Below are 72,089 nucleotides of genomic sequence, written 5' to 3'. Positions count from 1 at the left end.
TAATATTTAAATCCAGTTATCACAGTTTTGGTTCTTACATGACCGTAATCCATATTTGCATAAACTGTATACTTGAATGTGTAAACGATATGATTTACCGTAAACCAAATAAGTGTGGTATGTATGATTGTATGTAATTGTTCCAGGTATTTGTAAAACAGTTATATGGCGGCTAATTACCATACGCTGAAATGTATAGGAATGTGAGTTCCAAAATGATTCCAGGGATTTGTAAAACAGCCATGTATCGATTAACTACCATGGGCGAGAGTGGCCGGCTCTATATCCGGGGTGTGAAATACCACCAGTATGATTCGGCTGGTCACCGAAGGGTGTGTTCTACACCGTATGTAGCAATGTAATCACTGTGGGCCTAGGTCGTCGCAGCTTAGTTGTGCATGTGGCAATGTAATCGTGGTGAGACTAGGTGACCTTGTGTAGTTGCGTATGTGGCAATGTAATCATTGTGGGCCTGAGACGTCACTTCATAGTTGCGTATGTAGCGATGTAATCGCTGTGAGACTAGGTGATCTTGTGTAGTTGCGTATATGGCAATGTAATCACTGTGGGCCCGAATCGTCTCTTCGTAGTTGCGTGTGTAGCAATGTAATCACTGTGAGCCTAAGTCGTCGCATTGTAGTTGCGTATGTAGCAATGTAATCGATGTGAGACTAGGTGACCTTGTATAGTTGCGTATGGAGCAATGTAATCACTGTAGGCCTCGGTCGTCGCAGCGTAGTTGCGTATGTAGCAATGTAATTGCTGTGAGACGAGGTGACCTTGTGTAGTTGCGAACTAGTGTGACGACATTGACAGTATGTTTTGGGTATCGTATGTACTGGAATGGTTTTTGTGAAAATACTGGAACTGTATGGAACTATATGTATATGTATGAAACTGTATGAAAATGTTTCAAATTGTATCGTATTTTATAGTGTTTTGAAGTATGTAAAATAACACTGGTATGTCACACACTGATATAACTTGCTTTCTTCCTTACTGAGAGGTGTCTCACCCCAAATGTACGTACAATGTTTTTCATGTCACGCCCCGAACCCGGAAATGGGACCCAGGGCTAAATTTAAGTAACCTAACCTATCTCTGTATCAATTAAAACATTAAATGATACCAAGTACAAAGAGGGTCCGACCCCGTGGGGTGAACGGATGCCCTATATACATACATACACATGTCCATACCCATCAAAAGACGCAGTGGAATACGGTCTTTCTATACATCAAACTGTACCATACTAGAGTATATACCATACAAGGTTATACATTCCCACGATACTATACATACTACGGGTGTCTACAAAATCCATCATGACAACCTGGTTACAAAACTCGTACCTATCAGGTACTAGCAGTAGCTAAACACACCCCCCGCTTCCGGATGCTAGGATGCCAGTTTTGGCTACTCGAAGGACCTGAAAAACATTTGTATATATTCGGGGTGAGACACCTCTCAGTAAGGGAGAAAACAGGTTATATCAGTGTGTGGCATACCAGTGTCATTTTCATACTTCATAACACATACATATGATACAATTTGAAACACATACGTACAGTTTCAAAACAAGTCCCATACATTTCCATACAATTCCATACAGTTCCAGTATTTCCACAAAATCCATTCCAGTTCATACGATACTCAAATACATACATACATACATATGGTCAGTGTCGTCACACTACTCACAATTGCACAAGTCACCTAGTCTCACAGCGGTTACGTTCCAACACATTAAACTACGAAGGTTTCCAACTCAGGCCCATTGTGAATCCATTGCTACACTTGCAACTACACAAGGTCACCTGGTCTAACCTTGATTACGTTACCATGTGCAAACTACGCTGCGTCAACCTAGGCCCACTGTGGTCCATTGCTACATTCGGTGACCAACTGAAACATACTGGTGATATTTCGCACCCCAGATATAGAGCCGGCCACTCTTGCCCACGGTAGTTAGCCGTTACAGGGCACAGCGTACGGTAGTTAGCTGCCCCTAGCTGTTACGGCGTACGGTAGTTAGCCGCCCCTAGCCGTTTCACAAAACTTGGAATCACTTTGGAACTCACGTCCCTATACATTTCAGCGTATGGTAATAAGCCGCCACATAGCTGTTTTTCACAAATATCTGGAACAACATACAAACATACACACATACCACACTTATTTGGTTTATGGCAAATCATATCGTTTACAATTTCAACTATACAGTTTATGCAAATATGGATTACGGTCACCTCAATAATACAGTTTAAGTAACATAAACGGTTTTCCAATCAAAAAAGAGATGATACCCGAAATTCCTAATTTTTCTCGAAAACTATAACCCGAAAATCCCATGTTTTTACCCGATAGATTTTCCCAAATAAGTAGTCAAAACATACATACGATCGTAGCCTACAGGCTTACCGATCCTGATTTCTAAAATGAACTGATATAAATAGAATCCCCTTGCCTCAACCCGAAACCAAACCACGAACTCTACGGCCCTCAAAACTACGAACCGAGACTCCGAAATCTACAAACCACAATACTAAACATGCTTATAATCCATACTACTACACATATACCGAATCAGAAATGAAAATCGAGCCTTACCTCGATTTTGGCTTGAAACCCGAAAATGCTCGAACTGAGATTCCGATCCACAGAAGTTGTAGAGAATCCTTCCACGATCCTCGCGGTAACCTTACAAAAATTTCGTCCTCGAAATTTGCAACCTCTCATTACAATACATTCATACTACTACATATATACTCACTCTAAAGTGAAACCAAACTATCACGATAGACACATACGTACTCTAGAGGATACCAAGCTGTCACAATACATACATACTGATACCAAGCGGTCACCATCCATACATACATTCTTTAGAGGGCATGGCAGCCATTTATACGCAGCCTTGTTACAATACATACATACACACTCTAGAGAATACGGTGGCCATGATACCAAACTGTTACGATACATACATACTCTATGAATACGGCGGCCATTTATACGCAGCCCCGTTACAATACATACATTCCCTCACTTATGGCGGAGGAAAACTGTGGTCATATAGATACACGGCCTTAGGAGCTCACAATACTACAGGACTCTCCCTAAGACTAACCACTAAATACAATACGATAACAGAGTATTACATACATACATACTCCTACTACCCTGCTATCAAAATACTACTTAAATAGCTGTGGATACTTCCGGCGTATCTCCGTTTCTAGTTCCTAAGAAGCCTCCTCTACCTTGTGGTTTCGCCACAATACCTTCACTAACGGTATCTCTTTGGTACGGAGCTTCTGAACTTTACGGTCCATAACCTGAATAGGTATCTCCTCATACGCTAAAGTGTCCCCGACTCCCAACTTATCGTAACTAATAACATGTGAAGGATCCAACACGTACCTCCTCAACATGGCGACGTAAAACACATCATGGACCCTCGAAAGTGCTGGAGGTAATGCAACTCTGTAGGATACCGGACCCACTCGCTCAAGTACCTCGAATGGTCCGATATACCTCGTGCTCAACTTGCCCTTCCTGCCGAATCTCATTACTCCCTTCATCGAAGCGATACGCAGAAATACCTTACCTCCCACTTCGAACTCTAACTCACGGCGGCGAACATCCGCGTAACTCTTCTGTCGACTGTGAGTTGATCTAATCCTCTCCCGAATCAAACCCACCTTCTCAGACGCCTGCTACACAAGTTCAGGTCCTAAAACCTGACGTTCATCGACCCCATCCCAATACAAAGGAGATCGACACCTCCGACCCTACAAAGCCTCGAACGGTGCCATCCCTATACTAGCCTGAAAGCTGTTGTTATAGGCAAACTCCACTAGTGGCAGAAACTGAATCCAACTACCACCGAATTCCAATACACAAGCCCGTAACATATCCTCCAAGATCTATATCGTCCTCTCAGACTGTCCATCAGTCTGGGGGTGGAACGTTGTACTGAAAGTAAGCTTCGTCCCCAATGCTTCCGGTAAGCTCTTCCAAAATCGAGAAGTAAACCTCGGATCCCGATCTGAAACAATGGACACCGGAACTCTGTGCATTCTCACAATCTCATGCATGTACATATCAGCTAGTCTACCCAAAGGGTAGTTAACCTTCATCGGTATAAAGTGAGCAGATTTTATCAACTTGTCCACAATTACCCAAATAGCATTATGCCCATGAAGCGCTGTCGGTAATCTGGTAACAAAATCCATGGAAATATGCTCTCATTTCCACACCGGAATAGGCAAAGGTTGCAACGGCCTTGCCGGCCTCTGATGTTTAGCTTTCACCTGCTGACACGTCAGACACTGCTCCACAAATCGGGCAATATCCCTCTTCATACCACTCCACTAGAAGGACTCGCGCAAATCCCGATACATCTTCGTACTACTCGGATGTACCGTATACAAAAAATGATGCGCTTCCAGAATCGTCTTTCTGATCTCCTCATCGTTTGGAACACACAGCCTGGTCCCAAACTTCAACACACCTTTGTCAGAGATGTTAAAATTCGCAGCCAAACCCTACTGTACTTTCTTTACAATCCCAACTAACTCCACATCATTAGCCTGTGCAACCTTAATACGTTCAAACAAAGTCGGTTGAATCACCAAGCTAGAAATGAAAGCCCGATGATCACCAAACACCAATTCTACGCCAAGGCTTTCCAGATCTCGCCTGACATGATGCTGAGCTACAACTGCAGATACTACTGCATGTTCTGACTTACGACTTAACGCATCTGCTACCACATTAGCCTTTCCTGGGTGATAGTTGATCGTATAATCGTAGTCCTTAATCAATTCTAGCCACCGCCTTTGCCTCATATTCAGCTTCTTCTGCGTGAAAAAGTACCTGAGGCTTTTGTGGTTCGTGAAGATCTCACACTGCACCCCGTACAAATAGTGTCACCAGATCTTCAGTGCATATATCACGGAAGCTAACTCTAAATCATGCATAGGGTAATTCTTCTCATATTCTTTCAATTGTCGAGAAGCATACGCCACTACCTTACCCTGCTGCATAAGCACACATCCCAAACCTTTCAGAGACGCGTCACTATAAATCACAAAGTCCCCATCCCCCGAAGGAATGGTCAACACCGGAGCAGTAACTAGCTGGTGCTTCAACTCGAGAAAACACTGCTCGCAATCACTAGTCCAGTCATACCTCACCCCCTTCTTAGTCAACCGTCTCAGAGGTCTAGACAATTTAGAAAATCCCTCCACGAACCGATGATAGTAACCCGCCAGTCAGAGAAAACTCCGAACCTCTTGCACACTCTTCGGTCTAGCCCAGTCGACCATAGCTTTGATCTTGCTAGGATCAACAGAGATACCGCCCTTAGACACCACATGGCCTAAGAATGCGACCTGATTTAGCCAAAACTCACACTTCTTCAGCTTAGCGTATAGCTTCTTCTCTCGCAACCTCTATAGCACTAACCTCAAATGGTACTCATGCTCTTCCGAACTCTCCGAATATACTAGAATGTCATCAATGAATACCACTACGAATCGATCTAGGTACTCATGGAAAACCCTGTTCATTAGATCCATGAACACTGCCGGCGCATTGGTCAACCCGAATGGCATAACCAAGAATTCATAGTGGCCGTATTTGGTTCGAAAAGCAGTCTTTGTTACATCTCCCGCTCTAACCCTCACCTGATGATATCCTGACCGCAAGTCGATCTTTGAAAAGACTTGTTTTCCTTGCAGCTGGTCAAATAGATCATCTATACGAGGCAAAGGGTAACAGTTCTTCACCGTCACTTTGTTGATCTCATGGTAATCAATGCACATGCGCATCGACCCGTCCTTCTGCTTCACAAATAATACTGGAACTCCTCAGGGCGAAACACTAGGTCAAATGAATCCCCTGTCCAGTAATTCCTGTAACTGCTCCTTTAACTCCCGAAGTTTTGCTGGAGCCATCCGGTACGGAGCTTTAGAGATCGGTGCCTTACCAGGCAGCAACTTAATCGTAAACTCCACCTCACGATCAGGAGGTAAACCGGGTAAATCATCTAGAAACACATCCGGAAACTCGCTGACCACTCGAATATCCTCGACTATCAACTCATCCCGCGGCGGTTCCTGCACACAAGCTAAGTACCCTTAACATCTGTCCAAGAGTAACCTCCCCGCTTGTAGTGCCGATAAGATTTGTGGCGTCGAACGCACACACGATCCCACAAACTCATACTCCTGCTTCCTAGGAGGTCTAAACACTACTACCTTCTTCCGACAATCTATCACCGCATAACTGGAGAATAACCAATCCATTCCCAGTATAACATCAAAATCCAACATGTCGTACACCACAAGGTTTGCTGGTAATAGTCTATCCTGAATCACAACTGGGAAGTTTTCTAACATCTTATTACAAACTGATACACTCCCAGTTGGCGTAATCACAAACAACATCTCATTCATCACACAGGTTTCTGCCTCACATAATTTCACAAAACTAGCAGATATGAACGAATGGGTTGCCCCCGAAACAAATAAAACAACAGTTTTATTCAAAAGCAATAACATGGTACCTGTCACCATGTTCCCAGCATGTTCCGCATCTGCTGAAGTAAGTGAATATACTCTCGCCGGAGTCGTTGCCGGAGCCATGATTGCCTAATAATTTCCCTGAGGCACCTGATTACTCCTACGGTTCTGGCTCTGTGTAGGCATAATCCTTCTCTGTTTCGGACAATACTTCGCCGTGTGGCCCGACTGGCCACAGTTGAAGCAAACACCTTTGAATGGTTGACACTCGCCTTCGTGCCATTTATGGCACTTCGCACACAGTGCGGAGGATGGATTCCCCTAAGAACTCAGCCACTCGATGTTCTGCCGATACCCGGAACTATAGCTCTTCTTCTTCTTCCACGATCCCTGCCGATAACTACTCTGAGGACCAGAAGATACTGGCCTCTTCCCCTATACCTGTACAACCTCATCTCCTCGAAGGTCGGTCTCAACTATGGTGGCTTTATCCACCAGAACAGAAAACTCACGGATCTGCAGCACCCCCACAAGATGGCGGATGTCTTTCCTCAAACCCTTCTCGAACCTCCAAGCCTTCTCGTGCTCATTCGGAACTAAGTATGGTGCAAATCGAGATAACTCGATGTATCTGGAAGCATATCTCTGCACCGACAAAGTCCCTTGCGTCAAGCCTGAAAACTCATCAGCTTTCGCATCTCGAGTGGAGACCGAAAAATATCTCTCGAAGAATACCTCCTTGAAGCGGCCCTACGTCATATCAGATGAACCAGTTCTCTGCCTCTCAAGCAGACTCACCGCTATCCACCATCGCCCTGCCTCCCCAGCCAGTTGGAAGGTAGCGTACAAGACCTTTTGTTTCTCAGTGCAGTGGAGGACTCCCAAAATCCTCTCGGTCTTCTCAATCCAATCTTCTGCCACAATCGGATCCAGTCCTCCCGTAAATGTCGAAGGGTGCATGCGTGTGAACCTCTCGATGGTACACCCCGCACCAGTAGGAGAGCTCTCGCGTCTCCTAACACTCCGCCCAATTTCCCGGATCACCTGTCTCGCCATACTACGAGACACAGAAGGAGACTCATCACTTGCCGTCTCCACGGAGCCACTTTCCAAGTTATTATCCTTGGGCTCTATATTGAAAACAAAATAGGAATTGGTTAGAATCCCTACAACCCATACAGTTAACACAATGATCTACACTAATCATGTTCACTACTTCTTGCTAGGTCCAAGTTTGTCCTATCACACCGACATAAAAGTCATCAATGATCTGCCTTACTTTTACTGGAATCGTCATCCCAGGAAAAACACGGAATACCATCGACAATTCTCGGTCTAGACACCGAACAACCCACAACCAACTCTACCCATATCCACATCCTATACACTGGTATGTACACATCAATACTCCTAACCAAGTCTACAATACCTAATAACCTGGTTAGCTCTGATACCAAGCTATCATGCCCCGAACCCGAAAATGGGACCCAGGGGTGAATTTAAGTAACCTAACCTGTCTCTGTATCAATTAAAACATTAAATGATACCAAGTGCAAAGAGGGTCCGACCCCGTGGGGTGAACGGATGCCCTATATACATACATACATACACATGTCCATACTCATCAAAATATGCAGCGAAATACGGTCTTTCTATACATCAAACTATACCATACCAGAGTCTATACCATACAAGGTTATACATTCCCACGATACTATACATACTACGGGTGTCTACAAAATCCATCATGACAACTCGGTTACAAAACTCGTACCTATCAGGTACTAGCAGTAGCTAAACACACCCCCCGCTTCCGGATGCTAAGATGCTAGTTTCGGCTACTCGAAGGACCTGAAAAATATTTGTATATATTCGGGGTGAGACACCTCTCAGTAAGGGAGAAAACAGGTTATATTAGTGTGTGGCATACCAGTGTCATTTTCATACTTCATAACACAAACATACGATACAATTTGAAACACATACGTACAGTTTCAAAACAAGTCCCATACATTTCCATACAATTCCATACAGTTCCAGTATTTCCACAAAATCCATTCCAATTCATACGATACTCAAATACATACATACATACATATGGTCAGTGTCGTCACACTACTCACAACTGCACAAGTCACCTAGTCTCACAGCGGTTACGTTCCAACACATTAAACTACGAAAGTTTCCAACTCAGGCCCACTGTGAATCCATTGCTACACTTGCAACTACACAAGGTCACCTGGTCTAACCCGATTACGTTACCATGTGCAAACTACGCTGCGTCAACCTAGGCCCACTGTGGTCCATTGCTACATTCGGTGACCAACTGAAACATACTGGTGATATTTCGCACCCCAGATATAGAGCCGGCCACTCTTGCCTACTGTAGTTAGCCGTTACAGGGCATAGCATATGGTAGTTAGCTGCCCCTAGCTGTTACGGCGTACGGTAGTTAGCCGCCCCTAGCCGTTTTGACGTACAGTAGTTAGCCGCCCCTAGCCGTTTCACAAAACCTGGAATTACTTTGGAACTCACGTCCCTATACATTTTAGTGTACGGTAATAAGCCGCCACATAGCTGTTTTTCACAAATATCTGGAACAACATACAAACATACACACATACCACACTTATTTGGTTTATGGCAAATCATATCGTTTACAATTTCAACTATACAGTTTATGCAAATATGGATTACGGTCACCTCAATAATACAGTTTAAGTAACATAAACGGTTTTCCAATCAAATAAGAGATGATACCCGAAATTCCTAATTTTTCCCGAAAACTATAACCCGAAAATCCCATGTTTTTATCCGATAGATTTTCCCAAATAAGTAGTCAAAACATATATACGATCGTAGCCTACAGGCTTACCGATCCTGATTTCTAAAATGAACTGATATAAACAGAATCCCCTTGCCTCAACCCGAAACCAAACCACGAACTCTACGGCCCTCAAAACTACGAACCGAGACTCCGAAATCTACAAACCACAATACTAAACATGCTTATAATCCATACTACTACACATATACCGAATCAGAAATGAAAATCGAGTCTTACCTCGATTTTGGCCTGAAACCCAAAAATGCTCGAACCGAGATTCCGATCCACAAAAGTTGTAGAGAATCCCTCCACGATCCTCTCGGTAACCTCAGATTTCCGATTCTATTAACGACCGGATAGGAAATCTAGAGAGAGAAAGAGAGTAGAAAAACTTAATGAAGAAGAAAAGTAATTTTCCTTTTATACCTCCTTTGACTCGCCCGGTTTTCGTCGACGAAAAGTACCTTCGTCGACGAAAAGTCAAGGATTTCGTTGCGGATGTCGGCAGCCTCGTCGACGAAGTCTGATATTTAAACTTTTCCAGACCTCTCGACTTCTCTTCATTGATGAATCTTTGAATTTCGTCGACGAAAAGTCTACTGCCTTCGTCGACGAAATTTGCAGAAATTCCTTTTTATATTTTCTGGGTTCTAACATTTCAAGTCCCTCAAGTAGCCATAAGTAGCATCCTAGCATTTGGGAGTAAGGGTGTCGTAGCTACTACTAGTACCTATTAGGTACGAATTTTGGTATCCAGACTGCCGAGATGGTTGTTGTAGACACCTGGGATATGTTGTGTACTATGGAAATGTATATCCTAATTTGTATAGACTTTGGTATGATACTGTTTATATATAAAAAACCATTTTCCGCTACATATATGATGAGTATGGATGGGTATGTGTATGTATATAGGGTAACCGTGTACCCCACGGGGTCGGACCCTCTTATTTGTAGTGTATCATGTACGTTTAAATTGATACAGAGATAGGTTAGGTGACTTAAATTCATACTTAGGACCCACCTACGGGTTCAGGGCATGACATATATATTGCCCTTTTGAGATATTATTTCAATTGAAAAATTTTAGTCTAATTTTGTAAATTATTTATCTAAATATATTTTTAAATTTAAGTCTAAAATTTAAACATTAGACACTCAAATATATCCTAAATTTATTAATTGAGCAACTTTTACAATTATTAGTTTCTTACTATGTTTAGGAGCATGATAGCTTGACTTTATACATTTAAATATGTACAAAATTAAGTTTAGTACAATAAAAATATACTAAATTTTATTTAATTTTTTACAAATTAAAACTAAAGACCTCCAAATCTATGTTTTTTAAAAAAAACTGGGGATCTATTCTTTACTTTTTGGGATTAAAAACAAAAAAACAAAAAGTTCTTTCTACAATCCCAATAAAAGAATTGCAAAACATTTTATGAAGATTTTCACAAAAACGTATCGGTGGCCTGAGCAGATGAAAAAAATAGTTTTATTTTTAAAATTTTAATTAAAAAAATATAGAATGATATTTTTTAAAAAATTAATATTTGTATAGAATTAAAATAGCTTTGGTAATCAGTGACATTTGTAGATAATATTATTTTTTGATAAAATTCATAACACCTTTTAAGTTTATTAAATATGACTCTACATATGTTAAACTTTTAAAAATTATCTAAAAAAATCATCCGATATTTAATTTTACGAACAAAACGAACCCTTCTGTTATTTCAAAATTACAATTAGTCAATAGTTAAATTTACATCAAAAAATTATAGAAATGCCCTTGATAAATGATAATTTTATCTTTTTTATTTAGTTGTAATAAGATAAACTAATAAAATAGTATTAATTTAATATATTACGCTGAACAAATTCATCAGTTAAGTACAATATATTTTAAAATTTGAATTTATAAGTTAATCAAACACTCATTTTTTACGTTGACTAGACTAACTGATTCAATTGATTCGAGTCACACAAGCAATTACTATCTCAAACAGTTTAAAATTAATTAAAATTAATTTTATGATTCTCGTGGAGAAAAATTACATTGTATAGTATATGTTTATTAAATTTATTTCTCGATTTATCATTTTCTTAAAAAATATATTAAATAATATTTTTTTGGAAAAAATAATTTTCGAAATGACACGTGGCAAATCTCGCCACAATAAAAGAATTTATTTCCTGATTTATTACGCTGAAGAATTTATTTCCCAATTTATCATTTAAAAAAAAATAAATTAAAAGAATTTATTTTCCGATTTATTACGCAAAAGAATTTATTTTCCGATTTAATATTTAAAAAAAATAAATATTAACTTTTTTAGGAAATAATTCCCGAAATGACATGTGGCAAATCTCGTTATTTTAAGTAGCGAGATTATGTCAGAATCATTTTGAAAATTATTTTCTCAAAAAATATATTATTTAATATATTAAAAAAAAAAAGATAAAATCTATTCACTTAGTCACCAATGTTATGGCCAAGTGTAGGGAGCAATCGAGACTTGTCCCTTTTATAATTTAAAATAAAAATTAAACTTCAGCCTTTGAGAACTCAGTGCTCAAATGTTTTTTTAATTTTTCTTTTTGTAATTTATTAGATGTTTGTGCAAGTGTGTTTTGAAATTATATAACAAGATGGGTCAATGGGTGCAAAATTTGATAGTGTTTATTTTACTCTCTCGCAATAGTTGACAATTCAATCGCATAAATATTTTTAAAATTAAAATTTACAAAAAAAAAATCATAAAAAATAGAGTTACATTGTATTTTTTTCCATCTCAAATAAACATTTCATTTAAATATATAATTAAAATTAAAAAATATTTAAAAATCCGTGAGACTAGAGATAAAGCCTTATTGGAGACGGAAGAAACACTTTTTGATGATTGGACTCCAATAAATTTTTTGGTGAATTCTCTTGGAGACAATATTATTTTGGATGGGAGATGGTAGAAAATCTGCCACTGTAACTTACCAGGAATATTGATTTCCTATCCAATTCTGACATACCAATTGGAATGTAAGTAAATTGGGTAAATTTTCCTCTACTGTTGCATGGTACCATTTTAAGAGTAAAGCTGAATTTGTTAACTAAGGTTCAGCTATTTGGTTCAACCAAAATATTGCATTTTATTTACTGGCTATGCATTCTTAACAAATTGGGAACTCTACACCAAATTTCTAGATGGAATTATACTATTAATTCTTAAAATATCTTATCCAAATGTTCCTCCAAATACAGAAGTCACATTTTTTTTTTTTCAATTTGAATATTCAAGAGGAATAGTGCAAAAAGTGCTATTCACTTAAATATACAAAAATCATTTCTACATTTTGAAACTGATCTTCAATGATCTCCTCTCTACATAATTACACATTACTTCAAAACAGTTAAACTGGCTTGGCCAACAATAATATATCTTCAGAACTTGGCAATCTTTGAACACTTCTCCAAATCAAAATTCTATTGTTACGAGTGCATTACAAGGAGAGAATATTAAATGCGCCAAATACATGCACCGAAATTAATATGATTTCATAATGTATATATATAGCTTAGATAGCTATAATAATTATTTCTTATACGCATAGCTAAATCATGTTAGTTTTGATGCATGCACCGGTTGTACTGAATAATTTCTCATTTTACATGATATCACATGATTGTCCCTTTGTATCAATTAGTTTGTTGTTTTCTTTCTGTTTCTTGATGTGCATCGTTTTCTCCAATACTAATAAATTTATTTATCTCGTATTTGGAAATATGAATTTCAAACTTTAGATTTCGATTTGAATAAATTTTAACAAATTTTAATATAATATTATACTACACTATATCCAAATTCAATTCAAATCTAAATCTAATGTCTCTCACCACATAGGTTGCCTTCTTCTAAAAAAATAAAAAAATTAATAAAATATAAGATGTAAAAAAAATATTCATCGATTTAATATATATAATATTTTCTCCTCCTCATTAAGAATAAAAAAAAATTACACATTTTTCTTTCTTTCAAGGTTCAAACAAAACCTAACATCTACCAATAACTTTAGAGATAGCAAAACGAATCGAAACGAGACAAGTAACCCATGACTCGACTATTTAAATCGGGTTTGGATTTAATACATGTCATCTTGTTTATACAAAGGTTAATTTGGGTCTAACCCGTTTATTAAATGGATTAGACAAGTATGGGTTGAGTATTCGCTGGGTGAAATGTTTTACTTTTTATATATATATATATATATATATATATAAAATACAATGAAATGAACCCTAACCGGCTGACCCTCTCCCAGATCCCCGATTCTCCCTCAGCCTCACTGCCTCAGTCGATTAGCCCTCGAAACCCTCACCGCCTCACGCACTGACACATTGTGGCAGTCGGCATTGGGCCAATGGCAGAAGCCTCACTCCCTTCTACAATGCAAACTAAAATTGAGTTTTTTCTCGGTTTATCTTTTTTTTTCTAAATATATATTAAATAATACTCTATTCTTGGAAGTATTTCCAAGAATCGAGCGAGATTTGCTTATACTAGCAATCGTCAACCCCTGCGCCGCTTGCAAGATCCTCCGCCGCCGGTGTGCCGAGAAATGCATTCTGGCGCCGTACTTTCCCCCGACAGAGCCCCCCTCAAGTTCACCACCGCGCACAGGGTGTTCGGAGCCAGCAACATCATCAAGCTCTTGCAGGTATTTCATTTTTTCTTCTATATTTTTTTTTCTCCTCCTTACCTGATTGGCTCTATCTGTGTGAACACAATTTGGTTTTTTGAAGAGAATCCAAGGAAGAAGCAGGTCCTTTTCTTTTTTTGGGTTTTACTTTTGGAGCGCATTCCATGTGCAGCGGGATCCAAATTCAACTAAAATTTCAAAATTTTAACAGTTCCTTCGCAATATTAAAATGGGCATTTTCCAATTCTCCTTCGAAGACCCTGTTTACGGATGCGCAGGGGCAATTTGCCAACGGCAGAAACAGGTGAGCGATTTGCAAGCGCAACTGGCCAAAGCCCAAGCCCAAGGCGAGCTCGTCAACATGCTACTCCAGCAGGCAAATCTCCTCGTTAATCATGGAAATGGCACAAGACGAATCCGCCCAATCTCCAACACAGGATCCCATCGTCTCCTGCATCGACAACGCCGACACTACTACGATCACCGTCGGCAACTTCTTCTTCGACAACTCTAGTCTGGGCTCTGCCTGGGAACCTCTCTGGACATGATCAACGGATCCATCTCCAATGGCGGAGGATGTTGAGCCCATTAGTATCTCCAACGGCGGAGGATATTGAGCCCATTAGTATTCCAAGCAAATCTCGATGAACCAGCGCCACACGTGCGACTTCCCAACCAAATCTGGCTGCTTGGTACCAAGTAGCGGGTTTACATTCTGAAATCCTTTCCAAAATAAAGTATTATTTAATATACTTTTTAGAAAAAAATAAATCGGCGAAAAACTCAACTAAAATTAGTAGGATAGTCATTCGCAGAGTTTTTTACCAAAATATTATTAAAAAAAATTAAAAAACACAAATATGTAGGAAATTGGAAAAATTTACATAAATATACCTAACCACTTTCCAAAAGTCGGTTTGGGCTTTAAAAATAAATAAAAAATTCAGCCGCAATTCTTGACTATCAAAATAAAAAAATAATTGAGAACCTACTTTTCAAAAGTCACCCCCCCAAAACCATATCCCAACCCCCCACCCAAAATCAAATAATAAAATATATATTATTTTTAATTTAAATAATAATAAAATATATTATTTTTCAAAATTTTAAGATTTAAATACAAATTTGTAAATAAAAAAAATATTTTTTAGTGTCATTTAATATAAAAAATATTTTCTTCTTTTTAGTTATTTTCAAATGAATTAAAAAAAGTAAATTAATTTTTTAATTTCAAAATATTATATAGAAATGAATACAAAACAAAAAAATTGAAATAATTTACTTTTGAGAATAATAAGACAAAAATGACATCTTACTTCCTAATTACATAAAAAAATTATTTAAAAAAACTAACTTCCATTTTTTTTCCCTAAAATAGAAAATTTGTTTCTAATTTTAATTAATCTTTCCTTTTTCCACTATTCTACTTTTCTTTCGAACCAAATAGGACCAACGTACTACAATGGAATCTATCATTTCTTTTACTAGTACAGCTCAAAGGGAGTTTTGTAGGGCAACATCGTTTGGGCTCATTCCATCTTCAAGAACCTCATCAATTGGGTCACTCTTGACCCAACCATTTACCCATCCAAGCCCTTCGACATAAATGGGTGTTGGTCCGGATTTGCCACCATCCTTTCGGGCAACAAATCCGTCATCCTCTACACTAGACTCGACCTCCAAAACAGATAGGTCCAAAACTACGTCGCACCTACTAACCTATCCGACCCGCATCTCCGTGAATGGATCAAACCCGACAACAACCCCCTTGTGGTTCCCATCCTGAACATGAATACGAGCGCGTTCCGTGACCCGACCACGGGCTAGATCGGGCGAGACGAGCATTGGAGAATGGTCATCGGTAGCTGAAGGAAGCACCGGGATGGCCTACTTGTACCAAAGAAGAGATTTTGTGAATTGGGTCAAGGCGAAATACCTACTCTACTATACTTCGAAAATCAAAATGTGGGAATGCCCGAATTTTTACCTAGTTGTGGTGCGCGGGCGGCACGGGTTGAACACATTGGTGATGGGGAGAACATGTGAAACACGTGTTATAATTTTTTTATTTCATTACATTTTTCTTCCATTCCATTATTTCATTCTAATTGTTTTTTGTGCCTAGATTTTTGTGCAAGTTTTTTGTTTTGTTTTGTTTTGTTTTTTTAATCAAAACCGACTTTTGAAAAGTCGGTTAGATAAGAAATATTTTTTAAATTTTCCTATATAAAATATACATCAAATAATATGTTAAATAAATTTTTCATTCTTAATTATATATTAAATAATTTTTTTATGTAATTAGGAAGTAAAATGTCATTTTTTGTCTTAATATTCCCAAAAGTAAATTATTTCAAAATTTTTTTGTTATTGTATTCATTTTTATATAATTTTTTGAAATTAAAAAATTACCTTACTTTTTTTTTAATTCATTTGAATAATAAATAAAATGTAAAAAATATTTTTGTATTAAATGACACTTAAAAATATTTTTTTTATTTACAAATTTGTATTTAAATCTTAAAATTTTAAAAATAATATATTTTATTATTATTTAAATTAAAAATAATATATATTTTATTATTTGATTTTGGGTGGGGGTTTGGGATTTGGTTTTTGGGGGGGGGGGTGACTTTTGAAAACTAGGTTCTCAATTATTTTTTTATTTTGATAGTCAAGAATTGCGGCTGAAATTTTTTTTTTTTTTTTAAGTCTAAACCGACTTTTGGAAAATTGGTTCTTTATTTTGGAAGTCAAGAATTGCGGCTAACTTTTTTTTTTTTTTTTTTTCTAAAAAGCCCAAACCGACTTTTGAAAAATCGGTTGGATATATTTACGTAAATTTTTTCAATTTCCTACATATTTGTGTTTTTTAATTTTTTTTAATAATATTTTGGTGAAAAACTCGCCTTTCGCAGCCTTTGCAGGCACGCAGATCTCATTCTGATAATCTCACTTAGGCAGGCACGCAACCATCACCCGTCGACGTCAGCCCGTCACGGGCTCACCAACGGCCCACGTCACTCTCCACAGCTCCACGCGGCCACGCCCTATGCCAGATCTGAGATGAGATCTCCTAAATCCTAACTGGCCGACTCCCAATTCCCCCACAAGAGGGCTGAGGGCACCAAGTCTTATTATTATTTCTCATTTTCTCATAATTTTGTACTATATTTTTTATTTGTTCACTTGTTTGAACTCAAAGTCTTCTCATTAAATGTTTAGAAAATTTTAAAATATATAAATTATATTTTAAGCAAATAACCCATTTATTAAACGGACAAATTTGAATTTACCCATCAACCCGAACCCAAATCCAAACACGTTTAACTCCGATCCATTTATTGTTAACCCATTTTTATATCCCTACATAACTTCATCAAACATATAACAAAATGACAATATGACCACCTGGTGCGCGCTGTCAATCCACAACTCAAAAGGAACTACCCAAAACTAACACGATACATTGTTACCAACTGCAATAGAAAAACCGTCAAATCCGCAAAGTCTATAATTAACTATTAGCAAGACGAAACAAAGAACAAATATGCTGCTCCTTTTTTATCATGTATGTATACGCCAACTTTTTTTTCTCACTATTCTGCCTTGATGAAATCAACCGTGTCAACTTTGTTCCATGAAACCTCCCTCCAGTATTATGCACTTTTTAAGTATTTTTCTACCTCTACAACCAAAATCTCTGAATTGTCCGGCTCCAAAAGCTTGAACAACTTTCTCGTATACCAAACAGGAGATGAGAAAAAGCAGCAGAGACTCCACCCTGGCTATAAATATTCTTCAATCACCTGCACGCTGCATTTTATCACCTTCCAAAATGTTAGAGGCCTCTATGCTCTATCCACCACAAACATACAGCAAAATCACAAAACCCAGGATATTTGTTTACCGCTTCAAGTAAATTTAATGGAAATTAAAGCAAATGTTCATAGACCGAAAAACTTATGTCTTCTTAAATACAAAGAAACTTAAGAATAGGAAAACTTGACAGGTTAGAAATTATACCTACTCTTTTAACTTAAATAATAAGGCCTCCTTGGAAAATTTTTTACAGGTACACTCAATATTTTCTCTGAAAACCCCAAAATTACCACAAAGCTTGGCCAATTCGTAAAGAAATTGAGGCTGACGACCAAATGATCCTAGGTTTCATTCCCACTACTGCAAGTTTATTAGATTCATCCTTTGTGAACTTACTGCCAGCCCTAGATCTACAGCTTGTGGTCCAATCCAATGTATAAGGTTTGTTTGTTCTGTCCCTCCATATACACACGCACGCGCGCACACGAAATTTTTTAGAAAAAATATATCAAGATTGGTGCTTTGAGGACTGCTGAACTTTAAACAATTTTACTTCAAAAGTTCAAAATATTATATAAAGAAAACAACAGTTCAAGAATTGCACACAATACAAGGCTGCAGATACAATGAGCCGGGGTGTCATAAACAAGATGTTCTGCTAAATGTATAACAGATAGAGAGTGGCAAGGGTCCAAAATTCATTGGACCGATTAACGCAAATAATCAAGTACCTACTGCCAATAGACAAAGAAATGAATTAAATAAAAGAAATGTCATGTTGGATGTGGAAGAGCACATAGATCATCCAAAATATATTGTTTAATAAGTGTACATGCATACAGAGCTTAATTTTAACTAACATACTAAGTGAGAACAATAATAAATGGCAGGTATAGTGCATTAAAGAAGAATATGGTAGCTAACATGCATCCCATGCATTAACAAGTCAATAAAAAGAAAATATACAACTGTTAAAACCACTAGGAGAGACCATCTGATTTTTCCCTATTTTTTGTGTGATTATCAAACTACTCTGACAAAAAAGAAAACATTCACGAAAAGTAAGGACACTTAATAGTCATTTTTTCTGCATACATATACACACTCACACACACATGTATAAATTGTGCAGTTGCATTTTGATAGAAGAAACGACTGTTAAGCATCAGTTCAAAATGGTCTCACCAGATTCAAGGTGCACTCATATCTGGCTAACATCCATTGGGTAACTTCCCAGCACTCTCAAGAATGTAGCAAATTCCTGTTGACATACAAAAAGTAACATCAGCACTTCTTACCACTATTGATACCACAGTGCTCGAGTATATTTGCCAGGAAACTGCACCTTTAAATGCTTGAGGGCATTCTGAGAATTGGGGTCAGCCATTGATGCTTCAAAATCCACATAGAAAAGGTAGTCAAAGTATCTGTCCAGTTACACGCTAGTAAATTAATCAGTATAAAAATGATTAGGTGCAGACAAAAGCATCCTAAAAGAATACTGAGATGTGCTAAAGCAAAACAATATGTATTCTGTAGAATCTGCACTGATAGAAAAAAAAAAAGGGGAAAACAAAGAGTGTTAATAAAAAAAACAAATTCTTAGAATTTCATATATGATTTGCATTACTTTGGAGACCCATTACTGCTTTCACCAGCTGAACGGAGGGGCTGCTTACGCTGTGGACGGCTTTCAATCTGGCAAACAAGAAAACAGTTACAAACTACAATAGTGCACATAAAAAAGGAGAGACGGAACTTCGGTGAACCAAATTAAATACCTTTAAAAGATTGATATTCCTCATGGCAAAAACAGCCAGAGCCTTGAAAAGCACACCAGGCCCCTCTTCTAGGGAAAAAACAATGCTTGTCTGCAAGACAAATGATAATAATCTCAGTCCAAACCAAGTTTACGAAAGATTTAAGTGAAGTTCTAAAATACAGTTCCTAGAACCATTCAGACAATATGTTTTACAATTGAGCAACGCAATCTTAGTTAGTGGCTGATTTAATCTTCCCCATTTCTCATAGGTCTTGTATATCAAAAGGGATACCTTGAAAGGCCTATCTGTGCCTGGAATAATAGGCTCTCTTGCCAGCATTAGGAAGCGAGTAACATTATCTGAATCATCCTGTGCAGTGCAAGAGTATCCCTAAGAGATTGGAATTATATCGAAATCCTTATCGTGACAACAAGAAGGATATATACCTGAATATCTTGAGCAAGGACATTCAAATTATAGATTCCAGCTGCACCGAAACTAGCAACTGCACCTGTGTCTTTGAGTTTATGGAAAGCAACAAACTACAAATATAGCATTGGTATGGTATCAAATGATTGTAACAAGGAATAGACTGCTACTTATTTTAGTCATGGCCTCCACAAGGAAATTTCTAAAATATGATGAAAAGTGATATAAAGTGAAAATTATGAGGCTTCTACTTCCAATATGCCCACTAACACTGCTGATAATGCAAAAAAGGCAAATATATCATATCAGTGCTACACAACCAGCATAAAAGTAAGCAACAGTTGCATAATTTTGCCGAAGTGTTATAAGCTATATTTTAATGCCTTTCAACAGAGCCAAATGCATCAGGATGGCAATTACGTTAATCTACCATCCTCATCTCAGTTTTTCACCAATCTGTTATAATGCTCCCATAGTGAGAATTATTTTAAAATGCATTTTTCTACTTCAAACTATTATCAGTTTTCAAATTACCTAGGAGCCTCTAACTAAATTCAAAAGTTTAAAACTCACCTTTGCAGCTCCAGCAGTATCATCTACAGCTTCTCGGACCACTCCCAACTTTGTTAGTGTGTTCTCACACTGAGCAAGAGCCTGAAACATCACTCACATTGCAAATAAATTCACATAACAACTACTACTACTAATACAACTACTTTGAGTTGGGGAATGGGCATACTTGAGGATGGCTAAGAACCCTTGTCAAATCTTCTACTCCAACACCCTGATTGGCTAGTAAACAATGCCTAACAGCAAGTTGCACCTCCCCAACAATATGCAATCTATGTCGAAGCAAAAGATCATAATTCCGGTGGATGCTACCCCCTAAGGAATTTTCAATAGGCAAAACTGCCCTGTCAACAAGCCAGTGCTCAACAGCCTGTGGGGAAAATAAAACAAGAGAATGAAGGTGTCATTACAGCTCATAGCTGCTCAAGAACAAACTGTGGCGCAGTCTCTCTCTCTCTCTCTCTCTTGCACACAAACACACCCACACATACACAAATAAATAAATAAAATACAAGCACATGCACAAATGCACACACGCATGCACATGCACATGGAGTCAACAGTAATGAACTTGTTGACTACGACGACCGAAAACCTCCACATGCTGGTGACAAATAGATTGTCATTCTTATGTGGATTTTCAAACAACGAAGCATCCTTGACAGTGGGACTTAAAGCTGTGGCTATGTATCCATCACAAAGCACTTCAGCATCAGTTATTAATTTCATTCATCCCTCTTTACTATCCATTGTCAATCAAACTAACATTTGAGTATCGGCTCTCATCTCTACTGAGTTTTCCTTTTATGACCAACTAATGCATGATCCCATGTATAGTGTACAAGTCCAACTTATCCGAAAGCCTTCTTACTGTAAAGCAACTTTTGGTTGGCTAAAATTTCGTATCTCATCAGCAAATAGCATCAATCACATATTTTTTAAATGAATATACAATTTATTTATTCATTATATCCATAAATCTAAAATATGAAAAATGGAAAGCCAAGACAAATAAAAAATAAAAAATAAAGGCAAAAGAAAACAAAGTGCATCCAGCCCAAGCAAGCGACTAAGAGAAGAAGAGATCACCAAAAAAGCTGTGTCAAATTGTTCACAGGGGACTGCTTCACAATTCGGGTATGCTTTCTCTGCTGCCGACTCACTGTATGCACCACTAACTCCCTAAAATTAAATGCAAAACTTCAAACAACAGACCACAACAAAAAAAATAAAACAAAAGTAAAAGAAGAAATATGAACAGGAATAAATTTCATTATCACTAATAAGGTAAACCATCATCTAACAATAATACGATACCTGGTATGCCACGCGAATTCTAGACCCATCCCTGGCTGAATTTGACAAATCATGAGCAGACAAAGGCTCTGACATCACCCCGTAGACACAAAAATAAATTATTAAAAAACAGAGAGGTGGAATAAATAAATTAATAAAAAATTACCTACCATCTGATAGTGACGAAAATGATGAGGAAACGCAAAAAACGAAAAAAACAAATTTAAGATTTTATGTTCGATGATTTTTTCGGTTTTTTAATAAAGGAAAACTCATGTCATATAGTCCAAATAATTGCACTAGACTCAGTTCAGTGCAAGCTTTAGTTTTCTCGGACCCCAAACAACGAAAATATAATGGATCCGCTGAACAAAACGGTGGAAATTTAAAGGAAAAAAATATCTTTAAAACGGATTCCAATCATTACCCCAAGAACCAACGTCAAGCAGGTTTCTGAACATTCAATTCCTTTTTCTTTTCCAATATTTTATCGGCATCCAAACAGCGCACATTTCAGAACAAGGAACAAGGAGTGAGTCTGCCTACTTGGTTGTGGCTGTGAATCTCTGGAAACGTTCTCAGAAGAGTCCGAGTAGTCCCCCAAAACCCTCCGCAACTCGAGAGCTTTAGCCCTCTTCTTCACGTCTCCTCCATGGTAGTCCTCCTGAATCGAAACCCTAATGGATGATCTCCGAAATTCTTTGTTAAGGTCGATCCGGCGGCTGTGACTGACTCCGAACGCCGCTTGGTCTGAATGCGATACTTTAGAGAAGGCAGTCCGCGAGAACGAGCTTATGGAAGCGCCGGAGATGGCCGTTGCCGCCATCGCCGTTGGGAGTATCGGAGGCGCTTTCTGTTTCGAAAGCGTTCGAGTTGTGAATGAGGTGGTGGTGACTTGGTTTTTACTTTAGATTTGGGGACCACGTGCGCAACTCCCGCCTGATGTGGCACTTTCTGCGTTCAATTGCCACGTACACATAGAAAGATGCTCTCAAAGATCTTTGACCAAATTAATATTGCTTCATGATCCTTGCAAGAACATTCTGGCGAAAATCTTACATTTTTTATTTTGTAAAATTATTTTAAATACTGTGATAATAGAATTATAGTAATAAATATTATTAATTAAGGGTGCATTGGCCAAAATTGATAGGCTCCCATGAGACAAACTGAACTGAATTACGCTATTTATTAAAGTTATCATGTGTTGTGTTTGATTTGTGATATACAAAAAATAAAATAATAAATTATTTTAATATTTTTATTCGCACTCTCTAATTTTTAATTTTCACCGCCTCGTATATTTACTTATTTATTTATTTTTGCTCAATTTAGAGTTTGATTGTTTATTTTCTCAAAATATCCTCAGCACATTTCTATTGTACTAAATGAAAATTAATCCGAGGAATTAGATTTTCTTTTCTTTTCTTTCTCACTGTTGGGGTTTGTATTAACAATGTTGGCTATAGTATTGATTTTATCAAATATATTGTGTAGCCCTTAATTTGGGATGTCCGAACAAATTTGATTGTGTTCTTACCTTCTTTCTAGATTGAAATTATTGTTGAAGTCTAGGTGGGATGGGCATGGAAACTAAGCTAAGCATAAGTGCATATCTTTTGGAATTTAGTTCAGGTGTGAGCTTTAATTCACTCAAATTGCAATTCGCAAGTGTTTATGTATATTTCTTACCCTATCTATAGGTAGAAAGGAGGTGTACTCACATCTATAGGTAGAGTAAAACAATTTTTTTTTGTGGGGGGAGGAGACTAGGGGACATCCTTGTATATTTTTTTGTTGGCTAGCGCTAGCCAATGGTTGGAAACTAGCCAACCCTATCTCAGGAGGAAGGGCTAAGATCCCTTCCTTAACTAATCCAATCATATTTACTTGTTGCATAAAAAATGAGTCGAAGATCCTTAACCTATCCTATCCATTAGGTCAAATGCACCCTAATGGTATTTTAACGTATCTTTTTCGTTTTTTAGTTCTCTTTTGTCTACCCAATTAATGAGGTTAGAATGGTATACAAGAAAAAAAAATCTAAATTTCAACCGAAAACATATTTTATAAACAAATAATGTGAAACAAAATAAGAAGGAAATCAAGGTATAAATATTTTATACGATAATCTCGAAGTAAAAAAAAAAAAGATCAAGCTTATACAAGTTTAAAATACAAGATACTCGAAAACGTTCAAAAAGGTAGTTGACCATTAGTACGAAAGTAGACAATCCCTCTACGAATACTAGAACAAGAGAATTAAAATGATATAACTTATTCTGCAAAATTTAAAAGAATTGAAATGAGTCAACACTCATACAATAAAGGACTACAAAAGCTACACCTATATTTATAAAACATTATCTAGGAAATAGTTTATCATTTTTCCAAAAATCAAGGTACATTCATCATAAACAAAACTCAAAATTTAGATAGTATAAACATATTTAACCAATCTCAAAATACCATTATTGCATGCATCATAAGCTTATTTGATCAAAACAAATAAATAAATATTAGTTTGAGTATGTAACCTGATGGACAACATGATTTGTCAAATAAATAGAATAAAACATAATAGAGTCATACACGATCGCACATACAGACAGACCCATATTCATTATATCTAACATTACAAAATATTAGAATAAATGAGGAGGATAAAATCCATATCTCCCATAATCTTAGCAATAGGTCAAACAATCAAAAGTGTGTCCTTGGACTATAACATTCAAATACAAAAAATTACTATCAATACATAAATTACAACTTTTCAAAACAATGTAACTCTTGTCAAGTTGAATTACTATTTATTATTAGAATAATATATCAGAACAAATAATATATCAGAACAAATAATATCAAAAATAATTTTTCAGCATAAAATTCTTCATAAATTTGCATAAACAAATTTTGGATTCATAATACAAAAAAAAAATTAAAAATATCCACTCACTAAAAAAATATAGACGATCACAATGCAATATAGTCAATTTGGCTTACCAGCGAAAGAACTTCTCGAACCTATGAATAAGTAATGAAGGATAGATAAGCATAAAAAATAGATAAACTACATAATGCGAAAGAGTATATTATGCATATGATGCATGAATGTGTTGTTGTTGTTTTGTTGTTATTATTATTATTATTATTCTAAAATATTGTGTAGTATTCTTGGTAATTAGAATATAAAATTTAATTTATAAGCACTAAGCTTACACCATAAAAAAACTAATTTTTTTTAATAAAAAAATAAGTAACACATGTTATAAACCCTCATAGACAAATCACTTAATTTCCTGAACTATGCCTGCGGGGTCCCGAAATTACATCCGCGGAGCTCACCCGGGTCCTAAATTTTAAAAATCCTACTTCAACAGCAGATGCTCAATATTATAACATTTTTAAATTAACAACAATTAAATAATAATAAGCCCCTCAATAACCCCCTTTATCCCAAATTTGGGATTATGCCTACGACAATCCCACGAGAATTTCGTTCTGCTAGACTTGTAGAAAATTATCCATAAATTCTCGTGGTGGTGTTTGATCGTCGACTAGACTTATAATTTGCAAGAAATTGAGGTAAAATGTGAGATTTAACTTACTCCAGGAGATACGCCTACGCCGCTTCTACCATCAATCCGCTTTGATAGAAATGAAAGCAGTGGAAAATGAAGCCCAACGGTATCTTCTGATTTCCGATCGGACTAGAATCCGTCACGGAATTGAGGAGAGAGGGAGAGAGAACGAGAGGAGAGAGAGAGACTACGCAGGAGACCTGTGTAGAAGGAAAATAGAAAAGAAAGGGGGTGGAATTAGTCTTCTTGAAGGATCTATCCTTAAGGAAGTTAACATTTATATAATAATAATAATAATAATAATAATAATAATAATATATTTTATTAATAAAAATAAAAAATAAATTTTAATTATTATTTTTTTCTTTTTTATAAAATTAATTAATTATTATTTATTTTTTTGGAAATCATTCCACTAATCTTGTATAATCATTTTTGGGGCTATTACAACGGGGGTTTATACATGATGTTAGTCCTAGGAGATGTCTTTTATGCATATCTATATATTTATGTAAATGATGTTATGAAATGAACGAACTGTTTATGTCAGGAAAATGAAATGAGTATTTCCAACTGTATAAGTACGTATGATATAAAGACATCTATTTTCAACCATATGAAGAATGATATTTTTTGTAAACACTAATGCATGCTACCCACACACTGATGTTAACTTGATCACCTTTACTGAGAAGTGTCTCACCCAAATATACAAATCATCTTTTTAGGAAACTACATGTATCGTGCTTAGCAGGATCACAGGGTGAAAGTTAGAATAGTTCCTCTTTGGGAAGATTTGTATGATCCCAGGTATACGTAAATTATGTTGTAAGACTCCGAGCTTGTAAAATGGTCGTATGGACCGAACTAGTTGTCTTTTTGGGTTGGATTGTAATATGGATGTTTGGGAAACCTTTATGTATGAAAGAACTTAGAACTCCGGTAATATATATATGTGGAGAATGTTTTATTTCTTCTGCTGCATGTTTATAATTATGAGATGGTATTAGATACACAGACGTCACTAAAGTAGCACCTCGGACCCACATGGCGGGTCGTACTTTAGACTCCGAATCAGATTGAGCCGAAAGGTGAACATATATACTAGCTCAGATTGAGTTTAGTAGTATAGAGATTGGCTTGGATTGAGCCGATTGCGATACAAATTGACTCAGATTGAGCTGATTACGGTATGGTAGACACCGACTTGGATTGGGTCGATTATGGAAGACATTGGCTTGGATTAAGACGATTACGATAGACATTGGCTCAGATTGAGCTGATTGTGGTAGAAATCAACTCAAATTTAGCTGAAAAGTGAACACACTAGCTCAAATTGAGCTGAAAGGTGTGCACAGTTAGCTCGAATTGAGTTGAATAATGAGCATGTCGGCTCATATCAAGCCGAATAAAAAGGAAGTTGGCTTGAACTGCGTTAAATAGTGTGAATATCGGCTCCAATTGGGTTAAGTTATTCAATAGTTAGCTCAAGTCACGCTAAATATTCACTTACTGACTCAATCCAAGCTAGATAGCAAGGTGTTCGTCACATAAATAGTCATCAACTTGTATTCAACTGAAGGATCTAGTGGTCAGCTCAGATCGATCTAGGTGGAGTAGCATCTGACTCGGTTTGAGTTTAATAGTTAAACCATCGACTTGGATAATTCCAAATCAACGTGGTTTTGGCTCAAAATAAGTCAGATTGTTATGCAATCGGCTCGGTTGAGCCAAAGTGACCCCTTCAATTATATAAATCGTGATTTTAAAATTCGGATCTTTAACACAAAAAATGACATTGGACTAGTTAGACCAATCATATCATTTTTTGTGTTAAAGATCCGAATTTGTGTGTGTGTGTATATGTATACACATTGCAACAATAATATATTAAAAAAAAACATTGACTCGAAACTATTAGATATTTAGAGTAAAAAAAAAAAAAACTAACATGTTCTAGATAAAATTTATACCTTTTAAAAATAATTTTAAATTTATAATTATTAGAAGAAGTATTAGGAAAAGAAAATAGCATTTCATTCAATTAATAAGTTATTGTGAGTTTTTTTATGAATAATAATTATTGAGAGTCAAATGAATCTTGCAAGAATTGAGAGGGAAAAGAATTTAATTAGATTAATAAAGTTTCTTTATTTGGGGTGTGTAAGAGAGATATTTGTGTGTGTATTAATATCGTGCGTATATATGTATAGATATAGCAACAATAATATTATAAAAAAAAATAATTGATTTGGGGTGTGTGTGAGAGATATATGTGTGTATATATGGCAACAATAATATTATAAAAAAATATTGACAATAAGTTAGTTATTTTGAGTCAAAAATAGTAGCTAACATGTTCTCGATAAAATTTATACCTTTTAAAAATAATTTTAAATATGTATTTATTAGAAGAAATATTCGGGAAAGAAAATAATTTTTGATTCAATTAATAAGTTACTTGGATGTGTGAGTTTGTATGTGTAGAACGAATCTTGAAAGAATTGAGAGAGAAAAGTGTTTAATTAAATTAATGAAGTTCCTTTATTTGGAGAGAGAGAGAGAGAGAGAGGGAGAGAGGGATTGTATGTATACTAATTATCAGACTCAAAAAAAAAAAAAAAAATTGAAACAAATTTTAAAAAGAGGAGGGATTGATTTAACTAACTAACAAATTCTATTACCTAACACGATAAGGAACAAACTATTGTAATAATAACTAGTATTAAAGCAAAGAGCAAAACGCAAAAAGACAATGATCTTTCATTTCAAAAATTTCAAAAATCTCATTTGAGATTTCAAGAATTCTAAAAACCTCGCCTTAAGTTTTTAAAAAAGATACAAGTTTTCCTTGTTTTGTAAAATGAAAAGATTTTTAGGAAAGATTTTTGTCTTTTTAGCAAATCGTAAGAAATGTTTCTAACATTTTTAAAACTTCAGAGGAGGGAAGGTTTGTGACATTTTTAAAATCTTAGGAGAGATTTCTATATTTTTGGCATATTTCAAGGAAGGTGAGTGTCATTTACCCTAAAGTAAAATATCCAATTATAACTTATGCTATGAGTAAGCTTATGTGACTAAAATCTCTTATATTTAAGAAATGTTATTTTTGGTAACAAAAACAATAAATATGTTTTGTGAGAATTAAATTGTCATTTGTATTACTATCTCACACAAAGCACATTGAAGTTAACTGTCATTTTGTGAGGAATATTGTGTTGAAGAAGATTCGGAGGGCTCTTTTTTTGTTTAATTTGCTAACAATATTTTCACAAAGTCTTTATTTAAGTGTGCCTTGTCGAATGATTCTAATAAGGGGTGATATTTATTCACTTTCGTTTCTGACTTTGCAACACAAATAAATAAATAAATAAATTTTCAATATCTCCTCTTTAGAAAATTTGTGGCATAACCCCAGCCAAATGCCTTGTTTTTAAGCAATGTTAGGCACTTGTTAATATTTTTTATTTAATTTTTTTTACTTAGTATGGCATTAAACATCATCACATTTTTGATACGTTAAAAATAAGATAGAATAAAATTATAAAAGACTGATTTTATTTGCAATGAATAAATTATTAAGTTAGAGCCTGATTATGTTACATTTTAGAGAACTAATCATATCCTCTAATATTTTTTTTAAAAAAAATATTAATTTAAGTCAAACTTTTTTAAAATTATTTAAAATCTAAAATTATGATTGATTATGTTAAAGTGTAACATAATTAAATGACCTATCATAATTTTTTTCACCAAGAGTCCATATCACTATCACAAGTCGAACAAAATGGGGCACGTATAAAAAATTATGAGGTAATCTAAGAGTATGATTTAAATTTTTTTATAATTACTCATGTTTTGAGAAAATAGATTTCCATAGTTGAATTTGGACCAAATTTAATATAAATTTTATTTAATGTTTTGTCCAAATTCACACAAATTTAAATTAAAAAACTCTTCTAAACATAAAGTTAAAATAATTCAAAATTTAAAAATATGGTCAATTGTTTGAAATATAACGAAGTTAAATTGTCTAACCTAATAATTTTTCCACACAAATGGATCTGGCCACGTACACCTATGACTGTTAATTTTTTCAAAAAATAGAAAATTAAATGAACAACGTTCAAATATTGAGAAATAATTGCTCTGTAGTAAATTTTTTTTGCTATTTAAAATGATGTGCTACAGTTATCAAAATCCTATATTTATAGGGAAGAAAGTCAAAACGAGATTCCCAATCAAAGACTTTCCCGCTCGAGGTGTTCCGCCGTTTAACGTTACTTTGGACATCCCGCTGGCGCATGGGAGGGGCGGTGGGTACATTTTATTTCACACGCCCCACACTATCATTTGATTGGTCCGTGACGCAGCTACCTCCCTAACGGGTGACAACGGACAGCCGTAACGCTCCTCTCCCCCGTCCGTTCATTAATTAATCACGTAATTACTAATTAATTAATATTAATTAATTTCATTTCCTTTCATAATTCAAATTCTCTCCTCCGGCTAAAGACATCCCCTGCCCCCTCCACCTTTACTCAATTCTTCATCCTCTGTACTGTTCCCCTGGTCGCACTTTCACTCACTGGTCTGCTGTTGCTCGGGAAATGGACGGCGGTGATGGAAAGATGAGCAATCTCGAATTGGAAAATCTTCAACTGATTGATATTTCATCAGAAGATGATTTTCTTGTTGCTTCTTTTTCCGGCGACGCCTTCGAAGACCTTCGGTTTTCAGGTTGTCCATTTCTCTCTCTCCCATTTTTAGTTTTTCGAAAACCCTGTTTTGAGAAAATCGAGAAAGCGAAACGTAAAAAACTGTGTCTGAAATTAACCCAATAAACCGACTAGCTCGTTTTTCTTTGAACTTTAAAAAAAAAAAACAAAGAGTTTTATCCGTAGTTTGTTACATTGGTAATAAGAGCAGCAGGAACCGCCATTGGTGGATTGCTTGCTTCTTCATCACAATTGTTTCGGGCGAAAATGCTTTGAATCTTGATACTAAAATAGCAGTGATAAATGTGAACACAGGGATTAGAGTATAATCTATTCAGCCAATTTGCAATTATGCAATTTATTTATCGGGGTTTTCTCTCGAATTTGTGAGTTGTTTTTCGAAATTACAGCCAGCCTCCTTTTTGCAAATCACTGTATAACTTGCCCTGCGCTGAGGCTGTGGATGTTTAATTTACCCACTAAGTTTTTTTGGTAGTGATAGTACTTGGTCGTGTAAGAAAATCAAATTTATGTTGTATATATTTTGAATCTAAAACTGTTAATTTGAAAAAGATACTAAGATGTCAATAAGATCACATAGTATATTGCTGTTGAGCCTTTCTATGATCTGTAATTTGGGTTTCAATTCAGTGATTGTCACGAGTGTTGATATTCACTATTCGAGATTTCATCTTCTGCGTTCTTGATTATGCACAATCTTCCATTGTTTTGGATTGTTGTGTCATGTGAGATCTTAGAAGACGATATATGAATATTATCTGTCTGTGGTGGCGTCAAGAAAGTTTGGGTAAAGATACCTCAATTTGAGCTTAAAATTTAGAAATGAGTGTACATCTTTTATTACATATACTGTTTTTTTTCCTCCCATTCCCTGTTCTTCCTACGCTCTATTGCCAGCCTAAATCAGGATTTGGTTGCAGTGGATGGAACAGTAAATTGGGAGAATGGAAATAAGAAAGATGGTATTAAGCTGTTTGAGACTAGAAGCCATACAGAACTAGCGAATGAAGTAGGTGTAATTGGGCAAATCGACCAGGAACCCTCAGTTTCTGAATCTATGGAACCCGAGAGATCAAGTGTAAGTGGTTTGCGGAGAAGTTTAGCATGGGATAGCATCTTCTTCACAAGTCCAGGTATGCACTTTTCAGGTGTCGATATGCGGCGACAGAGACAGAGACAAACAGACACACACGCTCTCACATACACATTATAGTTACAAATATATAGTAAACTAACGTCTCCTTGACATGCTTAGGAGTTCTGGACCCTGAGGAGCTCTCTAGTCTGACTGGAGGATTCAAGAAGGATGAAACCCACCTACTACCTGGCATTCTAGAAGATCTACATAGAGTAATCAAGCCAAACATTATGTTAGATTGTGATGCCTTTTCTCTTGAAAGCCTCGAGGTTGATTTACTTGAAGATATAAGAGCTTCCATTCAGAATTCCAGTGAAGCTCTTGATCTGTTTGAAAACATAAGAGCATCCATCCATAAATACAGTGGAGCATTCCGTGTGGCGAGTTTTGGCCTTGAATCAGAATTGGTAGGCATGCAGAATGTCAACTGTAAGTATGCTGCTATTTTAGATTTTCTATTTTTGTGTATTTATTTTTTATGGCTAGAAACTGGCAGCTTTACCTGCAAGTTTCGTGGAGCATGAAAATTTTTGAACTCTTGAATAGTTGGCCATCATCATTTTGTAGAACATCTCATTCTCTCTCTCTCTCTCTCTCTCCCCCTCCCTCCCTGCTTGTGTGTGTGCGTGCGCGCGTGAGTGCACATGCCAGTGCATGCCCATCTGTTTATGTTCAATGATGCAGTTGCTTCTTTGCAGCCTCCAAGAAGTTGAATGTTACTTCCCCAAATAGGGTATGTTCTATGGTTGATGCTTTTCCTATAGCAATTTTTTTGAAAAATCTCCCAAATGCAAGGTTAATGAATAAGCTTAATTTATTTTGCAATTTCAGATGAGCAAATCAGCTTCCAGAAGGCAAGGTGTTAACATGCGAGGTTCAGGGAGAAGTAACAAGGAAGTTTCTGCTCATCCACCAGCTGCTCAGGCATGTATTAGTTGAGCAGAATGAGACAGTTGCTTCTTCTATTCTAAACAATTGTGCATTTGCCTCATCTTGACCCTCGAGAACTATCCGAATAACTCTTTGTTTTATGACATGAACCAACTGATATTATTTACTTGTTGATTTGTACAGAACAACAGCATAAGTGCAGGTTTGCAGTCTCTCAAGCCATTGAAGATACCAGACCAGACTAAACCAATGTTAAAAGCACAAACTAAAAAGGCTTCATCCACCACAAATCATGTTCAAATGGACAATAAAGCTGCAGGGGCTGCGTCTGGTAAGAAATATCCCAATAGATCCAGTAGATTTCTTGGACAACCCCAACCTCCTTATCTAATAGGAATTTGTTTTAAAATATGTGCTTACTGCTTACAGAGAGATGTCTGATGGTGTCCAAGAAACCCAACATTGAAGATTCATGCAGCACTTTCCTTGGTTCCACATCATCTTCCGAATCATCTTCATTTGCTTCCACTACCACTACTGATTCAACAGTTTCTCGCTCTACCCGTAACAAATGTGGAAGTGCTTCACCGGTTGAATCATCTTCAAGAGTTAGAAGAAGAAAGACCGACTCCAGAAATGATAAAATTGCCGTGTCTGATACAAAACTTAAAATTCCTGTGAGATATTCAACAACAAATAAAAGAGAGTTGGGAAATTCAAATCTATCGACGAATTTATTGGCCATGTCTACTCTTTCCTCATGCACATCACCTGCGAGCTCCCTTGATGGGGGCTCCTCAGAATCATCATTGTCGGTTTCTACTGTCGCCAAAACATGCACAAATTCAAAGGTGAGAGTGAATGATACTGCTTCTGGAGGGGAATATCCAGGTAGTAAATCAAAAGAATTGCACTGCCAATCCTATGTTAGACAAGAAAATCAGGAAACACCATTTCCTAATCAAACTGCCAGAAAGGCTACAACAGGAACTAGTCCTGCTGCAAGAGACAATACAAAAGATTTTAAACATTCTGGTCTTCGGAAGCCATCACCAAAGATTGGGTTTTTTGATCAGGTTAGTGCTAGCTGTTTTAAATATTTTTATTGGCTGCTTAATGTGTTTGAGATTTGATTTTATGAAGTATTTTACCACTTGAGATTTCTCTCATTTTGACAGGAAAAATTCATGGCATCAGCCCTAAATGGGCGTCTGCAGTCTGGAGTGCAGAGTGCTTTGCCCAAAATAAAAACTGGCATCAAGAACCTCATTGGAGCTGCAAAAACCAGGCCTGGGAAGCTGAAACCATCTACATCTAGGACTTTACCAGAGATTCAGAATATGATGCTAGATTCTCAGAAAACAGGGGCAACGCATTCTGCTGTTCCAGAAATGTATGGCATTAGGAGAAATTGTACTGAGTTTATTGACCCAACTTCAGCAGTTCAGACTAAATCAATTTCCATGGACAGAGAAAGGTGCTTGACCACCAGGAGAACAAGCACCGGAGGATGTGAAGAAGCTGAACCTGTCTTGGAACCTAGCATGCAATTGGAAGAGAAAAGGGCTCAAGGAATTTTGAAGAATAAATCAGGCATGGGGAGCAAGAGGTGGGCCGGCCTCAGGGCGAACAAGATTAGCACAATAAAAGATGAAACCAGTTTCCTTGGCAATAACATAAAACCATTCGAAACAGACCATGGAAATGTCAGCCAGCAGTGTCTTGAGAATGATCGGCATCTACTCAAGAGAGAGGGAAAGGATAATGTACATGATTTTGACGATGAATTCAGCTGTTTAAGCAGACAAGTTGAAGCCATTAATTTCCATGTGGATGCAGTTACAGAACTCAAGGGAAAGAAGGCTCATTGTCCTTCCCAGTTTGGCACTAAGGGCACTGGAAATTGTAGCCCATCTATATGTCCATCACTCTCCCATAAGCAACTTCTTGACCAGAAGCAAGACTCACCAAAAAATCTTTCAAAGTTCAGTTTGCACTCTTTTGCCTCGAGTGTCGAGCGCATACCCAGCACAAGAACTCCTCTGGCAGACAAAGATTCTTTCTGCAATATACGTGAAGGAAAGGAGAATCTGCAATATATGTGAAGGAAAGGCAGTAAAGGCATTAGCCTTTTCCTTTCCAGAAGGCACTGTGATTGAGAAAAGCTGATCCTTTGCACAGCTTGCATTTGTTGGGAACTCAAGGGAGAAGATTGTTCTAGGCTCATGTGTTAACACGCCATTGCGAGTACACCCGCTAGAGTGGGGAAGAAAAGAAAAAAAAGTTCTCTTTGAGCAAGTAGAGTTCTTCGCGGCTTATGTAATTTTCTCTGCAGTTTACTCAGTAAAATTTAGTTATGGATGCCAAGGGCGGGGCAGGTGGGTGCACTCTTCTCGAGCCAAATTCATCATCAAATCATGATCAAGATAGACGGTGCTTTGGATTGGGATTGAAGCTCCTTTCTACAAAATTGGCAAGCATTGTTTGTGAAGGATATTGCTTAGAATTTCCTTTCAAGTTGAAAAAATCATCCAATGCCTTGGCTTATGCTTGGATATGCCATGGTAAGATTGAAATGGCATGCTGAGCTATATTTTACAGTCACTTTATTCAAAACAGTGGAGATTCTATCTTTAATGAGAATTCTGAATACACGTGAAAAAGTGTTAATGTTTTTTTTGATCTCAAAGAGTTAAATTGTTAACACGCAACTGTGCTATGAACTTCTTCCGCTTTAATTTCTCCAACATTGCGTTCAACGAGGGGCAAACTCAAGAGAAAATTGTTTAGTGCAAAATACATTGTCAACAATCTTTATGTGAAGATAAAAACAAATCCTGTAATACCCCAGGTGGGGTTTCCAAAGGATTTGGGGTACAAGAAAAGAAAAGAAAAGAAAAAATGCCTCTTAACAAACACATGGGTCCATCTATTTGCTTCCGTTTATAGTCGTGCAGAGGGAGAGATTTTGGGTGGATGAAAAGTGCAGAAAATGAAGGAAAATGGTACAAGTTTGAGGCTGACATCTAGATAAGAATTTGGTGAAGAAAATAAGGAAAGAAATCAATTTTTCTTCGTACTTTCACTCTATTTTCAATACAACTCAAAATTAAATTTATTAAAAAATGATTGAAAAATTTTTAAAATCAGAAGAAAATTATTTAATTGCATGAAAAAAAGGGTTTGACTTATTATTTTAGTAGTTGATGTTGCCTGTGGATGATCAGTTTACAAGTTATGTATTAAGTTTAAAACAAAACAAGTAGGTACAACAGTGCAAATGATGATGTAGATAAGAATAATAACTTCATTGATTGCAAGCAAATTAAATTAAACTGCTTCTAAAAGTGTAAAGCGAAAATTTTGATAGTACTTAGAGCGACAAAATTAATAATATTAAATTTACCCTTCACGTATTTATGTAAAACCCAAATAACCATATATCAATTAATTGAATATTGATTGATACATAATTGATCGAACGCTACTTGAAAGTGACACTTCTACTTAAAAACGAAATGTTTCAAGTGTTCTTGGACATTCTTGTTCCCATTGCACCATTTGTATATATATATATGCTTTAGGGTCTTGATTCATAGATCTCTCTCGGTTCAAGAAATAAAAATAAGAGTATCGAACAATTTGTTGATCCTCCACTCCCTCGATCACTCTTCTTCTTCGAACCTCCTATCTTCTTAAAACAGTTACAAATTTCTTCTGGCAATTAAATATATGTACAACCCCAAAAACTCCTTTGAACTCTAATAAGAATTCTCACCAAATTTTAGAATTAAGAGGCACCAAAACTTTCAATTCTTATAATTCCCATGATCATTTCTTCTTAGATCAATATGTTGTCTTGTACAAGATGACCCAACTAAGGGATTTTCTCTCAATTCGCATCAATGCTAGAAAGGTTATTAAGGTAAAGAAGCTATTGAAAGATCCGAATCAAAATGATAATTTGAATTTAACATTATTTTTTTATTTAGTTTATTATGTAGTTATATATTTTGTATTTTACTTTGATTTTGATATCTACGATTAAACTTTTTGAAAATTTATTTTATTAAAAGTAAAAATAAAAGTTAAACATGGACATAACAAAGAAGTTTATCAACTTACAACTTCGATCACATACATACACACACATGTAGGGGTGCAAGTGTAGTGTGGCATGTGCGTATGTTGCAATGAATCGAGCATGTTCGAATTTTGAACGAGTTTGTGCACATAAATTTAGGTGTGTATATTTTTTAGTTGGCAACAAGAAATGTATTATCAAAAGATGCCTAAAAAGATATTGTATTAGATTTTTTATTCCTACATATGCCTAGGAATGAATTTATTATTGATGTTTTTATCTATTTTTTAAAATATTTTTCACTAATTTAAATTCTTTGGACATTATGCAAAGTCATTCAAACATTTTTGTTCTACAAATATTAGCCTCGACTCTGTGCATAGAGCTTTAGAGTTGAATTGCAAACCTTGATGGATATATTATATTTTTGTTCATTGCAATAAAAGAGTAAGCTTATTTGATTATTAAAAAAAAACATGATTTACTGACTTAAAAAAACTTGTACAATGAACATGTAAAAATAAAATGATCATGTGTAAAAAATTTTCAGACTAATGAACTATCCATGCTCTATTTGTTTAATCAAAACTTAATTTTCAAATTAAATCAAATATTTATGCTTATTTTATTGTTATTATACATTATTCGAACGCTTTGGCAACTATTAGACAATATTTTTATTTTTCAAAATAAAAAATTTTAAACTAAAAACTAGCAACCTATTTGATTAAAAGCTCCCGCGAATGCACCGAGGATACCCCCCTTTTTTTTTTTTTTTTCATCTTCACATCAAATGATATTACAAAATATAATTAAAATAATAAAATTACAAATAATACACATTAAAAATATATTATAATAAAAATAAATTTTAATATAATTATTTTACTTATAAAATGAATAATTTAATTCAAAAAATATATTTCTGGATATTAAAATTTATAACAACAAATTACCAAAACAATTGAAAATCATAAAATCTGATTTTCAGAGAATTGTGTCTGATAAAGAAAATAATCTATACACTGGGCCTATAAGTCATAAACTGAGAACAAAAAAAAAAAAAAAAGGCAAGAGAAATTTGTACAGTATACGATGTATACCTAGTCATTAGTTCAAATCTAAAAACTGATGTTACTTGTGTCTCTGGTGGGTTCCAACAAAATTAGAATGCAAATGGTATTAATTAGTTGCCAATCCAAAGCAGCAAATAGCCCCAATTCAAGTTAACCCCCACCACACCCACTGACCTCTCAATTAATTTTAGACCTCTCAATTTTGAATCCACCACCTCCCTCACACACTTCGTCTTAAATTTTGTTTTTGGGTCCTCAGCTTCACCTTTGCCCTCAAATTAAACAAATGAAAATAACACATGAACATATGAAAATAACCTTTACTACTATCTATAAATCTATAAAATTCACGATGCTATCAAAACATAAAATTCAAGCTTAAGAAAATAACAAGAAAAAAAAAATATATAAACAACAACAGCAGCAGCAGCAAGCCTCAAGTCCCATTAGGTGGGATCGATTACATAAATCCTTTTTTGCTTATTCACCCGATTTAGAGCATTTTCCTCTATTAGATTAGAGGCTATTAAGTTCTTCCTCACTACCTCATTCCAAGTAATTTTAGGCCTACCCCTATCCCTTTTCATGCCAAAAATCATAACTCACTCACTCCTCATAGGTGCTCTACAAGGCCCACGTTTAAATGCTCAAATCATCTAAGTCGCCCCTCCCTTATCATGGTTTCAACCGGTGTTATGCCTAAATTTTTGCTTATATGTTCATTTCTTTACTTCATCTTTTAATGTTAAACCACTCATCCATCTTAGCATACGCATCTTAGCAACTTTCATTCTTTGTATATATTATTTCTTAGTTGCCTAACATTCTCAACCATAAAGCATAGCTAACCTTTTGGCTGTCTTATAAAACTTTCCTTTTAATTTTAAGGGTATTCTACAATCACACAACACACCTGATGCACTCCTCCATTTTACCCAACCTGTCTTAATTCTACGTACTACATCTTCTTTGATTTTCCCTTCACCTTGCATAATAGATCCAAGATATCTAAATCTATCAGTACTATTAATCTCTTGATTATCCAATTTAATCTTCTCTCTGTTGCTACTCGTTACATTACTAAAATTGCATTTCATATATTCAGTTTTACTCCTACTTATCCTAAACCCTTTAGACTCTAATGTGACTCTCCAAAATTCTAACTTAAATTTCACACTACTACTATCATCAATTAACACGATATCATCTGCAAACAACATACACCAAGGGATCTCATCTTGAATATTCCTAGTAATTTCATCAATTACTATGGTAAAAAGATAAAAACTTAAAGTAGAACTTTGATGAACACCTATTGAGATTGGGAACTCTCTAAACTCTCCTCCTACGGTCCTGACGCTAGTCACTATTCTGTCATACATATCCTTAATGACCTCCATATATCTACTGCAAACTCTCTTCTTTTTTAAAACCCACCAAAGCAATTCCCTAGGTACTCTATCATAAGTTTTCTCTAGATCAATAAAAATTATATGCAAGTCCTTCTTCTTTTCCTTAAATTTTTCCATTAAATTTCTTAAAAGATAAGTAACTTAACTTTTATTGTTGATCTCTCAGGCATAAAACCAAATTGATTTTCTGAGATATTCGTTTCTAATCTTATTCTATGTTTAATTATTCTTTCTCATAATTTCATCGTATGACTCATAATCTTAATTCCACGATAATTATTATAGTTATGAAGGTCACCTTTGTTTTTATACAAAGGTACTAACGTACTTTTCCTCATTTCTTTTGGCATTTTCTTAGTTTTTATAATATTATTGAATAGATTATTGACCAAATAATTCCTTTATCCCCTAAACATTTTCAAACTTCAATTGGAAATATAAATAAATGAAAAAAAAAAAATTGATTTGATATTTTGGCACCTTGAGGAGAACTATCATCTAGATCTCGTCAAGACAATGAAGATAAAACTGAACAGAAGCAACAGCAAAAACCATAAAAGGCCAAAATATGCATAAACCACTAAGCACTAAATACATATGAATATTGCATACATCTTAATGTGTCAATAAAAGAATAGATGGCAAGATCAAAAGTAATACAGAACCACTGATCGGGGGATAAACCAACACCAAATGAATTACACAAGAAAATGTCAACCATAAGCATAAAAAGGGGGTGGGGGATCAAACCACGTGCATATAAGGAACTCCACCATTAGTCCATCCAAAAACACCACTAGCAAACCAAAAAAAAATAACATACCAACCTATTTCTATATATATAAATCTTTGAGGACCATTTGAAGCAAGAATGTACAAGAATATACCACATCCAACTTGCCGACCAGCATTCAGTACCTGGCCAGATGCCTAGCATCTTCAATGACGGGTACAACATTTGTTAGCTTCTTTGCCATGTCAGCCAAGCCCCAACCACTTCTATGAGAAAATTTCACTGCATAAACCACTCCCAACTATCAGGGAAACAGAAAAATACAAAGTGAATGACTTTTTAGTGTGAACATAGCAGAAAAAACTAAGATTCCATCATAATGATCACTTATATGACCAAGTGACCAACAATATCAGACACATGATGGAGTGGTTCTAGAAGCAGCCCCATGTTTCTTGATTCAGCATAAGCACATACATAAAAAATATATGTTAGTAAATACACACCTTGAAACTCCACTCTAAAATGGATCATAGAAGACACTGGATCACCGCTGACGAGAGAGAGAGAGACAGTATAAACTTATAATCCAGATACCATCAACACCATCTTGAATGGCCACTGCCAGCTATGAACGGAAGGGGTTCCATGCTCTGTATTCAATCCAAGTTCCACACAGAAAATCATTAATACGAGCAGAAATTCAGACATGAAAATTTGATATGAGAAAGATTCTCAAAAGCATGTTAACATCCTCCCTTGTTTCCATTTTAAGCTTCATCCACACCATAACCTTCATCAAAATTAAATCATCCCTCACAGCTGTTGATCCCAACCAATCTAAATTGTCAAACCCCTGCTGCTGATGAATGACTCCACCTTCTGATTGTTGCCGCTATTCAAGAATTTTTGGGGCAGTTTTCAACATAAGTAGGAGACAGAAGAAAGGGTGAGTGAGATTGGACACAGAGATAGCAAGAAAAGCTAAACAGGCTCTGCCGATCACATATGATGCAACACAGTGGAATTGGAGGAGAATTTTGTCACAAAGAGGACGACCATCAAAAAGGGTTTATGCTTGTAGGAGTAGTTTAAGATTCTTCATTTACTTCTTCATTTTCCATTATAATCATACTACAAGAAGATTTGAATCTATATTTTTCTTATTCCAAACCAAAAGTAAACATCTCATGCCTAGGGAAAAACCCCTGCTATGATAAATTAGTCATCCTAGCTAGACCACAACTTTTGACAAAATAAACAGAAGAGGCTTTGCACACTAGGATCTCAGCTTCTCAAAAATTGATGAAAACTTGTCCACAGTAAGTAAAATCTATTCTTTACTGAAGGAAGAGATGAAACATAGAGTGTAAAATAAGGAAATGCTACCACGTGTTAAGCTTAGGATCTTGGCTTGTCCTTCTTTCCTTGAAGAGAGCCAAAAGAGAGACACTAGAGACCTTCCTTGAATCTTACTCCAGGATATCTCCAACAGCGTGCCCCTTCCGTCTGAATCCTGCAACCACCACTTCATCCAGCACCCAACAAAATCAAACAATCCAGGAATTCAGCATGGAGACTCAAAAAGGCAGCATTGCAAAAAGCCAGAATTCCAGGGCTCTAATCAGTCGACCAAATCAGTGGTTTCTGTCTAGTTTATCTGTATTTTTATTTTAATCAGAAAATGTAAATGTCTTCAACTTCTTTTGGCAACCTTTCCTCTGGTGGCTGAATGATGTGGAAGACCATGTTTGGAGCTTACAGTTAGAAAACTTGATTTGTACAATGCAATACAAAATTGTATTGAATTTTATTTAAATCCAAATCCAAAGCATAAAACATATGTTTTCAAACACAGTCGGAGCAATTTTCAAGTCCTCTGGACACTAAAAAAAGTAATTTCAAGGACACGTAAAAAAAATGCAATCAAAGTTTTGACAATATGCATTTTAAAACAAGACTTGCATTCTCCTCAATGTAGTTTAAGCAACCATCATTGGGCACAAATACAGAAATCCTCTTCTAATTCTTAAAACAAGACTTACTTCTCCTCAAAGTAGTTTGAATGTTTTTGTAATTTCTTGACCTCTTTAATATAAAATTGTGCAAGAAACAGAATATGAGTGGATTGTATTGGAATGCATTTTGAAGAAACAGAGTATGAGTGCATCGTATTGCTGCGGGGGAGTGATACAAATGCCATTGGGCTTTAAGGGGTAATTTCATAAATCTTAGTCTCTTTAATATAAATACATGTGCAAGAAACAGAGTATGCATGTTTCTTTCAATGAGTTCAATAAGGGCCAGTATTCAACCTTGGAGAATCCACACTGAGCTTGTTAAAAATAGGATTGGGTTCATATAAAAGATGAAAACACAATGCCACAGCAAAACCATCTTATGGTTCAAATTTTAACCACATAAAAATGTAGAACACAACTGATAGCTCCCTATTCATCAGAATGTGTGCATCCTATTGGGATGCATCTTGAAGACTTCTTTACCAATGAATTATTGGCTGGTAGTAGTGAGGTTTTATTTGACAAAGCTTGGCCAATTTAATATTCATGGAGCTTGCTGTGGCGAGTGTCACAAATGCCATTGGGCTTTAACAGGTATTTTCGTAAATCTAAAGCTCTTTAATATAAATATATGTACAAGAAATAGAATATGCATATATTTTCAACGAGCTCAATGAGGGCCAGTGTTCAACCTTGGAGAATCCACACTGAGCTTGTTAAAAAGTGGATAGAGTCCAAATAAACATGAACACACAATGCCACTGCAAAACCATCTTTTGGTTCAAATTTTAACCACATAAGAATGTAGAACGCAACAAATAGCTCCCTACTCATCAGTCACCCATTGAAGGACATGTAGCTTAAGATGTTAGGTTGTGGGCTAACAATGTATATCAAGCCTTAACAACTCTTTTCCATAGAATCCTAATTGATTGTAGTTTTTAGCAAAATGTTAGTATAACTCTAGCTTAAAAATGTAAGTTTGATTGAAATGAAAATCAGTCTACACGCAAAAAACTTACACAAGACTTGCAAATAGGAATATTAGAAGTGCCGAGACATCAAAGTCTCATCCTTGCTGCATTCTGTGATTGCAACAGGCAGAGATTTAAATGATACTGATGGAGAATAGCAAAGCTGGTAATTAACAACCGTTGGTCCAAAAATGTTGAACTTTCCGGAACTATTGAAGGCAACTTCTGCATCAGAACACCTTTTAAATATCACTCTGGCACGGCTGGTCAGCCTATCAACTTCTGTTTCGGATTCCCTCAAAGGCCCAAAGCGCCTAAACATTTTGTTTAAATTTGTCTCAGAAGGAACAGATTTCACCTCAGCAAAGTTCAGTATAAGTTCTGTTGGTGAAAGATCCTGTTTCCTCTCATCATCATAGTTAGTTGATTTCTCTGCTGCCATTCCATAGTTTCCAGACAAAAGGGAATCTTGTCTTTCAACACACACAAGCTGATATTCTGTCTTTCTCTTCCGACCCCTGCGTGATGGTCGCACTTCAGAACTATTTTTAATAATTCTCTCTTTCCCATAAGAATCACTCATATCCTCAAATTCAAATGGTTTGGGAGACCCAACAAAAAAATGTGACGATCTTTTCTTTCTACCACCAGATGGCTTGTCCATGGATAGATTTTCCCTTCCAGAAGTGATAATAGAATTTCTATAGTTAAAAAAGAAACTGATATTGAGATTCAAGAAACCATATCCATTCAGGGGATCTTGTGCAGCCAAGTGAAGTTGTAATAGCATCTCATCAAGGGATGAGTATTCTATTGGAACAATCATCTTTCCTCTCTCATCAGAAATCTGAATGGAAGCATCAAAATCAACCCCAAAACTGTTGTCACTGCATCCATCTACATTCTGGAGTCTTTCACTGGTGCACTTAAGGATGGAGGGAGACCTAGTTAGTTGACTAGCAACTCTACTGACGCATTCACCAACCTTAAAGGATTGACTGGGACTTGGTGGAGTGGTCATGGAAACTTTGGCCAACGTAATACTTTTTCTTCTATCATGCATAATTGAGTCATCAGCCAAGGAATCAACAGCCCTTCGTTTCTTGCCAGAAGATGATGAAGCCAACTTACTGGAAGCTTTCCTATCTGACCCATCATGATCTGGAGAATATGGAGTCCTACACATTAACTCTACCAAACTTCTTTCTTTTTTCCTAAGATACATACTATCCTTCAAATTGTACTTGCGCTTACAAGATGAGCTGTTTTGACTTTTTAACTTTCCCTTGCCAGCAGAAACAAGGACATCATCCACAGAAAGAGGAGATGAATGCCCATTCACATCACTTGAGTGCCTTTTTCCCTCGGGCAGTGGCATATCTGCATCAATTTCCAATGAAGCACCACATAACTGGAATTCAGGGAGCTGGCTATAACCCTTTAAACGATTGAAGGCTAACAATTGTGCCTTGGCTATCACGAGCTCCAGTCGGTCAATCCCACCAGAAGGGAACTGTGCTAATGCATGTATATACTCCAGAAGTTTAGCAGGCTCAAAGGAGTCCACGCCAGCAGATTTGTCGACACCATCTCTTCTACTTGATTCTTGTCGAATCCCTATATTTTCAACAATCTGATACTTGATTCCGTCATAGGCTTCTTTAGGAATACAAGAGCAAGCAAACCCTGACTCTACCCGTCTAGAAACCTCCACCAAAGCACAATTGACAGCATTATGAAATGTTTCTGAACTGTTCTGCTTCTCTATCTGAGAGAAATGCATACGGAACGACTTTAACAGAGATGCTTCATTCCATGCAAATGTTCGATCCCCAAAATATGCTACCAAATAGCAATCCTTCTTATGATATTTTATTGCCTTTTCTGAAGAATCTGAAGGATCAAATATCTGTCCTGGCCACCAAGGATGGCTCCTTACCTTCCCCCACACTAAATCAGACACAGAAAACTCACCTTCAGGCTCCAAGCGCAGCTCATCAATAGCCTCATGCACTTTAGCAGAGATTCCAAGCTTCATAGTTACCCGTTTTACAACTTCCTCCTCAATGCTTTTCATATGCTCAAAACCAGTAGGCTGTTCTTGAGCTTGTATTTCATGCTTTTCTTCTAAATCAAATCCTTCAGCATCAATGACTTGCTCATCAACTACAGCTTCTTGTCCTACACTTGAACCAACCTGGGAAGGAGTAAAAGACCGGCTCTTGTCCAAGAAACCCAGCACTGGAAATTCCTCTGTGCTTCCCATTCCCTGAATCTTAGCGCCTTCATGGTTGCATTCATGAGGTGGAGAAATCTTTTCATTGACAACCTCATCTTGCAAACTACAGTCATCACATTTCCCTGAATGAGCCATAGATTCATCATCTTTAAAATGTGAAAGACCGGATTCAGGAACAAAATTACCCCCAATACTATTTCCATCAGAGTTGTTGGATTCACTCTTTGCATTCACAACCCGGTTGTCCACTTCATGAAATGTTACTACTTTAGACATAGGAGCATCCTTCGCTTGCTCCCCATCTGCGAGATGAATTTGATTGCCTACCATTTGAACTTCCAAATCTTGATTTCCATCTGGCAAAGGGTTGATACAGCCAGTAACACTAGAGTCACCCCCACTACAAAAAGCAGCAGAATCAAGCTCAGCTTGAGGACCAACAATGATGTCAGCAGCTAAGTCTAAAATTTCTGAAACACAAGCCCCATGGTTTGATGTCTCCTCAACAGTAAGGGGATTCTTGCTCTTATCCCCATCTACCCCAACAGTAAATTGTTGAGCTAGTGGGACAATTGTCTCTTGGTTCTCATCTTGCATAGACACATTCTGTTCAATGATGTCCACATTTTTACCAAGAACAGGTGCAGTGCAATCCCCAATAAAAAGACAGTCGGCAACTAAAGAAGGGTCTCCATGTAAAATGTCATCTTTTTTTGGGCTCCCAGACGCTGTCTCAATCTTCAACAGTAAGTCTTTTTCTGGAGAAGATAAATTGCTGTCCAAAGCATGGGACCCCAAATCTTTAACTTTAGGATCAGGTATTTCTTCACTGGAATCAAGACTCAAACATGCAAACTGATTTTTGTCAATGCTCCCATCTGCTGTGTCAACTTCAAGCTCAGTTTTGCAAGATTCAACTAAAGGAGGACCTACATCTGTAATGTCATCATTATTTGTGTTTCCATTCACTGTTTTAACCTTCAACAATTGATCATAACAATCTTTTTCTGCAAAAGATGCATTCCCATCCAATACATGACTCAACAAAACTTTGGGATTTGATGTGTCTTTGCTGGAATCAAGATCCATGTGATCTTTATCTGTGCTCCTATCCACTATGCCAACCTTAAGCTGAGGGTTGTGATGATGCAGGCTACCACATTCAGCACCATTCCCCAGAACATCAACCTTGGAATTAGAAGTCCCTTCATCACTAGTAAAGGATGATTCCTCTTGAATGCCAAGTTCAGTCTGCACAGCAGAGGAATAGATGTTAGTATGAACAATGCCATTATTTTCTGTGCTCTCACTCACAGACACAACATTCAACTTTTCATCTTTCTGAGAACACATACCCTCACCCAAAACTTCAACTTGTGACTTAGAAATATTCTCATCCTTTATAACTTCACTCTCTCCTTCGGCAGCTAGGGTTTGATCAACAAAGGATCTTGGATCTGAACACGCAAACCCATCCTTTTCTGCAAAAGATGCATCCCCATACAATACATGACTCACCAAAACTTCAACTTTGGAACTTGATATGTCTTTTCTGGAATCAGGATCCACGTGCTCTGTATCTGTGCTCCCGTCAACTATGCCAACGTTAAGCTTGGTTGTGTGAGGATACAGGCTACCACATACAGCATCATTCCCTGGAACATCAAGCTTGGAATTAGAATTCCCTTCATCATTAATGGCTGATTCCACTTCAGTGCCAAGTTCGGTCTGCTCGGCAGATGAATACATATTAATACGTACAACACCATCATTTTCTGTGCTCCCACCCACAGACACAGCATTCAACTTTTCATCTTTCTGAAAACACATACTTTCACCCAAAATTTCAACTTGAAACTTTGAAACCTTCTTGTCCTTTATAACTTCACTCTCTCCTTTGGCAGCTAGGGTTTGATCAACAGAGGATCTTGGATCTGAATGCACAAACCCATCCTCTTCTGTGCTCCCACAGAATACATCAGCCTTCAGTTCTTGATCTTTCAACGGACAACAATGATTCTCATCCATAGCATCAACTGCTGGTAATTCAATTCCAGAATCCAACAGTTTCTTGACGTCTTCTAAATGCACCTATCCAAGATTGACACATAATGAACCAGTTTTACTTCAATATTAGAATTGGCTAAGGGTAAAAAATCATAGTTTCAATACAACAATTCAGGAATAATCTTATTTGCCATAGTTAAACCCTTACTATTCATCTTATGCAGGAATGAGGACACTGTTTGTTTTTTGCATGTGCGTGCATTGCAGTTGCTTGTGTCTAACCCTCCTCTCACCCTAGTCCACAGCCATGGCATCAAGTTGTGCTGCTTGGTGTTTAGATTCTTACTAAAAGTTCATATATCGTACCTAGGTGACCTAATGCGTGTGGCATGGCTGGCAAATTTGTGCATGGATTTGTGAATTATTTTGGCCAAATCCTTGAACACTCTCATATTCACTCTCTAATAGAGATGGGGGAAACCAGTTGCCACATGTAACATGTACATTTCACAACACTCTGCCATGGGCAGAACCAGTGCCCAGCTCATCAAGTGCCTGCCCAAAGCCTCAAAAGTGAAGCTTCGCATTGAGAAGGACAGAACTGGGGATGTGTATATGGGCTATGGTCCAAACCCAACCAACAAACCTGTTGTGTTCAATACTTGAGAAATTATATACAGATAACAAGCAACAAAGGGATGCAACATGCCAGCAGCCCAAAACACTTCCCACCCTTATATGTGACATTGTGTGTGTTGTGCATGCATGCTTGTATGATCCAAAATAATTAAAAAAATAAAGTACAAAAATGGATAAAACTCAAATGAGGGCAAACAGACTCAAGATTAGAATAAAAAAAAAAAGATAGAAAACATAAGACATTAATGAGCAGTTTGGTGTTTTCTGTTTTCATTGCACTACAATGTAGATGCACACCGCACACATGATGACAATACATTGCAACGTTGCAAGTTTTCTGCTTTTAGCTATTTGTGGCTGAACCTGAAAACATTGTGGCTATACACAATTTTTAATAAAAATTAAAGTAAATGACTGTGTAAATTAAGAACATAATTTAAAATTTAAAATAAAATATCCATAAAATTCATAAAAATTTGAAAACATTCAAAAAACATTTTTACCAATTTTTAATTCCATATACAGTAGGATTGTTCTTGGAACACTAAAAATGATTCAAAAAATATAGAATTAATTAAATTAGTAAATTTATAATTATTGTAACGACCCTATAAATTTTACTATAAAAATACTCTGATACCATAATAATATCAACAAAGTCAACCCGGACCCGAAGTGGGGTATCGGGGATACACTTGTCCATAAATACATTCTATCATTGCAGAGGAAAACATAACACACCTGATCCTTATATACAATACCAGAGTCCTAAAGTCTCCATAAATATACATATAAACCCCCAAAAATCCATAAAATATCCCCAATTCCAAAAACACATACCCTAAACTACAGTAACTAGGCTTCCTCTACTTCGGAGCTCGCTCCACTCGGCTATCTGAATTTACTCAAATGTTTAAGATTCTTGGGGTGAGACACTTCTCAGTAAGAAGGAATAAATTATTATTAATGTGTGGCAATATGAGTTTTAGTGTTCCAAATATATCCATTATTCAATTAAATTTAACTGACAAAACATGTAACTTGAACTCACACCTATATATATATAAATACATATTTCCTTTTTAAAACACGCCGTATCGAACACATAATTCTCTACAATAATTAAATCATCATACATATACATATACATAAAGAATTTTCCTCTGAATGGATGTTCATACATCACATGTAATAACCCCACATGATCGGATTGTGCGGCCTATAGGCGGGACTTAGCCATGGATGGCCTACCACCAAACTAAGTCAAACTGTACGCGTCTGTAGTACGATTGGCCTACCGTAGCCTGGTTCGGACCTAGGGGCGGTCAACATCTCTTCGCAAACCCAATCGACTTTCAATACCAACACCTCCCCGAGTAGTGTGGTTGCACTGACTATCATTATCATAGCTATGGTACCGTGCTCCAAACATCAATGAAACAGTCCATCAGGGCTCTACTACCATATAGTATAATTCATATAATATAGCCGTATAGAATCTGACATGTTCAATTTATTCTGTATAAAATCATATCATATCATAGCATATCTCGGCACACAACCATATGTACATCATATCTCGACACACAGCCATCTATATATCATATCTCCATAATTTTTATACAACTTTTCTAAAAATCAGTATATACTCGTGACACACAATTTAAATATTAAATCATAGTTTAATAACTGCCTAGAAGAATATACATACATTTCACTAAAAAAAGAATGAATCATCTTCCTTTAGGGTTTAATCAACTCATAATAATAATAATAATCCCAAATCCAATTTCCATATATTCGAATACCCAAAAAAACATATATATCAATTTCTGTAACCACATATTATAATTTAATCAGTTAAATTTTAGAAAATGTCTGACATAATTTATTCCCCTTACCTATTTATTGAGAATCATAAATTGGCGGAAAATGATTCATATAGCCAATTTCACCTAGTGGGACTAAGGTTTGGTTTTGTGGTTGTTGTTGTTGTTATCTGTTTACTAAGAATGTGCCCGCAAGGATCCTAAACCGACGCCTGCGGCGTTTGGAGTACAAAATCCTGTAATCATATATTTTAATTTAATCAGCTAAATCCTGGAATAATTACTATCCTAACATCCCTAGGTTTTCACGCTACCGTTAACCTGTTAAATTCTAAAATGACAGACATAATTCATTTTTTTTACCTTAACTTTGGAGTGGTGCCTAGGGTCCCCAAACCACGAATCTGCTCTAATTAAAATGATGAGAATCGAAACTAGGACCCCGTGGTGGTGTCCGATCGTCAATTTAGCCGAAGATTTGCAAGAAATTGAGGGGAGAGAGAGAGACGGCTGGAGAGAGAGAGAGAGAGAGTGAGTTGGTGAGAATATTGGGGGGGGGGGGGAGCTCTCTCAGTATAACCAAATTCAATCCTGGATTGTTAATATATATATATATATATATAATATTATATTATAATATTATATTATATTAATATATTATTATATTATATTATTTAATTAATAATTAATTAATTATTTTTGGAATCACTACAATTATAATATTTCTTAATTTTTATTATTTTGCATTTTTATTGTTCTAGTCATCTCTACCATTAGAATGGGGATTCCCCTTTCTTGGTCTGATTTTTAACATCCCCAAAATGCCCCTATAACTATCCATAAAAATTTCAAAAAAGTCTCTATAACTACCCATATATATTTTAATATACCCAAAATGTCCCTATAACTACCCATAAATATTTCAAAAAGAACCCTATATTATCCATGTATGTTTTAAAAATATTCCTATAACTACCCATAAATATTTGAAATAACATCCCTAATTACCCATAATTTTCCTAAAATAATATTTTTTACAGTATTAAGAAGGGGATTGATGAGTCCCTAAAATGCATGATTTTAGACCCTCAATTACCTTTGTTTATCCTCTTTTATCTTGTATGTAACCCTTTGTTAACATAGTTCGGAATTATGCAAGGTTTGATTGTGTTGTAGGAAATACAGGTTAAAACCAAGGAGATAGGTATTACGAGAAGCCAAGGGAGTATTTGGGAAACTCAAAGCTAAAATCAGATGTTCAACCAACTTCCAAGGGCCTCAAAGCATCAAAAGGAAAAGAAGACTAGGCTCAACCAAGTGGTGCGACTGGCAACACAAGGGGCGACCAAGTCATCCATTGCAGACTCCAAGGTTCAGACTGAGATCGAAATGCTGCAAGGTTCGACCAAGTGTTCGACCATGTGACCCTTATGGGCGACTATGGCGAGATGCTGAAGCCTACTAAGCCAAGAAATACCGAGAGCATCGACGAAGTGGTCGACCAAGAGTCCTTGAGGGGCAACTATGTCAAGTTCTTAAGATTTCCTGAGGATCGAGATCCTGCAAGTCTCGACCATCAACTCGACCAGTAAAACCCTGAAGTGCGACTTAATTGATGACATTGAAGATTCGAATCCCTGATTTCCCGTGAGTCTCTGCCAGGGCACAATTAGGGGAAGCATGGGAGCGACTTGGTCAACAGTGACGATCTTCTAGACGAGATTTGCTGCAAAGTTTCCTAATTCGAATTTCAAACTTTGTAAACCTTAATGGGTATAAATAATAGTTAAGAACATGTTCTCTGGGTTCCTCTTTGGCCGATTTTGGGTTAGTGACAGACCTAAAACACCATTGAGAGTCAACCTTAGAATAGATTTAATTGCTTTCCTTTACAATCCTGTCTTGGTTTTCTTTTGTACTTTTGATTGTTAGTGACAGACGATTCGTTTGCAATGAGAAGTCATTTTACATGTTTTCCTCGTAGATTAGATGATCGTTCGATTGTATTCTTTGGTGTTAGTAACAGACACTCGGTTGCAAGAGGATTGATCGTTTTACATGCTTTCTATTTACTGCTTTCTTTACATGCTTTGATTTACGGCTTTGATTTATTGCTTTGGTTGTGTTGATGCCCTGAGAGATAGGATAACACTTCTATAGATTTAGTCAGGTATACGCAATAGGCTGCAGATCTAAAAAGGTTCTCGTGATCCTTGTGATAGGGTATACTCCGGTTCCTGACCATGCTCCGAACGGTTGGTGCACCCTTGCTACCTTATGCCATCGAATGGCTCCTTTCACCGTGTAATCCTATTACAAATAACTGACCGAACATAGATTACGCACACGACATCCTAGGCCAGATTCATGATTGAGCATTGCTTTGTAGGAGAGGAGTTAATTTAGATTTACATGCTTTCAAGTAGTTGTTAGAAAACATCTTTAAAAATCCCATCTTTTCATTTCTTTTTACACAAAGTCTTAATAAACTAATTTGGAAGTGGTTGATAACCGCAATCTAATCCCCATGGATCGATACCCGACTTCCCCACTTTCTACTGAACTTGAGAATAGTTAGGTCTTATAAATATTATTTTTGGTAGTTAAGAACCCAAGCTTTGGCGAGCCTACCAAATTTTGGCACCATTGCCCGGGATTAAGTCATGGTTATTAGCCAATTTCTATTTTAGCGTATTATAGCTTTGTTTTTCTTCTTTGCTCTCCTTTTCTTTTATCTTTATTATTTTTGTTTTTGCTTTTGTTTTGTTGCTCTGAAGTTTTGAATCTGTGTGCTATAAAGTGTGTATAATGGGTTTGCGATCTTTGGATCCAGAGCTGATTCCCATAGACACTGGGATTGCGAGATCCTGTAGGTCCCTTAGGAAGCCAACTTCGAATCTCGAGCTTGCTAAGTTGTCCGAATCCAAAGTAATGGCTGAATGTCTTCCAGTTCCCGTTAATCAAATCCCGGAACCCCAAGGTCCCCACATACTTGTGGTGGGAGAGCAAGCACTTAGGCCTCTTAGGGACTACTTTGTACCTAATGCATACACCTCGCCATCTTACATCCAGTTTTCAGATTTCCAGGCGACGCATTTTGAGATCAAAACTTCCATCATCTTGATGTTGCCCACTTTTCATGGGAATTCTTCTGAAAATCTTTATCAGCATCTAGATGAATTTCTCGAGATACGTTCCACCATCCGAATACATAATTTCGATGATGATGCCCTCTACCTAAGACTTTTTTCCGTTTTCTTTGAAGAATAAGGTCAAATATTGGCTGACGTCCTTAAAGCCGAACTCGGTAACCAACTTGTTGGCTTTTTGAGTCCAATCCCTGGTTTTGATAATGACAAATCGTAAATTACTTATGTGTGTATTTAGTGATTGAACAGGTTATAATTTAACACATACATAAGGGGACTGCGAATGGAAGCCAGTAGGAACTTAAAGCTTACATCAACTAGCGCATTCCATGAAGAAGGGAAGAGCAAAAGAAGAAGAAGATATTTATTTTTATTATAAATGCATTTATAAGTTTTAGTATGTAATAATGCATAACATACATGATGTGGATGATAAGCTCAGACAACCATAGATTGACCGTAGGGATCCGATCAATGGCCATAGACAGACCCTAGGGACCAACACTACTCTTTTCTTAAATAACTAATTGGTTAGGGTAAAAGATTAGGGCGAAGATGAAGTTTACAAAAACTGTTGACCGACGTCGGATTTTTTGGGCTTAATTAAAAGCCTCGGTCAACTAAACCCTTAAACTAAAATGTCATAAGCTTGTTCACCACGGTTTAAAAAGCACAGGGGTTAAACAAGACATAAATTCTCATCTTTAAGTAGCCCCGATCGATCGAACCTTTCTAGTAATAACTAGCTTGGTCGACCGAACACCTTGTTGGCTTAAAGTCAAAATGCTAACTTAGCCTCGGTCGATCGAACTCTTGGCGTTATAAAGGCCTTGGTCGACCGAACCGGCCAGAAGTCAACATGTTGACTTTGCTCGGTTCACCGTTCAGTTTTTGAATGTATCGTCCTTGGTCGACCGAAGCATAAAGTGTCTGATATCCCAACAACCTAGTCAACCGTTTGTGTAGTTCAAATTGGCCACGGTCGACTGAACCATATGAGCAGTCAACCGAACCTTAGCCATGGTCGACCGAACCTACGAAGGGTTCAAAATCACCCTGAGACGGTCAACCAAATCCGTGGTTCAAAATTGACATGGTCGACCAAACTTAGTAATACAGTCGACCGAACCTTGAATATGGTCGACTGAACCTCTCGGGTTGGTCAGATTTTTACCGTGGTTAACTGAAGTTAAAATTAATTAAACTCTATTAATCTTTTTTCAAAATGACCTCCATGTCCCCAACGGTTATAATTTTTGCAAAATTTATATATACCCCTTCATTTGTCTTAATTAACATAAGATTAGCAAAAAATCATCAAGAAAAATTCTTTGAAATTTTTTATACTCGTACTTCTCTTATTGCTCAAATTCTTCCAATCTTTTCAAAGTATACTACTTATACTCTCTTACACTCCTTGTTTTAAAATCATTTTGAAGAGAGCATTTGATTAATCTTTGGGCATTTATTTTCTTCATCCAAAGCTTATACTCTCACTTGTTATTTGTTTGTGAAAACTTACTTTTGAGAGTTAGCTTCTTGGATCTCCCATATATTTTATTGATAAATATTATTGATAGAAAATTTATATTAGTTATTTTTGAAAGACTTAAGCGCATATAATTTGTGCTAGGAAAGTCTTATTGCAATCATGCTTACACACACATACTATTTTTTCAAGTTCATTTGTAAACAAAAACCCTAGATTCTCTTGCACTTTATTTGGGAAAAACATATTTGGAGAAATATTTTGTTAGGGTTCCTTGAGCATCCATCATATATATATTTTTATTTAAGGATTATTTTAGTGAGAAAATCACAATACTCACATTGAGCTTCATTTCATATCATACGTAAGGGCATTGTGCATATTATGTACACATCTACTTAGTATAGAAGCATTCATTGTTGTACGAAAAATATTTCATTTGAATATTGTTGTATGCCTAACGGTTGTCAGAAGAGGGAGACTAGCCCTGTGAATAGTCCCGGACTTGCTCGGACCCGGTTAGGAGAGCACCGGATTGGTTTAGACCTAGTTAGGAGAACTAGGTGCACCATCCTGGTGAGGTGTTATAAACGGTGTCGCTCCACCCGCAAGTGAGCAACTTAGTGGAATCCTCTTACTTGTGAGCTTGAAGCAGGGACATAGATAGTATTAGCCGAACCCCAATAACATATCGTGTGTCTGCTTTTAATTTCCTGCACTTTATATTCCTGTGCATATATGTTATATTCAATAGATTGTGAATGTTGCGCATGATTTAATTTCTACATATTATATTTATCTACGCAATTGGTATTTGCTTAGAAAGACCCTAGGTTGTGCATTACTGCTGCTGGTTAAATTGAACCTAGGAGAAAAATTTTTAAATACCCAATTCACCCCCCTCTTGGGAATACACCAAAGTCAACACAACTGGGCCACCATGCAGCAGGAGTTTTTAAAGAAGTCTTCCCAATTACTAATCAGCTGCAGAGAGATATCACCAGCTTCTCACAGTTGGATGGAGAACGATTTTTCGAGACCTAAGAGCATTTCAGAGATCTTTTACAAAAATGCCCACATCATTAGGTTCCTAAATGGCAATTGGTCCAAACTTTCTATGAAAGATTGGCCAAGAGAGATAGGTCGATGGTAGATGCATCGTGTGGAGGTACTTTCCTCACTAAACACGAGAACGAGTCCTGGGTTCTCTTCGAGAACCTCGCCGAAAATTCTCACGAGCTTACTGTTGCTGCTCGTAGACCTTCCGAACCTTCCACTTCCAAATCTAAGAGAGTTTACGAGTTGGCCACAGGCCATGACCTAGCACCCACTTTGCACAATATAGTTCAAAAGTTAGATCGGGTCTTGTCCTTAAGATAACAACCACAGTCAATGGCTTGTGCAGAAGTGTGTGCAATCTGCTCCGACTCTTCCCATTCATGCTATAATTGCCCACATGCGCCTTCCCAAGCTAAGCTTGTACAGGAAAAAGTAAAGGTCACTCACAATTGGTATGATAGACCGTCAAACGACCCCTATTCCAACACAAACAATCCTAGGTAGAAACAACACCCTAACTTCTCCTAGAGGCCACAAGCTCCGGGTTTTCAATCCCAAAGACCTCAACAAAACCCTAATACACCACCTCCTCGCCCATATCATAACTCTCAAAATCATCCTACTTCCTTTCAGCAACCATATCCTCCTCATCGCAAGTATGATACGTTTCAGGACACGGTGCTGAAAGTACTCAAGGGCATTGAAGCTAATAGTCAAGCAGATCGGCAACCCCTTCACTCCCACTCTCAATCCATTGTAAAGCTGGAAGCCACCATGGGGCAACTAGCTACATCTTTGAGTCGAAGAGATGAGGGAAAGTTGTCGAGTCAGCCATTAGTGAACCCCAAAGGTCAGTACGGGGTGGAATGTGAACCAGACGCTGGTTCCTCATCATATCACGAGTAGGCCCAAGCAGCAACCACTATTCAAAGTGGTACAATGGTAGACAAAAGGGTATAGGAGCAGTTAAGCAAAGGAGAGAATGAGGAGGAGAAGGAAGTAGAGCCTAGCGTTGAAACTTGCGCCACTTCCTCCTCTAGTTTAGTGAAGAGTCCTGAGATCCCTTCATCCTTGGCTCACTCAGCCACACTTTGCCACTCATAGGGCATTTCACGTCGCTCCAGCATCATACCAGGCAGCTCTTCATGTACCTTCATCATCTAAAGAGAAGACCACCACTAAATCCATCATGTATGCATTTAGACAACTTGAGGTCAACAAGCCTCTCTTAGATGCTATTAAGCAAACGCCTATGTATGTCAAAGTCCTCAAGGACTTGTACAGGTTGAAACAAAAATTGAGGGTACAAACAAATAAACAAGTGAAGCTGGATGAGCACATGAGCTCAATAGTATTAGGCCACCTCCCTCCCAAACTAAACGACCCTGGCACACTAACCATCTCGTGTGTGATTGGCAACCACACCATTGATAGGGCCCTTTTAGATTTAGGGTCGAGTGTGAACATTCTCCCATACTCAGTGTACCAGGAATTTCACTTAGGAGAGCTCAATCCCACCCCGGTCACCTTGTGTCGCTGACCGATCAATAAAAAGACCCTAGGGTGTGGTAGAAGATGTATTGGTCAAAGTAGAAGAGTTCTATTATCTGGTAGATTTCATCATCTTAGATATGGAACCTTCAAACCTAATTAAGAATTCGATCCCTGTCCTCTTAAGACGACCATTTTTAGCCACAACTAACGCTTGCATTCAATGTAGGACAGGGATCATGGACATATCCTTTGGCCATATGCAGCGCTGGCTTAGAGTCTTCCATGCTTCCCAACATCTACCTAATGTCGTCCAAGTTGTGGATGAGGACATGATTGATGAAATTGTTGAGAAAAAAGCCCCCTCAGTTCTGTGGAAAGACCCGTTGGAAGAAACACTTCAGCCCGAGAGCTCCTCTAGATCTGGCCCAGAGGATCCTTACGAGCAAATTTTTGCACTTCATGATTCGGCCTCCAAGTTAGAAGGACTAGTGAGGGTATGCAACACAGGGTTTGATGAAGGAATGAGGGAGGACAATCTGAGCTTCGAACCTGGCTGAGTTCGAAATGAGCTTTAATGCATTCGGCTGAAGATGGTAAACTTAGCGCTTCCGAGAGACCACCTCAGTGTTTTTATTTTCTTAGTTAAAGTCCTTAGGATGTACATAAGTAGTGTAAGAAAAGTGTGATATCTATAGGGTATGTCCTAGGGTAGTTGAGGGCACAAGTCTCATGAGCTTCCAAAGTATCGAGAAGGTCAACCAGGGGCGCGACCATCATTTCGTTGGTGCACCCTGGTGGACTCTCTAAACTCCTCTAAGCTTAAAAAGTACAAAGAAATTCGACGATGTCTGCAACCAGCACTGAGTTGGCACACAACTTGGTCGAGAGTTATTATTCTTGCTTAAATCAAAGGGTGAGACCAAGCGCGACCAACACACGAACTGGTGCAACTTGGTCGAGTTGGTCAAAAAGACGTTTAAACACCTGTTCACCCATGACTCTTCAACTCCTGCCATTATCATTTCTTGGTCAATCCTCGTCGCCCACTCTTCCACTTCGTCGCTCGAGCACCGATCACCTCCCCAGGGCTCCCGGTGACCCTCTAGCCGTCAAACGTGCCTTCGGCGATCGCCTTGTTGCTCAACTTCTTGGTCGGCGATCTAGGGTTTCGCCGACCCTCACCCTCTGAGCTCCTCCGTCCTCTCCTTTTCTCCTCGTGCCATCCAACGAAGACGATGAAGCTGCACTTCGATACAAAGACGGAAACGCCATTAGCATTTGCTTGGAGCCGTAGGTCCCAGGGCTCGCGATAGGGTGTGACACCAGCACGAACCACTGTACCACCTCGCGCTCATGTGCCGGTCACCACTTTGGCCCCAACTATTTGGGACGCAATGGTGGATATGCTATGGACGATCGTCCGGGCCATGGTTGCCTCATCCGACAGTGGGTGTTGCCCCGCGCATCCAGTCATTATTCCGAACTCTGAGTCTAACTCAGAGTAGGACCCCCCTTACAAATTTTTGCTCACACTTTAATTGTACTGTGCCTCTGTGGCACAATTTTGTTTTTCTTTTCTTTTGTATTTTCTTTTTTGTTCTATCACCATGTTTTTGCAGGGCTATGCCTATGCGTGTAATGTACTCATATACAATGTAATGCCTCTTGGATATTAATGAAATTTGCTCGGTGTTTTTGTCTACATGTCTCTTTGTGCCTTAGTGTATCATTGCATGCATGATATTTTTGGATTCTATGTGCTTCTAACATATGCAGGTACACTGGTTGTTTTTATTGGCCCATGTAGTGTTCCCCTCCCTGTTCTCTAGGTTCTTTCTTTCCACACTTTAGTGAGGACACTGAAATTTTAATTTGGGGGTAGAGGGTAGGAGCACACTGCATGGCACATTTCAAAGCACAAAAATGACACAATTTTTCAACTTTTTAGTGAACACGGTGTATTTTATACCATGTTCACATCTATTGTACCCTTTACATACTTCTATATAACTTAAATGTTACATGCATAGACCCACCAATTATATGACTTTGTTATGCTCACTAACAATGTAGTGAGTTATTTATGCATAGTTTCACAAAGCATAGCCAGCATATTATTTCTCACTCTATGAAGGTTGACTAGTGATTCATTTTCTTTAATATAGTTGTGTAAACTCTTGCATTTACATGGTACTTCATGAGGCTAAAAACACACGTACACGTGATTTGTAGCACTTAGGGTTCCTTGAGAGCACTGAAGAACAACCATGGCGACTAGGACACCTTGTGAAATACTGTTGAGCCGTTCATTCATTTCTTGAGTTGTTAACATCAACTCTGAGTTTATGAAACTCAACTTCCTTTTTTCTGGATATTTCTTATACACTAGTCTTGGTCCTTGCATTTGCTAGCCTAGAGGTGATGTCTAGTGGGGAAATATAAGCCTAGGTCTTGGAACTTACTCAAGACGTGAAAATTGAGTCACCCCTCGAGATAGACCCAGTTCATGGACTTCTTCTCAAGCCTAATGACCATTGGAGGTATGAAGACATAAAAAGTTGTGAAAATTGTCCTAACTAACCATGAAGGAAAAATGACAAAAAGTATGAGCAGAAGAAAAGAAAAAGAAATGAAAAATATACAAAAAGGTCAAGCTAGGGATACAACACCATGTTGCTGCATGTATGAAGACTCTTCAAGCTGACCAATGCATTCACGCCTAGTATATGAATAGGTTGATCTAGGGTTGTCTTGATTGGAAGTGGCGAGTAGGTGATAAGATGCTAGGGTGAAGGATTCGACACCTCATTATAGGCTGGATTCCTTTCCTGTGAGACTAGTTCACTCCATATTTTTAGTATTTGTTTCTTAAAGTATGTGAGATGTTTGATCATGACATTCTTCCTCACATATGAGAGTAGACCTATTTTCTTGAGTGATTTTTAGGGAATACCAGTGAGGCTGAGTCAAGACAACCGTTCGGTAGGTGTCCAAGGATAATCTAAGTGTAACAAGTCATTCACTTCACGCATGCCTTATGATTTTGCCTATCCATACTTGAAGTTATATTACTATATTAACTCTGAATTGCAATTGCTGGTTGATTTTCTGTGAGTGGTGTTTTTCATGATGGCTATATAGTGTTGGGACTAGCATGAGTAATTTGCTACAGAGTGCGTGTATAATGGAGTTATGTATGGAGAAGCATGTGTGTAACTAGGCTATATTCTTGTATATAAAATGGTATGATTGTGTTGCATGTTATCCTATCTTATGTTCACTGAGCTTGGTGTTTGTGGGTAACGCCCTGAAAACCCTCACGAGACTATAACTCGTTCACTAGGATCAATCTAGGGGTTTAAAGCCTTATTACATATGGTAAATACAACCATGTTTCCCGCGAAAGAGGAGGTAGATAGGATTTTCTTGGTATTTTTAGTTTTTGCTTTACTCGAAGACTAGCAAAGTGTAAGTTGGGGGTTGTTATGAGTCCCTAAAATGCATGATTTTAGGTCCTCAATTACCTTTGTTTATCCTCTTTTATCTTGTATGTAACTTTTTGTTAACATAATTCGGAGTTATGCAAGGTTTGTTCATGTTGTAGGAAATACAGGTTAAAACCAAGCAGTTAGGCATTATGAGAAGCTAAGGGAGTATTTGGGAAACTCATTGCCAAAATCAGAGGTTCAACCAACTTCCAAGGGCCTCAAAGCATCAAAAAGAAAAGAAGACTAGGTTCGACAAAGTGGTGCGACTGGCAACACAAGGGGCGACCAAGTCATCCATTGCAGACTCCAAGGTTCAGACTAAGATCAAAATGCTGCAAGGTTCGACCAAGTGTTCAACCATGTAACCCTCAAGGGCAACTGAAGCCTACTGAGCCAAGAAATACCGAGAGCATCGACCAAGTGGTCGACCAAGAGACCTTGAGGGCCGACTATGTCGAGTTCCTGAGATTTCCTGAGGATCGAGATCCTGCAAGTCTTGACCATCAACTTGACTAGCAAGACCCTGAGGGGCGACTTAGTTGAAGACACTGAAGATTTGAATCCCTGATTTCCCGCGAGTCTCAACCAAGGCGCAATTAGGGGAAGCATGGGAGCAACTTGGTCGACAGTGACAATCTTCTGCGCGAGATTTTCCGCAAAGATTCCTAATTCATATTTCAAACTTTGTAAACCCTAATGGGTATAAATATAATAGCTACGAACATGTTCTATGGGTTCCTCTTTGGCCGATTTTGGACTAGCGACAGACCTAAAACGCCATTGAGAGCCAACCTTAGAATAGATTTAATTGCTTTCCTTTACATTCCTATCATGGTTTTCTTTTGTACTTCTGATCGTTAGTGATAGACGATTTGTTTGCAATGAGAAGCCATTTTTACATGTTTTCCTTGTAAATTAGATGAACATTCGATTGTATTCTTTGGAATTAGTGACAAACACTCAGTTGCAAGAGGATTGATCGTTTTACATGCTTTCTATTTACTACTTTCTTTACATGCTTTGATTTACTGCTTTGATTTATTGCTTTGGTTGTGTTGATCCCTGAGAGATAAGATAGCACTACTATAGATTCAGTCAGGTATACGTAATAGGCTGCGGATCTAAAAAGGTTCTCGTGATCGTTGTGATAGGATATACTCCGATTCCCGACCATGCTCTGAACGGTTGGTGCACCCTTGCTACCCTATGCCATCAAATGGCTCCTTTGACCGTGTAACCCTATTATAGATAACTGACTGAACATAGATTATGCACACGACATCCTAGGTCAGATTCATGATTGAGCATTGCTTTGTAGGAGTAGAGTTAATTTAGATTTACTTGCTTTCAAGTAGGTGTTAAAAAACATCTTTAAAAATCCCATCTTTTCACTTCTTTTTACACAAAGCCTTAATAAACTAATTTGAAAGTAGATGATAACTGCACTCTAATCCCCGTGGATCGATACCCGACTTCCCACTTTCTACTGAACTTAGGAATAGTTAAGTTTTATAAATATTATTTTTGATAGTTAAGGACCCAAGCCTTGGCGAGCCTACCAGGGATCCCCTTTCTTGGTCTGATTTTTAATATCCCCAAAATGTCCCTATAACTAGCCATAAATTTTTTTAAAAAAACCCCTATAACTAGTCATGTATATTTCAAAAAATAACCCTAATCACCCATAACTTTCATAAAATAATATTTTTTAAAATATATTTCTTATTTTAAATATATATATTGTTCTAATTATCACTCAAAAGCCATGGAGCACGTGCATCGTGCGTGCCTATGGCTAGTATTTTTTAATTATTATTTGATTCAAGGGCAAAAATGAACATGTATTCAATTAGATTTTTAAAATTTGTTCTAGTTTTGAAAATATGACCAAACTGATTACTAGTTTTCAACTTTTAATTTCTGTTTCTGGTCTTTTTAGTTTTCATTTCCATAATTTTTGGCAGTAATACTGTAATACTAAATGCCCCCCAAGACAATAAAAATCCCTTCAACACCCTTCCCATTATAATTAATAGGGCACTACATATAACCCAGCTTTCTTTGGCCCTCTGGAAGGCTATCAATATGCTACATAAAATGACAAAATATTTATGCATTTGAGCTAAAAAATATATAATGTGTATAACTGTATATATAACAAACACTTTAAATAGATATATTAAAATATAAAAAATAAATATATTAAAATATAAAAAATAAATATATTATATACATGCTCTTAAGGACCTCTCAATCCCAGCTATCTTACACTGTTACACACTACTGCTCTTACCTCCACCAGATGAATCAGCTACCCAGTTTGTCACCTCTGCCTCTCTTTCCCTCGTAAAAACACATATCGTACAGAGTCACACAAAGGGATCATTATTGGATGGAAGCAATCCAAAATGCATACTGACTTTGGTTGACATTGGCAAACTTTATGTGAACCAAATTATATAAGAGGACTGTTTCTATTTGAGGTATTTCAGAATGTTAAAAAGCTCTTTGAAGAAAACTAGAAGGATGTGTAACTTGGTAATTTGGAAAATTTTCTATGGGCTATATAATTTGACGAAAGATTTTTTTCTTGTCAAACCAAGATAGTATGGTCTTGGAAGAAGTACCCCACGGGGAGGACGGTGGAGATCAATGGCAGTATTTGATCAAGGAATATAATGCCTGTTATGTAATAACCATTTGGAATCACAAAGTCATTCTTTATAAAAATTTACAAAAGATTATTTAAAATAGGATAAGCTGTGCAAACATGACAAAATAGACAGTAGATCATGATGCTAGAGACAAAGTCTACCATGTCAAGAAAGTTGTTCAAAGAGCCGACAAACTCATGAACATCGGATGTGCATTTTGAGGGTTACTTGGGAGTGGAGCATTCTTTTAACATCAGGTGAATGCTTTAACCAAATTGCATTCCCAGTGAACCCTAATCATTTCCCCCAGTGAATGATGCATTAAAAAAAAAAAACGGGGGGAAGGAGAATTCTTTCATCGAAATGGTCCCAATTACACCATCAATCATTGAACCCCAATGACACTTTACATTTACATTGAGGGCTGTTAAGATGGATATTTGCTGGGATAAAATATAAAAAAAAAAACAAAACAAAACATTATCTAATGCTAAAATTATCCCTATTGTCACTGAAGTGACTCGTCAAAGTCCAAATATGTGGTTAAATCATAAGTACTGAGTTTTCACAATCAGAATAACTTACAATTTTTGAAAAATTTAAACAGATACGACGATTGCAAAGGTTACGTTGGCTCATTAACACTTAAACACCTTCATAACTTCAAGCGTCCAGTGTAGGTAAAATATATTTTCCACCAAAACATAAAGAAACAATAAATGCCAAGTGCATAGCTACGAATTCTACCCGAGTTAACATTGCAAGTGCACCTCAACCTTCAAGTAAGATATTTGACCTAGATAGGCTTCCAAAAGGGAGAGGGAGGGAAACAGTTGCAGGAAACGATTTTCCATATGAACTCAATGGTGAGGGCGTCCATTAAATCCAAGCAAAAACGATGCGAGACAGATTCATTGATATTAACAGAAATTCAGAACAACGAAACCGAAAGAAAAATCACATTGAAAAGGAAAATTTTAAAAAATAAATTAATATATAGTAAGGAAAACAGACCGGAGAAACTAAACGCTACAAAAAAAAAAAAAAAAAAAATTCAGATAAATGAAAGGGCATCAGAGAGCTACCCCATGGTTACTGAAAGAAAGAAGCTGTTGTTGCGCTGCAGAATCACAGCTGCAGAGAAGGATGGAAGAGAGAGGCGGCCAACTCCTCCGGAAGCTGTTAGAACAAGAAGATGTTCTGCTTGTGTAAGACGTTCGAATGTTACTGAAATTTGGTAAAGTTTGGTTGATCACTTAAATTTGAACACGGTCGATAGAAATGGAGATGCGTCGAGTGTCGAGTTGACCAAACGTCCAACTAATGTATGAAAATCATGTTTGCATTTTGGACTTTATCTCATCAGTGAAACCTAAGAGAAGGACACTAATTCGTAGATTTGGTACCGCATTAGGGAGTTCGAAGGGCTTATTAGTGGCTAGAGTTACTATGTAATAAAAAATTAAAAAATTAAAAAATTAAAAACATTGTTTATGTTATAAAATATGCAACGTATTTTTGTTATGCCTACTCCACAGACGATGGGATCAAAATTTCAATATCATGGGAGGAATTTTAATATGATATGGGACCAGCCTTATACAAGATATGTCTATCTTCTCTTTATCTTTATCTTTATCTTATTTCTATATACCCTACTTACTTCAAGCATATAAGTGAGCATTCAAACATGCAATGATATGTGTTAGGGTGCCCTTTTATAGGATAATATGGATAATAATACATTTATTAGGGTGAAAGACAAAGTGGTGGAAGATGGGATGACATCTACATTTCTCATAACCTCTTTCATAACAATTTACTTAAATTTGTAATTTAAAATTTTAATAGAATTTTAAAATGTAATAGCTTTTGTAGATAAAATCTAGCCCAATAGGTGCACATTTACCCTATGTTATATTGAATTTTACATAAAATTGTATTAAAATTTGTTCAAAATCACTTAAATTTAAATTCAAAATTTGAAATTCATGCTCACAAATGTATCTTATTTAAATTAAAAATATATTAGAGAGTTTTAAAAGGGGTTTATAAGTTTATTTTTTCAATAAAATGATGAAAATTTATTAAAGAAATAAAACTCAAAAAGAGTATATAATTACATAATAATCCCAAGATATTTTGAATGCTAATTTAGAATATTAATTAGCTCTACATTTACATTATTCTTAAATAATATTGACTTAAAAAAATTGGATGAGAAAATGCAACTTAAAGGTTGTTTGATATCACTGTCAAAAATTAGAGAAACGAAAATCAAAAATCAAAAATAAAAAACTAAAAACTAGAAATAAGCAATTTGTTTGGTTAACATTTATTAAGCTAATACAAATTAAAAACTTAATTAAAGAATGCTTATTTTCATCTTTAAGTCAAATAATATTATTAAAATATGATTAAAATAATAAAATTACAAATAATACACATTAAAAAATTACTATAATAATAATAAAATTATTATAATTATTTTATTTAATTGTTCTACTTTCAAATTTTACTTTACAATAAAAAATTTATTAAACATGACAATTGAAAAATACTAAAAGAATTTTGTAATCGGCTTTATTATTACTTTTTAAAAGTTATGTATACTTTTATTTTAATTATATTTAAATTCATATGATCATTTAATTTTGATTTTAATTTAAAAATGTATAAATGAATAATTTAATCCAAAAAGATTATTTTTGTATAATAAAATTTTTGACAACAAATTGTCAAAACAACTTAAAACCATAAAATCTAGTTTTCAATTTTTTGACAAACAACTGATGTAACGACCCGAATTTAAAATGGAATTTAAATGATAAAAGAAAGGGAAATTGGGAAAAGGAATGGAAGGAAGCTGCCAAGCTTCGTCGACGAATACAGGGTTTCGTCGATGAAGGTTTTGAAGATTTCGTCGACGAACACAGAGCTTCGTCGACGAGAAAATACCGAGAGGGGTTTCTGTGCTGACTGAATTTCGTTGGCGAGGAGTGGATTTCGTCGACGAAATTTGTGAAGGACTCGTCGACGAAGGTCGGGCTCGTCGACGAATCCCTCTGTCTATATATATGAAAAATCTTATTTTTATTTCATTGCAGCCTTCCTCTCCACTCTCTGATGGGGATCAACATTCCCCAAACATAACATTTGCTAAGATGGTGTCACGTGGATGCATTCGCTGGGATGAAGGCAATTGCGCACCTGTACAAGAAATGCATAACTTCATCTACAGAGGCCCAAATAACCTGATTCCAATTGGGTTAGAAAGAAGACTCTCATACCTTTCTTTGGGTATAGGGAAAACCATGAAATTCAAATTGTGCACGGCTTGGCAGCCCAATAACAGTAGGCATTCGTCAAGAAATTCTGCATCACATGGACAGCTGCACACCTCTCACCAAATATGCCATAACTTTCCCAAGAAAAGTCCAAATGGAGTGGTTCAAAGTGTGTTGCAAAGAAGACTTCCATATCTTTGATTTGGTATATGGTAGGTAAACTAATTCAAAGTATGGAACGTCTAGAAGGCCGAAGAATGAGACTTTTTTTGTTTTGAAAATTTTACATTTTTGACTTTTGGTTTCATTTTCCATTCAAAACTTGTTATATTTTATTTACTTATGGTTGGAGGGTTGTTCCAACACCTCTATATATAGCTGGGCATGTAAGTTATTAGGGACATCAAGTATTTTGAATTGAATCAAGATTTGTTGCCTTGTGTTTAAGCTTTAAGCTTGTTCCCTCTTTGTGAGTGAGTGGTGAGAGACCACATCCCTTCTCCTTTGGGGATTGAGTGGTGAGAGGCCACGAGATTATCATTATCCATTCTCCATATTACCATTCCAGTAGCTATTTTGTGAGATTAGTACTTCGACAGTCAAGCAGATCAATCACAACCCCAAGAAAAGCCAAGAATCATCATTCAAGATATCGAGCAAGGTTCGAGTGTGTTGTGCTCATCATTCCGAATAATTTCAATAAGCTTATTTCAATTACTTCCAAAATAACTCCTAGGTAGCCAATATGATATTTACCTTCCATTAGCCTTTTCAAAATATCCATTGTATGCCTTTGAATAATATCTGTAGACAAACTCTTCAAAATCCAAAAGATTTTCATACTTGAATGCTTGATTGTGTCTTATTCTAAAAATATATAAGATGCATGTTTAGGCTTATTTCTAAGGCTTGAATCTACCATCTTTCAAGTAATTATCTTATCCTACTTGATTAGGTCCTTAAGGACAAGTGTACATGAATCCTATAACTTTTGAATTTTCCACAACCTGTAGTTCTTGCATATAATTTATATTGGTCATTGCGGTTAATTAAATTCTCATCTTAAAGTGTATTTGGTGTGTGCATTTGTGAGAGGGTCTTTGGTAGGACTAGGGTTCCTAGGATTGTCCTACATCACTCTCTCTCTCTCTCCCCTTCGGCTCTCTCACTCTCTCTCTTCGATTTTGGGCTAGTTTTACGCTGGATCGAAGATTTGAGGCTACCACGACGCTCTTGGCGAAGTTCTCTGCGAGTTTGCCGGAGCAGATCGTTGGGAAAACGAAGTTGGAAATTATCCCTGGATTGAGATAAGGCTTTTGAAACCAAATTAGGTTTTATGGTAATTATGGAAATTGATGTACGCATGAAAATACTGATGTTTAATACTAGGAGTTTTGAGTTTCAGGATATTAATCAGGAAGTCATACGGGGGTTAGGCTAGGATATTCTAGGGGCTTTCTCAGTAACTAGGTAAGGAAATAAACTAAAACAGTTATTTTTCATGCATGTTATAATTAATTATGAGCACATTTATTTTCAGAAAAGCCTATGCTATCCTTGTATATTACATATGAAATGTATGTTTGGAAAATACTGCTATTATGATGAAAATGTATATGTATGTATAAGATGCCAGAAATGATGATTTTAGAATATGAAGCATGACTTTAAACAACATATGTGTGGCATAAACATTATTTTTATGTGAAGTGAATCATGATATGAAGGATTTTACGATCAAAGCATATTTTCAGGTATTTTGAAAGACAAGTTATGTTATACTGAATTTGACGAATATATGATAAATGAGTTATTTTCAGAATGTAAATACCTGAAACGTATCTGGTGCGAGGCCATATTTATATTATCGGCATGAAGCCATATTTACAATTTTGGCGCGAGGCCATGTATTTATGCTATCGACACGAGGCCGTACTTATGATTTTGGCGCGAGACCGTGTCTATGTTTTCGGCACAAGGTCGTGATGATGTTATGTATGTTCATGTATTATATGTTATTACAACCAGGATGTTAGTTTAATTCAATTCAGGGCTCGATACCGTAGCTATATGTGTAGATCAGATATCTACGTCAGATTAGTGCTAAACATCTCACGAGGGGATGGGAGATGGATAGTCGATGTGACTTTCAGTAGAATGTGGACATCCACCTGGCAGTCCAGACCAGGGTGTGGCAGGCCCATCGTACTTACAGACATATTTGATTCGGCATTGATCGGTCAGCCATTGTCGGGTCCCACCTTCAGGCTGCACAACTCGTCATGGGGGTAATACATGACATTAGCTAACTATTCATCCTTGGTCAGTTTTCAGTATTTTCAGTATTATCAGTATGACAGATGCATTACTTATGATATGATTTACTAGTAAATATGAAAGTATATGATGATTTATTTTACGACAATGAATGTGTACGGAAATATGAATTGTACTGTATATGTATGATTGCATTAAATGTTCATGTTGTCACACAACTGTATTTAGTTTATTTTCCATTATTGAGAAGTGTCTCACCCCCAAACTTAATTAATTTTCAGGAAACCTAGAAAAATCGGCGGGTTAAAGCTGCCGTTGAGTGAGTGGAGCTTCCCTACTAGAAGGGTAAGCATTGAACTAGGACTAGGAGAATTTTGTTGTATGGTCCTAGTGTTGTTTTTGACTTTTTGGAGATTGTACATATAAACAGTATATAGATGATGTAGTAAACTCTGGTATTATGTTTTACGATTGGATGTTGAGATTTTATGTTTACTGCTGCTAAGTTTTTCACTGTGTTTGACAGATATTCCTGTTACCCACGGGTTCGGGTTGATCATTTTATCTATTATGTGACATTTTATATTTAGAAATTGAGGGACGTTACAATTGAAAAATCGGTAAAAAAAAATAGAAAATTAACAACACAAACAAGCACATTTTTATAATCAGTTTCTTTACTGTAAAGAAACAAAAGTAGAAAACAGAAAATAGCAACGATAACAAACAAATTCTTAACTTTTGACAACATGATGAGTGTTTAAAAACAATTTTAAATATGAGTAACCAGGAAATGTTTATTTTTCAAAATTCATCAATGTATATTGTTTACATGTAAATAATTATCTTCTTAAAAATAATGACTCATGAATAAGTTAAACTCTTTGGACAAACTAAGCAAACAAAAAAAGTGTGGCAAATAGAAAAAATGAATAGTAAATAAGTGAATGATTTTTATAATAAAAATATTATTTTAGTAATTTATTAAAAGCCAACTACAAAAGAAAAAAAATATTTCTTGAGTAAATAAATATACAATTTTATCGTCTGTACCATAAATTATTGAACACTTTTAAGAAAATATATCTTAGTGATTTTAAAATTAAAACTTTATATTAAAAGTTTCATGGTTAAATCACAAAAGAATGAAAAAAGATATCGTAAAAGACAGCTACTTCAAGTTTTGTAGTTCAAATTATGTGACATTAATCCGTCACTCAAAGAAATAAAATAAAAATTATAATTTTCTTTATCCACGTATTTGCTCAATTTACCAAAAAAAATATCTAATTTATTTCCTCAAGTCTATATTTATATTCATGACAAAGAGAGATGACACAAAAGGATTAATACTCATAAACCTGCTAGTGGATTCTTGATCTTGAAAACAAATTTTTAAAGTTTCCACAATTAAGGCTATTGGTTAAATCTCAAAAAAACATTTTATAAAAGTTGATTGACATCTTCTTTATAAAGCAAATCAACTTCGATTCTTAAATAATGCAAAATAATACACACCACATTCTGTTTCTAATTCTATTTATCATTATAAAAGATGTCTTCTATGTGGAAAAAGTTTGTGACATTAATTATGGTTTTAGATATGAACAATTCCTCAATATCTTACCCAATAACCAAAAAAGAAAAATTCATCCTAATGATTTTTTTTTTTCTCAGCGAGACCTAAGGACAGAAGACGCTGATCCGTAAGTTTAGTGCCACACCAAGAGGTTTGAAGTACTCGTTGGTGGCTGGAGTTTTTATGTAATCAAAAAAACAAAAATAAAAAAAAAACATTTTCATTTTTCAATTTGCACGAACCAATTCATCAACAAAATAGTCAATCTTAAAAGAATTTATTGTCAGATGTAAATCTATTTTATTCAATAAAATAGTTTGCATCAACATCTCAATTTCAATTCAAACATAGGTCAAATTCACATCTCATATTTTGAGAAATGTTCACCATTTAAAAAGAGGAAAGAAAATTTTTTGAGCAAAAATATGCATTGAGCTGATACATGCATAGAACCAGGAATTGATTCCAAACATGTATGCCATGGTTCTTGATAAATTGTTGTGTTTCCTACATACTGCCAATGCTAAGTATCAACCAAAATTTTATTTTCCATTTTTAAGGCATCAACATATGAGCAGGATTCTTGAATGATTCATCAAAACAATGAGCGAAGCGAGTAATTTCTCGATGGTTGCAGCAAGCGATTTTATTACAAATTAAATGTATTATACCATATTTATAATATTTTTGAGAATTAATGAATAAAAACACCAACCCTCGCCTGAAATTTACATAAAGATTTTTAATAAAATATTTGTCAAGTCGCCCAGTCAACAAAACAGACAGATAAAACGTACCACATAAATTGGTGAACTCAAAAAATGATGAAAACTTGTCCACTTCACCGAACATGAAACTAACCACGCATTGACATTGGTAGAAGTACAAAATAAGGAATCCCTACCCACGGCAATAAACCTAAGATCTTGGCTTCTCCTTCTTTTCCTTGAAGAGGGCCAAAAGAGAGACACCAGAAACCTTTACAACCTTGAATCTTACTCCGGGAATATCACCAACGGCATGCCCCTTCCGTCCGAATCCTGCAATCAGCACTTCATCATTCTCCTCAATATAGTTTAAGCAACCATCATTGGGCACAAATGCAGCAATCTTCTTTCCATTCTTAATAAGCTGAACACGAGCACACTTCCTGATGGCAGAGTTAGGCTGCTTAGCCTCAATTCCACTGCAAAAGTCAGCTGTCTGTTAGTTTTACAGAAAAAATTACCTAGATCAAGTAGATTGCACAAAAAGCGCATTTTACTCATCTTACATCTTTTCCAAAACAATGCCTTTCGCATGGGATGACCCGGCAAATGGCTTTTTCCACTCATTCCCAAGATGGGACTTCTTATAAGCTTTGTCAGCCCACCTCTGCAATCTGCGGTGTGACTTCAGCTTACGACCAGCTCCCATTCCACGAGTCTTCCTGTGTATACTCAAAATTTTCAGATCAACGAAGAAACAACAATTCAAAGCTAAAGCTAAAACCTACATTCAACTGTTCAAGAGTATTCCAAATTCAAAAACTATGCAGTCTGACATTCCACAAGCAGGAGCTGAGAATTGGGTGTTTTAGATACTCAAGTTTACAAACCAAAATGTGCTGATTACTTAAACGCTCCTAATGCCCTCTCCCTGTAATATCAATCTATTTTCTCTTCTTTTCTTTTTCTTTCCCCGTAAAAATTGGGAATTGAGAAACTTGCTTGAGTTCTTATTCATGCATCATACACCCACCATATTATGGCTCATTTTCATCAGCACAACAAATTTTGTTTTGACATCACTCAAATACTGTTCTCAGCACAATCCCAAATATCATTCCTATGGTCCCATGATGGTGTCATCGGGTCATATACTAGAGCTGGACATCAACACACATTTACAACATCAGAAACGTACAATCAATGGTGTTGGTCATTAAAATGCTACATCGGGAATTCAAACCCAAAATTAATTCAAGTTACACATTACAAGCTAAAAGAAGTAGCAATTCAAACTCAAAATTAACAAAGAAGCAAGTTTATTTGCCATTTAATATCCCAAGTTATAAAAATTTCAAGAGATTTCAAGTAATTGGCATACTAAATCTAAAATAATATAGAGATATTGTGGTCAACAACTGATATTGTATAGGCAGAAAAAATGCATCTGACAATCTTTCATTTCTCTTCTTTTTTGTCTTTTGGGGGGAAGGGGAGGTGTTTCGAGGGGAGAGAGATGAAAAGCATAGTGAAAGGATCAGCATTAAGGTTTGATCACCGCAGGAAGCATGGTGGCAGCTGATAGTTGCCCAAGTATAGAGC

General features: G+C 36.4%; 5 protein-coding genes and 1 non-coding gene across 7 annotated transcripts in view; 2 read left to right on the top strand and 4 right to left on the bottom strand.

Annotated features, from left to right (window-relative positions):
• Nucleotides 1-13,663: 13,663 nt before the first annotated feature.
• Nucleotides 13,664-14,830, top strand: LOC131167101 (LOB domain-containing protein 1-like). The gene is made up of 2 exons (XM_058125908.1): nt 13,664-14,076; nt 14,270-14,830. The coding sequence occupies exons 1-2, from the start codon at nt 13,978-13,980 to the stop codon at nt 14,570-14,572; spliced, it is 402 nt and encodes a 133-aa protein (XP_057981891.1). The 5' UTR covers nt 13,664-13,977; the 3' UTR covers nt 14,573-14,830.
• Nucleotides 14,831-17,371: 2,541 nt separating this feature from the next.
• On the bottom strand, nt 17,372-22,818 carry LOC131167100 (arogenate dehydratase 2). 2 transcript variants are annotated; one of them, XM_058125907.1, is made up of 12 exons: nt 22,366-22,797; nt 21,960-22,027; nt 21,732-21,824; nt 20,812-21,012; nt 20,646-20,726; nt 20,090-20,185; nt 19,935-20,012; nt 19,662-19,751; nt 19,511-19,578; nt 19,226-19,307; nt 19,066-19,141; nt 17,372-17,874 (listed from the first exon to the last, which is right to left on the bottom strand). In XM_058125907.1, exons 1-11 carry the CDS (start codon nt 22,397-22,399, stop codon nt 19,082-19,084), a joined length of 951 nt encoding a protein of 316 aa, XP_057981890.1. In that variant the 5' UTR covers nt 22,400-22,797; the 3' UTR covers nt 17,372-17,874; nt 19,066-19,081. The 2 variants fall into 2 exon arrangements, with proteins under 2 accessions (XP_057981890.1, XP_057981889.1); XM_058125906.1 differs by having other exon boundaries at nt 17,506-17,874; nt 22,485-22,818.
• Nucleotides 22,819-30,052: 7,234 nt separating this feature from the next.
• LOC131166514 (uncharacterized) lies at nt 30,053-34,967 on the top strand. The gene is made up of 8 exons (XM_058125110.1): nt 30,053-30,262; nt 31,182-31,394; nt 31,517-31,828; nt 32,098-32,132; nt 32,231-32,323; nt 32,474-32,621; nt 32,720-33,366; nt 33,469-34,967. Exons 1-8 carry the CDS (start codon nt 30,133-30,135, stop codon nt 34,393-34,395), a joined length of 2,505 nt encoding a protein of 834 aa, XP_057981093.1. The 5' UTR covers nt 30,053-30,132; the 3' UTR covers nt 34,396-34,967.
• Nucleotides 34,968-42,580: 7,613 nt separating this feature from the next.
• Nucleotides 42,581-63,881, bottom strand: LOC131167099 (uncharacterized). The gene is made up of 2 exons (XM_058125905.1): nt 63,723-63,881; nt 42,581-46,920 (listed from the first exon to the last, which is right to left on the bottom strand). The coding sequence occupies exon 2, from the start codon at nt 46,855-46,857 to the stop codon at nt 42,661-42,663; it is 4,197 nt and encodes a 1,398-aa protein (XP_057981888.1). The 5' UTR covers nt 46,858-46,920; nt 63,723-63,881; the 3' UTR covers nt 42,581-42,660.
• Nucleotides 54,925-55,030, bottom strand: LOC131167159 (small nucleolar RNA R71). Its single transcript, XR_009140018.1, has one exon. It is a non-coding gene; the product is annotated as a small nucleolar RNA R71 (small nucleolar RNA).
• A 6,626-nt stretch (nt 63,882-70,507) lies between the features above and the next one.
• The window catches only part of LOC131167098 (small ribosomal subunit protein uS12-like), a 4,817-nt gene continuing 3,235 nt past the window's right edge, over nt 70,508-72,089 (bottom strand). The window contains exons 2-3 of the mRNA XM_058125904.1: nt 71,054-71,209; nt 70,508-70,966 (exon numbers count right to left, since the gene is read on the bottom strand). Of these exons, the coding sequence (XP_057981887.1) occupies nt 70,699-70,966; nt 71,054-71,209 (424 nt within the window). The 3' untranslated portion in view covers nt 70,508-70,698. The remainder of the gene's footprint in view (nt 70,967-71,053; nt 71,210-72,089) is intronic.

Source organism: Malania oleifera, chromosome 10, assembly GCF_029873635.1.
Source record: "Malania oleifera isolate guangnan ecotype guangnan chromosome 10, ASM2987363v1, whole genome shotgun sequence".
NCBI classification, from domain to species: Eukaryota; Viridiplantae; Streptophyta; class Magnoliopsida; order Santalales; family Ximeniaceae; genus Malania; species Malania oleifera.
The sequence above is the reverse complement of the archived record's forward strand: the minus strand, read 5'-3'. Positions and strand labels throughout refer to the sequence as shown.

Coding starts and splice junctions, on each gene's coding strand:
- LOC131167101 (XM_058125908.1), top strand. CDS start 13,978: ATGCATTCTGGCGCCGTACTTTCCCCCGACAGAGCCCCCCTCAAGTTC. Junction 14,077..14,269: donor ACATCATCAAGCTCTTGCAG/GTATTTCATTTT, acceptor AAATTTTAACAG/TTCCTTCGCAATATTAAAAT.
- LOC131167100 (XM_058125906.1), bottom strand. CDS start 22,764: ATGGCGGCAACGGCCATCTCCGGCGCTTCCATAAGCTCGTTCTCGCGG. Junction 21,825..21,959: donor GAATTCGCGTGGCATACCAG/GTATCGTATTAT, acceptor ATTTAATTTTAG/GGAGTTAGTGGTGCATACAG. Junction 19,142..19,225: donor ATGCCCTCAAGCATTTAAAG/GTGCAGTTTCCT, acceptor GTATGTCAACAG/GAATTTGCTACATTCTTGAG.
- LOC131166514 (XM_058125110.1), top strand. CDS start 30,133: ATGGACGGCGGTGATGGAAAGATGAGCAATCTCGAATTGGAAAATCTT. Junction 31,395..31,516: donor CATCTTCTTCACAAGTCCAG/GTATGCACTTTT, acceptor TGACATGCTTAG/GAGTTCTGGACCCTGAGGAG. Junction 32,324..32,473: donor CTCATCCACCAGCTGCTCAG/GCATGTATTAGT, acceptor TGATTTGTACAG/AACAACAGCATAAGTGCAGG.
- LOC131167099 (XM_058125905.1), bottom strand. CDS start 46,857: ATGGATGAGAATCATTGTTGTCCGTTGAAAGATCAAGAACTGAAGGCT.